Source organism: Beta vulgaris, chromosome 7 (genome assembly GCF_026745355.1).
Source record: "Beta vulgaris subsp. vulgaris cultivar EL10 chromosome 7, EL10.2, whole genome shotgun sequence".
Lineage (NCBI taxonomy): Eukaryota > Viridiplantae > Streptophyta > Magnoliopsida > Caryophyllales > Amaranthaceae > Beta > Beta vulgaris.
The window spans coordinates 6,124,101-6,196,189 of record NC_079208.1 but is presented as its reverse complement, the minus strand read 5'-3'; the positions used below and the strand labels follow the sequence as shown (position 1 = coordinate 6,196,189).

The window sequence follows — 72,089 nt, the reverse complement described above, 5'->3', positions numbered from 1 at the left end:
AGCAAATGAGAAAATTTAAAACTTCAAAACTGACAGTCCTGAGGACAAAGAGCAAAGAATTGAGAATCTAGAGTAATTACATAAGAAGAAAAGCACTGGAGAAGATGATTCCAATTAGTTGCTATTGACATTTGAGAAGTACAGTACAGAAATGGGTTGCTTTGTTGCGGAAAATGGCTTGTAACAGATCACGGGTTTTGCCTCATTGGCTTTCTCCTAGTTTAGAAGTATTCTTCCAACGTAATTTGACCAAATCCATCTTCAAATGAGGGGGTTATATATTTGGTAAATATATTACTGAAAACGCCATCCAACCCAAATTAATTAAAATTCTTTGTTTTTCCATCTGTCTTAGAATACTTTATACAGTTCTATTTTAGACATGATCTCACTAACATTAGTACTTCTCTCCTTCCATCATTTAGCCCACATACTAAACACTCTCTTTCCCTCTTTCAATAAAATTTGCCTCATTTTCTTTTTCTGTCCATAAAATAATACTCCACTAACTCCTACCACATCTAAATATTGATAATATGACAAATGATAACCAATCAACAAATTATCTTCTAAAACTATGTGCCATAATAAGTGTTCAAACTAATCTAGGACGCATGGAGTATTATTTGAGTTGAGTTGAGCTTTCTACTTGCTTAGGTTTCAAGTGTTCTTGCAAGAATATTCACCCTTGTTCTTGTGGCTTGTGCGCTTCAACAACCTTTAAACTTGAGCTCATAGAGATCTATCCTTATGTTTATTATTTGTGTCTTCTAGATGACTAAATCCATATCGAACTTTCTTCATGGAATGAGTAATAAAAAGATAAACACGGGAGAGAAAGGAGTGTTGGACTGTAAACATGACTAAAGTTTTTTTTACCTTATTGATTTTATATATCGCTTCCCAGTTTTGTTTGTTTTAGAATGTTCTTTTATACCTTTTTGCCTTATAATTCTGACCCAAACCATTTTCGCCTGCTATTTTGCAGGATTCTCAGGCTCGGCTTCCAGGTTGAAAAATCTTATTCAAAATCCACAAAATCAAACGGGTCAATTTTTGACAGGGCTAATCATCCTTCGCGAGAGATCATATAAAGAGATGGTGTAGTCCTTGGAACAGAACGACTGAAGTAGAACAAAGTACATTGGAACTTGAAGCATACAAGTATACAGTGACTACTGCTCAGGTGCTAGATATACTCATCCCCACATGCAACCCCACCCACCAAGAGAAGGAAAATGATGCCTAGAGTACTGCACAATCACTGGATTGACAGCATATCCACTTAGTGCATACAGGGAAGAGCTTTAACTATAAAAAGGAAGAATGACGTTAAGGTCTATGATATGTGTAAAACCTTTGAATTCATATGAACATCATGCAATGCTTTAACAGATTGAGAAACAACACATTCAACTTAAATTACTCAAGCTATCAAATAACCCAAACTAATTCAATAGACATGACATACCTCATCCAGAAGAAATTCTCGAAAAAAGTTTCCTTTGTCAGATAGCAAAAATGCTAAAGCAGCTCTTGTCTGAAGCTGCTGATTCGAGGACGAATTCAAAGAAAAACCAGTAATATCATTGCTATTTTCACTCTGAAGAATGCCAAGTTCAGCCATCCTTCCATTCATATTCTGTCCCCCTCCACTTTTGGCTGCTACGGTGAAAGTTTCAAAAGCTTGCATCACATCGATGAATCTCTCAGCATCAAAAACTCCAGATTTCCCATATATGGTGTACCGAAGAGCCATCCTTAAACGTGAGGACTCATCAGTCAAGAGCCTCTGCAAATATACAAAGACAATAAATGATAAGCCAAGTGTGTCTATTGGCAATACGACCACATCAAAAAGGCAAAAGCCAAGAACCAACCAGCAATAAGCCACTTACCAAACAAGGCCTAAGGGAATTGTCAAATTGTTAAGATAGATGTTCTATCACAACGATTGATGATCCTCTCATCTCAAACTTTGAGATGGAGATTTCACGCCAAGAAGACAAAAAATGAGGTAATTTATATGGAAAGCATACTCACCAACCTAGACCCTTAACAAGCAAGTCTTATCCCATGTCCAACTAGACAAAGGCAGCTTACCATCAACACATCTGAAGCAATGGACTTGAATTAGACGCGTACACCCAGTGAAAAGGGGATCCATCACTCCTCCTTCACCCTACAACAAACACTTCTACTAGACATAGATAAACAATTTTCAACCTCTTTCCCTGACTCAATCACCTTATTTATATGTCTTCCATAAGAAGAAGCTTCTAATGACTTCAATCAGGCTTTCTAAATCCTGGTACTTCATTTGATGTCTGTGTCATCCTCCCATGATTTTCTCTCCCTCCAACACTCCGTGAGAGAGAACATTTACTCAGTGATCGTTAAATGGAGCATGTTTTTATCGAGTAATAGTATTGCTACAATAAACATACGAAGAAATCAAGATATGTAACGCCAGAAAGAAGTATAGCATGTGTTTGCATGTCCAATATAATTGCACGCATTGCAACTTTGCAATAACTATCTAGTGAGACACCTGTTTAGCGGCATGTACAGAAATCAATTAGGAGTCCAAATACTGTTCTCTATAATATAAGTCTGGTAACAACAATAAAGGTTAGAAATTAAAATGTGTAATAAATTTAATTCTTTGGCCGTCTGCCAGCTCAGCGTGGTTGTGCAGCCATTAAAATAACCACAGAAATCTTATAAGTAGACTAATTGGAACAACCACCTAATCTTTAAGCAATTGCAAGCTGATTGCAGAAGATCAATGAATAATACTTCATTATCATGAAAAATTTTCGCAGCATAAAGCAATTACAGCAAGTACCTGGGCAATGTATGGGTAGGCTTCATCCACAATAGCAAAATCGGGATTTCCAACCAAAGCAATGCCTTCTAATACCCCTATCGCTCGAATGATTAGAGCAAAATAAGGGGGTATCCGGAATGGATAATCAAAAGTTATCTGTGCCAAATCTGACGCAAGCTCCTGAAAATTGATGTTCTTCGCTCCCCCACCTTCGAGTGCTTGATCAAAAACTTTTGCAAGAACAGGCAATATGGGATCCAGATTAACCCCCTCTGGTATGAAACCCAATTTAACAAAATCTTTAACTATAGCGTCATAATCTCGATGAATTAGGTGAGCAATTGCTTCAATCATCCCATACTTCTGATCATCAGTTAATTTTGTAACCAGGCCTGTTGCAGCAGAAAGAAAGAATTACCAACCACACAAGATACTGTTATCTTACACAGGAAATAGCTTATAAGAATATACGATGGAAGAGAAAAATTATATTATAGTTGGTGCAAAATTGTTATCTATCGTATTTCAAAAGGCCGATCGATCTCAGTCTCTAAGACCAATAAAAGAAGAATACAGGAATGGGCTTTTCTATTGCTTGGGACTCTAACTCGTATAGCTTACCTAAAGGCTCGAGACTCATTGGTCATGAAAGGGCTTATTTCAAGGTTAACGAGTCTTTATTTATCCCCAAGACAACCCACATACTTCTCTATAATAGTAGCTACTACCTCATAGAGTTGTTAACACCATACTGTAAATCTAGCCTAATTTCCATCTGGCCAAAGTTTTCTATTCGGTTTCCGGGGGTCGGAAGGGGTGGTGGTGGTGCTCCATTAGAGGATCCCGAAACTATATGCACTTATATAATGCACTTCAACTCTTTGAAAGAATGCGATTAAGAAGATGGAAGAGACTCAAATCCTTAAAGAACTTAACTAAGGCTTAGACATTACAAGTACACTTCTGTTAAAGTCGTAATTTTCATAACACATCTCAGATATCTCAAATGTTTTTGATCAAATTTTCCTGAAAATGTGTAATCATTAACACCTCAAAGGCTCAAACATCACGTCTTACACAGATATCATTATCTATACAGGAAATACCTTGTAAGAACATAAGATGCAAGAGCAAAAACTGTATTATTGTTGGTGCAAGATTGTTATCTATCTTATTTCAAAAGGCAGATCAATCTCATTCTCTAAGACCAATAAAAGAAGAAGAGAAATGAGCTTTTCTATTGCTTGGAACTCTAACTCGTATAGCTTACCTAAAGGCTCGAGACTCATTGGTCATGAAAGGGCTTATTTCAAGGTTAACGAGTCTTTATTTATCCCCAAGATGACTCCCATACTTCTCTATATGAGTGGCTACATCCCCCATAGAGTTGTTGACACTATACCGTAAATCTAGGCTAACTTCCTTCTGGCCAAAGTCTTCTATTCGGTTTCCGGGGGTCCCGGGGGGGGGGGGGGGGTGCCTGGAATTATATGCAATTCAACTCTTAAAGAAAACGCGAATAAGAAGATGGAAGAGACTCAAATCCTCAAAGAAGAACTTAACTAAGGCTTGGACATTAGGAGCGAACAGTTCTGTTACCAATACACTTCTATTTAAGTAGTAATTTTCATGATATATCTCAGATATCTCAAATGTTTTAGATCAAATTTTCCTGAATATGCATAGTCATTAATACCTCAAAGACTCAAACATCACATCTTACACAAGATACCATTATCTTACACAGGAAATACCTTATAAGAATATAAGGAAGAGCAAAAACTGTATTATCGTTGGTGCATGATTGTTATCTATCTTATTTCAAAAGGCAGATCAGTCTCAGTCTCTAAGACCAATAAAAGAAGAGTAGAGGAATGAGCTTTTCTATTGCTTAAAACTCTAACTCGTATAGCTTACCTAAAGGCTCGAGACTCGTTGGTCATGAAAGGGCTTATTTCAAAGTTAATGAGTCTTTATTTATCCCCAAGAAGGCTCACATACTTCTCCATAATAGTAGCTACATCCCCCATAGAGTTGTTGACACTATACTGTAAATCTAGGCTAAAATCCTTCTAGGTAAAGTCTTCTATTTCGGTTTCTGAGAGGGGGGGGGGGGGAGAGGAGGGGGAAGGGTTTGCTCCATTAGAGGATCCCGAAATTATATGCACTTATATGATGCACTTCAACTCTTAAAGAAAATGCGAATAAGAAGATGGAAGATACTCAAGTCCTTAAAGGAGAACTTAAAGACTTGGACATACAGGAGTGAACCGTTCTGTTACCAATAGGTCCAATACACTTCTGTTAAAGTTGTAATATTCAGAACACATCTCACATATCTCAAATGTTTTTTTGTTAGATTTTCCTAAAATGCATAGCCATTAACACCTCAAACATCATATTTAACAAAGCCTTACTTGGAAACTTCATCAACAACATGAGAATATTACCATAACCAAGTATCCCCAAACTAGAATATTGAGGCTTAACATGGAAGATCATGTTTTTTAGCTTAAGCAAAAAGCACAACTTAACTAGCTGCTTAACAATTATACCAAAAATGACCATACAAATGCACATAAGAGACTGGCATATAAACTTGAATGCTACATGCCATGTAAACTAGAATATTACCAAAATCAAGTATCGCCAACTTGCCATCAGGAGTTCGGATCAGATTTCCCGGATGTGGATCAGCATGGAAAAAACCAGTATCAAGCAACTGCATATAATATCATCAGATAGTTAACCTCTGTAAACATACTGCACCAACTTTTAACAAATAGATAATAAACTGTAAATGTTCCCGGGGGATGAGAGATTATACTGTTGTAACCAGATCTAATGCAACTGATAGAGACATACAATTAAACATGCACAAAACCAAACCTTAATTTAGAAGGAATCATACGACACATAGCTGATTGGCTTTCTGTGTCCTGACTATCAGACTCTTACACTTTCTTCTGTAATCACGTAGATGGCAAGTAGAAAATAGTCCTCATAGCTCATAATCACATATATTCTTTTGCAGACCATATTTACTTCTTACCATAGTTTGAAAAAACGGTTTCAGTCACGGTTGCGGTAATGGTCACGGTGACGTGGGAACGGGGATGATGCGGTTGTCGTACCGCTGAATATCGGCTTAAACCATGAAATATCCCTGAAGCCCGCCTAAAATGCGGTTTTTTTACACCTTTACAATGCGGGTAATATCGATTTGGTAGAATTGAAAACCTTTAAGACACGGGCGATACGATACGATGCGGCCTTGTTTTGACAACATGCTTCTTACTACTCTATGTCAAAGAACCCTGGGCTCTTGGAAGATGTTATAAGACGCCAAGCTGCCAAAACTAAAGTCCACTATTCTATAATCTTTAGGTTTACAAAAAAATCTCTTAAAACACCAGGTAAACTCTTCTTTATCTCTAACCCTGAACCAAAAGGAATTCTCTCATGTAAACAAAATACTACCATAGTATAGCCTATTAGAACTTACTCCCTCCGTTTCTTTTTGTTCTTCCTATTTTGATTTTTACGTTTGCCAATGCACGTCTTTGATCTTAAATATCTTTCATTGTGTATTAGTAAAAATTATAATGATTAAATATTAATAAAGTACACATTGAGACAAATCAAACAAGATCCCACATGAGTATATTTTCTATCATATGTCGAAAATAATTTAGAAGATTCTCTCCAATTGTGAATAGTGTCAAGATTCTAAACAGGAAGAACAAAAAGAAACAGAGGGAGTAGTAACAACAAAAGACAAATTATGTCTCTAGGGGGGATATCAATTTGGAAAAAAAAAAAATTGGCATTAAGGGATTTGGCAATTATTAGAACCTAGTCACAAAAGACAAGGAAAATTCCATCAGCAATATAATAACCATCATCTAGGCGGTACCTAGACATGCTTGAGTTTAATAAATGTATGAACAGTTTAGCATGAATTGACTACACTCTAATTTATAACGCAGTCATTAAGAGATCTGACACCAACTACATAGCACTATAGCAGGCTAATTTATGTTTTCGATGCAGTCATCAATCAAGAGATATGACCAATTATACACTCTAATTGGCTTCAGCATGAAGTCAAATATGGAAAATATGTTTCTAAAAGCGAATGATAAGCAAGAAAACATGATTTATGGATTATGCTTTAGTATATCATAAAGATACTCGAGTTAAAGGATCTTTTTTGTTTGCACTTCTTTAAGTTTGCACATTCAGATGATGTGCATTGATTAATACAAGAGCATGTGCCAGAGGGTTACCACCATTATAAAGGTAATCATTATGTATCAATGAAAAATGGCACAGCTTTCACAATGGATATAAAGATCCCCAACATAATTACCGGATGTCCAAAGCCAATTTGAAAGAAATTTCCAGAGAAAAAGAGGTAGTACTTGGTAGATCCAAGAAAGTAGGATACAAATGTTAATGCAAGAAATACCCTTGTATAACACTCACAATGTGTGCAGCAACAAACAATTCGAGAATTGATTCTATCACTATATAGATGAATATGATAATGGCATAATGCTAAAACCATTATGCACTAAAATACCTGTTTTAGATAGCATATAACCCCAACGTTAACCAGTTCGCCGACATCACTCTCTGTGCTTTGCGAAAGTTTCTCACCATCAATCCACTGTGTTGTAAGAACCTTTCTCGATGTATACTTATGGTAGGTTTCTGGTACAACCACCTGAAATTTCCAATACTAGTTAGGAAGATAGAGATGCTCATGCAATTTGGCTTGCCAAGGAATATCGAATAATATCACAAAGTCATGGAGGGCTTCAGGTGCAAAAGGGGAGCTAGAGAAAAATAATATCAAAAATCTATCATATCCAAGAGCATATATGTATTTATTTCTGGAAAGCAGAGTTGCTCGAGAACATAATTTGTACATGGGTGACATCCTTTTGGTGTCTTTCAATATACCTCTTTATTACTTTTTACATGTTAAATAAATTAAATAAGAAGGATGGTTAAGCAATAACCTGTGGCAGGTCCTTTTTCATCATTTCTGCAAAACGAGTACCGTTTTCACCCTCATTAATGTAATCAAGCTCTTCAAAGAATCGTGCTGCCCATTCATCAACCAAGCCAACTACATCAACTGAGATCTGAGGACACATGAAAGGAAAAACTCTGATGTCAGAAGCATTTATCAATTAAATGAAGGTCCCTCCACTTCCCTATCACCAAACAGTAAAAGCAGGGTCACGTAGGACTACATACCAGACATCATACCTCAGTAATGACGCGGTGAACACACCATATAATACAAGTTATAGAGCCTGGACGTCACAGAGGTATTGGCTTCAATCAATTTCTGTACAATAGTACTTTTTCAATTGCAACAGTTTGACTTTTGTACTATTCACATACTATACTTTCACCATCTTTAGTACTATATACGCAAAGAGAATTATAGCCATGTAGATTTTGTTAGATTATGTGTTTCAAAGAAATAAACTTTTACAAATTTTTGTTGAATATAATTTAAAATATTAATGGGCAAAGTGTTGCATTGGCACACGTGAAAGTTGAAATGTTACAACTACAATGACTAGAGGAAGATACAAAACAAAACAGGAAGACAAAATATACAAACAACAACAATTTCAATGAAGCCTTGCCACCATGATCAGTGCATGGAAGCAAACCTGTGTTTCTATGATAAATAATCCTTCAGAAAGGTCAAGGTCTAACCTATGAAGCACAAAGTCCTGCCAACAAGTCCCTTTTATACGGAGAGAAAATTAATCCCTGAGCAAAATAAGAAGGCCATCCAACAGCTGCAACCTCCCTCCCCTAAGCACAAACCATCTCACATCTACTCCATGGTCTTCATCTATCTCCCCTCCATTATCATAGTTTATGGGTTTCGAGCCTTTTCAATGGGACATTTACTATTTTTCATGCAATTGCTCTCTAGTCCACATATATTGTCTATTCATTGCTGGCCGCTTCAGCAGAGGATTGTGGAATTTCTTTCAAATCTTTTAGATCTCCCTTTGAGTTTGGTGTAGCCCCTCATTAAACCTTTCCCTCCTGATGTTGATCTCCCATGATCGCCAATTCGATTACTGAAATTGTCCTATGCCCGCTACCCCCTCTAATTGCTGGAACATCCCGAATTCTGTCATCTGCCAAGTCATTTAGGTTGGAGACAGGGATGGGTGTTTGTTGATTTGCATAACCATCACCATCCTCCATTCTTTTTGGTAGTTTCTAGTCATAAAAGTAAAATGGATAATTGGCCTTAATGACACAAACTATAGAATTGGTGCACCACACTCAGCAACTAAATGGGTGTACGAGACAACACCAACTATGATATGGGCGCTTATAATGACACATTACAACAGATTCCCGTGAATCTTTCTATTTTCTTTTTATTTTCGGTTAATTGGCTGGAACAACACGAACTATAGCTCAAGTGCACTGAGTAGTACAACCTTTGACCGGCGCAGTTCGTAGCACGAACTTTAACTCGAGGTGCAATGCATAGCATAAATGTGATCGGAGGTCGGAGATTCCGCCGGAGTTCTAGATACTTGAATGTTTTATAATTTTTCCCTTCTATTCCCTCGTCTTCTTCTTCTCTCTCAACATCCATTGTCTTTTTACTCATCTCCATCTCGAAAAGTAGCTAGTATGGAAACGACAAAATCAAATTTCCTACCTTCTTACATCCCCCCACAATTTCCTCCGCTAATTTTGGGTCCCCCTCCTACAATCCCCAATTTGATTTCGACACTATTGAGTGTTATTGTGGTGAGATATGCAATGAGGATGATTGCTCTTGTTTTACGTTGAGAGATTTGTGAAAAGTTTGGAGGAAGAGAGAAAAGGCGGGGTTTGAAGCACGGGAGATGATACGGTAAGGGTTTGAAGTAGCTAGGGGAAGAGAGAGAATAAAAAGAGGGGGAAAAAAGGGGAAAAAAAAGAAAATAATAAAAAATTCTAGATTCTAGATTTTTGGCTAAATTTCCGACCTCCGATCACATTACGCTATGCTTTGCACCTCGACTTAAAGTTCGTGCCACGGGTGCTGCACCCGTCAGAGGTTGCACTTGAGCTATAGTTCGTGATATTGTAGCCAATTAACCTTTTTATTTTTGAAATAAAAAAACATCAACTTACTAAACACCTCTTCTATCCTTCCCTAACAACACAGGTGTCTAAGTCTTAGCTAAAGTGCTTCATGCTAGATTGAGGCATAGGTTATATTGTCGATAGCCCGTTGTATATGGTTGACACCCCTTTGGCATCTTTCTAACACAGCTTGTCATTACTTGTCAAAAAAATATATTATTCGAAGGACTATCGGACCTCTTTATAGTTCATCCTTAAAAAATATAACTAGAAAGAAGTAGTCTCCTTAGCAATAGCATCCTCATTCTTAATAAAATACCCACCCTTAATTCCAATGTCTTCTATAAAACTCCTCCTTCATAATTAACAACCTTGAAGTACTATTTAATCCACCACCCTCATTAACCCACAAATACTTCATATTCTGACACCTACTTGGACTTTTATAGTTTGTTTAGATAGGGGGATTAGGAGAGAAAGGAGGGATACACTTTCCTTTGCTTAAATACAACATGGGGAAAGCAAAAGAAAGGGAATTCGAGAGATTTCTTTTCACTCCCCTCTTAATAAACCAAATCCTCTCTAAGTTGAAAAAATTTGGAAGGAAAATGTGAGCTCACTCTTCCCCATCCTTCCTCCCCCTTTCCTCTCCTCCATTTCTCTCCATTACTAATATCCAAACGAAGTGTTATTCTCCTCAAACAACAAACCTTCAAACTCATCTTTAGATTAGTTCAAGCTCTTTCATATAACCACCTCATAACAATTTCTCTACAAAACCAACTTATATGACTTAATATTGGCAAGGTTTAATGCACAACTAGTTTTTTTTTGGCCCGGGCGATGCCTCGGGTCAGTTACAAGAAACAAATATGTTATTATTTTTAAATTTCATAATTCATTTTGCTACTTTTCGTATTTTTTATCCATTAAGAAATTGAAAAATTCACGTTACAACGTGATAAGTAAAAAAATTGAAAGGTTTGAGTTTGAAAATAATACCTTAAAAGGAATTGTGGTAAGAAAATATCATATAAATATTCTCTTGTAAGTTACATAATAAGAGTGTTGGAGATGTATATACTTGTTTAAGTCTTTTTAGTTCATTATATTTATTACAAGACTTCATCATATTTTATTTGAAACATTAGACAACAAAGTCATAATGTATTGATGGTTAAGCTCTTACTTTACCTTCCGAAGGTCACTTGTTTCGATACTTTGCACTTACACATTTTTTTAAAAGTGTGGAGTACACATAAACATAAACCATTTGCATTTGATATGTGAGGAGAGTGCTACGTGGCACATAGGCTTTCTTTCGCACGCCTAATATATTTCTGTATAGATACATAGAAACCATTTCAATGAACATACTTGTGTTCAGCCAGGAGATGAAATTTGCATTAGGGCAAATTAAAGTAGGAAAAAGGAAAGTAAATTTCTGAAGGTAGCTAAGTACGATCCTCAGACCTAGATCGGCACAACACTTTACCCAGTCCCCAAAACATAGTAGTTAAATGTTGATTCGATGGTCGTGACTCGTGAGATAATTAACCAAGGAAAAAGCATTTGAGTCCAAAAAGTTGTTTTATGTATGACTCATGTTCTGGAAACATTACCTGAGGAAACTTGCGAAGAACCAATCCCAAGTTTCGAATGACGAACAAATCAACTGTTACAGTCTCCAGAACAAAAGGCCTCTGCACTTTAACAGCAACCAGATCCCCATTCTCTTTTAAGCGGCCTTTATAAACCTGTCCAAGAGATGCTGGTACAACATTCCCATGGACAATAAGTTACCTCAACAGTTATGTTGTGACTTATTATCTTTGATTACTCAATATTAATAAATGCAAATACCTGCAGCAATTGGAGAGGGTGAAAGCTCATCATAAATTTCCTGCCAAGGTTTCCCAAGCTCCTCCTCTATTAGAGCCATTGCAACATCATCTGGAAATGAAGGAACCTTATGATATTGCCAAAAGGGTGAAAACATCATTAGATAACTTGATGGGAAAATTCAAGGTATGAATAAGAATACATAGGCATATTCAATTGATGAAGTACACATTATGAAATTATTTATAATCCAAGACAAATCTCCCTGCTACATAGATGTGAGGTAGTTCCTCAAGGCTGTTTACAGGTCACTCAGACAAGAAATGGTTTTTACCTTTTAATAACATAACTAGTAGAACTATTATTAGGTTTTTGGCCAGACAAATTCTTTGTACTTGGTCCTTATCTGATCTATAGCATGTCTGACTCTCCCATTCTACGCTTTGCTTACTTGGAGGACTTGGTCTTCCACAACTGAACAACCATCTTTCTTTATTACATGGATGTAATTATATTATTAATCCTAGGAAAGACCTGAAGAGTCTTATCAGAGAGTGACAGCACAGCAAGAAGGAAAGACCTAGAGATAGAGAGAACCAACAAAGTGATAAAAAACTGTGTTAGCTTGTCAGACAAGCAGGCAGAATGGAAAGTCATGCAGAAGATAATGTTGGCATGAGAATAATAGAACGACACATGATGAAGAAGGTAAGATACCACAATGATGCAAGTAATTGTAGCTTAGATTAATCCAATCGAGGGGGCAGAGAAACCCCAACGCTTCCAGAGTCATCCTCAATAACAAAACAAAATATAAGCAACCCCATATTACCTTGTCACAGAGCTTTTGGAGTTCAATCATTGCACTTGGTGACAATATATCTGGTCTGATGCTAAGGGCCTGCCCCAGCTTGATATATGCAGGTCCCAAAGAGGTTACTATCTCCCTTAATTCAATTGCTCGTGCAACTTCATTCTGAAACAAAAGGGGACTAAGCAATTACCATAACAGAAATCAGGCTGAATACAAAAGTTCAAACATAATCAAGCATGGAGAGTGGAGAAATAATTCACGAAACTGATAGTTGAAAAGAATGCTTAGTCTTCAACAGGGAACAGAAAAAGCAGTTCAGACAAATCCAACAGAAAAGCACATTGTTCCAGAACTTCTTGATAACGTAATCTCAAAACATCTATCACGAGGGATAGGCTAAAAAAGTAATCATTCAATAATCTATAAGACTGGAAAGCAGCAGCGACAAAGTAGTAACATCAAGAAGATTGTTATGCACAAGCAGCTACCAGGTTTAACAATTTGATGGAATCCACAGATGCAATTGGTAGGAAACTGCTGCTATCTCTGGGCCTTTTTGACAAAACAAAAACGAGCAGAGGCAACAAGAGAGTCCTGAGATTCCAGAGCTAAATGAATTTTTTATGGCTGCTAGGGGAACATGTACTGTTGTTACAACTAACAACTAAGAGATCACTAACCAATCAATCCATTACAGATCCAGAATCTAGATTATGTTTGCTATATAGGCTGCAGGCCGGGGAAAAAAAAAAAAAAAAAAAAAAAAAAAAAAAACTTATTTGGATACTACCAGTGGATAGGCCAAGAAAACAGCCTTACAGTTACATGAGTTACACCTAATTACCTGACCAGCTGAGAGGCAGCTAGTCTGAAAGGCAGCATCTAAAGTCTTACAAGAAATATACATATGTGAAAATGCAGCTAGAATGCTGGATTACTAAGTCTATAACTAAGGCTGACAAGTAACATTTGCAAATGAGGGGAAGGGAAAGGGGAGGGAATTGGAGGGATGAAGTCCTGCATATTTTGTAAGAAACAAATCTCTCCAAGAATGGAGAAATTTGGAAGGAAAGTTCCTCCCTCTTCCTCCCCTCCCTTTAGTTTCCTTCCTTTCCTTCCATCCAAACAGAGCATTAATGTTTTGCACTAGCTGCTAAGACACCCATCTGGTTCTGGCATATAGGTAAAGCTTGCAAAGGATGAAGTAATTTATACTTCATATCGTCATAAAAAGCAAAACTAAGCCCTCAAGCAACGTGATTAACAGAGTGTTAGCATAACAAGCAGCAGAGAGGATATCACCCAATTCCTCAATAAATGCATGACAACTTGAGGGCAAGATATTTTCGACTTTAGCCTTCCTTCTGTATACGGGTGACACCTTCTGGTGTCGTTTCAGTATAGTACCTCTTCATTACTTCTATAAATAAATAATGATAGTCTGACAGTAGAAATACAAATTTACCTCCTTGACTTTCTTATTGATCACATCCCATCCAAGACGAGAGAGAAAACCTCCAGCAACAGAAAGCAATTGTACAATGCGTGTTGCAACAGCACGTGGACGCTTACCCCAATACGCAGCTATGGTGGCAGGATCATATACTAATGGCAGGAACTCGCTGCTTTCATCAACCTGGACAATAGGAGATACGATCTGATCAGCAATACTACAAAAGTATATAGAATATAAATAATTCAAAAATTACTAGGAAAAGTATGTAGAAGCTTGTTATCCTTTTAGGTGATAACCCTGACAGCCTCCGTCCAAAATAAAGAAAGATAAGAACAAATCAGGCAGGGATAAATACCATGACCAATAATAAACAGATATGGTGGAAAAAATAGTGTTCCTATTACAAAGAAAAGAGAGCGCAGGAAGAAAACGTTTACAATTAGAAAGACATGCCATTTTATGAACCAACCCTCCTTATTTCTTCTACCTTTCCCCTAATCCCAGGTCAGTCCTCTCCACATGGACTTGCAGCGAACCCCCCCCCCCTCCCTTTCCAGGACCATTAATGCATACTTCAGCGATCCTCAGTAGCACCACCAACACAGTTCTCACCTATCAATTCTTCCAGCAAATAAATGCCTCCATAATCCTTTCTTGACATCTGGCTTTCGTAAAGCCTTGTTTCAGATCAGATGTATAAATATTCCTTCCACCACCATCGTTTTGAAGTAAGAGGAGCACCATCAAAGACAAAGCACCAGTAAAATCAGAGTATGATTCAAGCTATCTGTTATGCATCCATATTCCATATACCAAGCCACCTATCAAGATAACTTATGCAAGAAGGCAGGCAAGGGGAAAAAGAGCCAATGTTGCCAATAGGGCTGATTTTAACGGAAATAGTGAGGCTTACAGTGGAGCAGGTGGTACTAGGACATGTGGCAGTGACAGAGAATAATCAGGAATGGCAGAAGCAGCAGCAGTAGAGAGAGAGAGTGACAGCTGTAGAGAGAATGAATGAAAGGGCAGCAATAAATAGGGGGAAAATAGGGCACTCAGAAACTGAGAGTTCTTTTCTTATTATTGTAGAGGAGGGTTCCAGCCTCTTGAATGCTGTGAAACTTGTGAGTTTACAATCTTCAATAAATACAATCAGTCACTCATTCTGCCTAATCTTCTCTTCTTCTATTCTTGTTCTGTTTTCTCTTTTATTTCTCATAGTAAGTTTCTGTCTTTGGTTGTTATGTGAGTTTACTCCATCGTTGTGTTGAGTGGCTGCACCTTCAGGTCAGTTCATAACACTGTCTTATTTGCGGTAAACAGATCTACTATGTTAGAGGCACAGGAGCGAGAATTCGCTTAGAAGTTGAGCAGGATTAGCATCGCACTTTGCCTGAAGAATTAAATTGATGTGATGCGGTTCAGACCTCAAATTTAAACCCGTTCCAAATCAGTGGTGGTTAGTATCCTCCAATATGAGATGCACAGCTTATGGGTAATTTTTGACAATCTGAGATCCATCCAGTCTGTAGTACATAGTAAATATCCCAAAGCTTATCCTATATTTTACACAGCGCCAGTTTGGATCAGAAATTTTACACCTTCATGGATGAGCTATTTACTTTTAGTACATCAAGTCATCAAGGCAGGCAATCTAACTTGTGAATCTGATCTTGCTAATGACTTTTAAGAGTTTTCTCCTCCTAATTGTATTTTATATACTATAATTTGTATCATATAAACTCTGAATTTGGGAATTTACATGGAGGATGATATGGTCCGACACTTCCGTCCTTTTCCAAAATGCGTATGGAGTTGCTATAGTTGAGATGGTCTCCGCCAAGTTTTTTCAAATAATAAACAAGATGATACTTCAATCACCCGTAATCATGCGGAAACGATGATGCCATAATTGTTGCCTTGGGATAACAGTGAGATTGTGTTGACCCAAAGCCCACATAATATTCACAATTGGCATACGTCTTTGAGCCTGTAAGATATATGAAGTTGCAACTTGCCATAATTCAACTTCATGCAGCCCATATAACAATCTTGACTGCAGCCAACTGAAGGATGTGTTCGTCTTCAGACAACGCAACACACAGAACTTCTCAGCATGTGCCATCATGGCTTAATGCTTGCTTGTTTTGACACATAAACTACTCGTTGGTTTATGTAAGATGTCTTTGATTCCTAACAATGTTGACATAAGTAAATCCAAATTGGAACTTGCAGGGACATAGTTACAGGTTGTTTCACCAATAAATGAAAATTTATCAAAGATCATCAGAGACATGCTCTTTTTTATCTAAAATAATACCCTTGATACAAAGTAAGGAAGAACCATTTTTCTAAGTTAGCAAATGTATATCAGATTTTAAAAACTAGGAAAGGGGAAGCCGATTTAGTAATAAGATAAATAAATAAAAATGAACAAACCTCAACCAAGCGAAGTTGGATATCATCAGCAGCAAATTGTGAATCAGTCAAATTTTGTCCCCTGAGACCTCTCATGAGTATAGCTATATCTTCATTCTCTTCCATCTGTGCTCTCACCCTCTTGATCTCTGCCGACATCTCTCCAACTCTCTGCAGGTCAAAATGGCAGGTATCATAACTGATGCATCGCAAGTCCTTCATAGTTCCCACACAAATAAATGAATGAAACATAGTTTCTTTAGAAAGAAAAGGAACCATTACGAGAGTGTTTAGTTGGGAGGAAAATGCTATGTTCACAATTCCTTTTATTTGTTTGGTTCGCAAAGGGTGAAAATAGTTTTGCCATAGGTGAAAAATTAGTTTCCTGAGGACAGAAAACAATTTTGTTTTTAAAGGAAGGAATGCCACATTTTCCTCCATATTATTTTTACCTTCATCTTTCTGTTATCCCATCCATCCTCTTCCAACATTTTTAATTTCCCCATTCTATGTGACATTTCTTGTGAGCAACCAAACAAAAAAACAACTTCACAATTGTATTCTCACTTGGAATGTACTTTTTCAAGGAAAACCCATTTTCTATTTAAATTTTTTCCGTCAAACCAAACAGAGCCTACATCTTGTAATAAGGCAAAAAAACAAGTATGAGGAAATTCCTAATTCATAACCGATACGAACATTGTTTGGTTCATAACAATTAGTGGTTATAAATTCAAGAAAACAATTGTTGTCTATATAATCACAAATGTTGTATATGAAAATCAAGGTATCAACATAATCAATTAGTTATACAAGAATAACGAAATAGTTAACATTTGTGATTTGGTATAGTACAAAATTTAGCATTATATATACTTCCTCCGTTTTTTTTAGATGTTATACTTTCTATTTTAAGAAATTTCAGATTAGATGTTACACTTTTATTTTGGTAATAACTTCTCTCTATCTCTCTCCTATCACATGTTCACATGGGACCGTTTTGTTTTCTTTCTCTCTATCTCTCTCCTCTCCAAAAATTACCTAGGAGTCCGTAATTTGAAAAATGTAACATCTAAAAAAACGGAGGAAATACAACATTTATACTTCCTCCATTTTTTAATAGTTGAACATTTTGACTTTTGCATATCATATAAAACAAACTTTAGCATGTAAGATGTTGCTATATTTCTCTCAATATATGCTTACAAAATTTCAACTTTTTATAATTTTCACAAATAGATAATTAGAGATACTAATGGTCAAAATTGTGTATTTACAAGCTGAAGAGTAAAACATTGCAACTTTTAAAAAACCGAGGAAGTATATGTATGTAAGAAAAATTGTTCATAATAAACGGAAATTAGCTTGTTTAAAGCTACAATTAACAAAGATTTAAATAAAGAATCGCACATTTCAATGGAATTATAATACAATCAATCAAACCTAAGAAAGAAAATAAACAGCAATATAACAAAGGCAAAACATTGTAACTATTAAAAAACAGAGGGAATATATACTCCCTCCGTTTCATATTAATCTACACACTTTGACATTTTACACTATTCACAAATTGCACTTTGACCCTCGTTTGTGATTTATACGTGAATGAAAACATAGCCATGTGGGATCTTGTTAGATTCGTCTTAGGGCCTGTTCTCCCCAGCTTATTTTCAGTTCAGTTCGGTTCGGACCAATTCAGTTCAGTTCAGCTCTTGACAATACTTTTACTCTCACATATCACTATTCAGTTCAGTTCAGTTCAGTTCAGCTGTTTTATGCCGAAGAGAACAGGCCCTTAGTATGTATTTTATTAATATGCACTTTTTTATAATTTTTACAAATATAAAACTAAAGATATATGTTCTCAAAGTTTTACATTGGCATGCGTGAAAAGTGTAAGTGTGTAGATTAAAATGAAACAGAGGGAGTATTACTTAACAAATACTCCCTCTGTTTTTTTTTTTATCATTCTCACTTCCTTGTGCGCGTCTTCCAATGCACGTTTTAAAACTTAAATATCTTTCATTATATATTAGTAAAAATCATAACGATTGAATATTAATAAAGTACTAATTGAGACGAATCAAACAAGACCCCACATGACTATGTTTTTTCTTATAAATTGAGAACATTTGAGAAGATTCTCTCATGCATGAATAGTGTCAAGATTCCAAGTGAGAAAGATAAAAAAAAACAGAGGGAGTATTGTTCAGAATAAACCACAATTAACTCGTTTGAAGCTACAATTCAGCAAGTTTTTTTCTGTAAGAATCGCACATTTCAACGGAACTATTATACAATCAAACAAACCTAACAAAGATAATAAACAGCAACTAAACAAAGGCAAAAGATCGCAACTACTAAAATCGGAGGAAGTACATAGTATGCAACAAAAATTGTTCAGAATAAACCGCAATTATCTCGTTTGAAGCTACAATTGACCAAAATTTTCTGTAAAGAATCGCACATTTAAACGGAATTATTATACAATCAAACAGACCTAAGAAAAAAATAAACAGCAACTGAACAAATGCAAAAGATTACAACTATTAAAAAACGGAGGAAGTATATGTTATGCAACAAAAATTGTTCATAATAAACCGCAATTAACTTGTTTGAAGCTTACAATTAACCAAAATTTTCTGTGAAGAATCGCACAATTCAACGGAATAATTATACAATCAAACAAACCTAAGAAGGAAATAAACATCAATTGAACAAAAAGCTTCAAATTACGCCAAAAAAAAAGAGGACCTTTCCAGAAAGAGGAGAGAGTTGCTTCTGATCATTGCGAGAGGCGGGAGGAGTGTCGGTAGCAGTGGCAGCAATTCTGAATTTGCGGCGACTGAGCTTGTGATTCGACGAGGAATAGTAGGGAAACGAACAAGGTTTTGAGGAATTAAAAATGGAGGAATTTGAATTTAGAGCTGGAGAGATTGAAGACAACGCCATTGAAGGAGAGGAGAGAGAAAATTAGGTGTTAAGTGTATACTGTAAAACTGTATAGTTATAAGTGTATAGTGTGTTTCTCTCAACTCCACGTCTCTCTCTCTTCAAATCCCTGTTTCTGATTCCTAATTTGTAGTAGTAGTAGTCAGTAGTCAGGAATGGAGGAGCTGAGTGCTGAGATGCTTGGCTCCAATTTTTTTGTTTGTTTTTTGTATTTTAGTTGTGGAAAGATGCGATGGAAATTGGAATGCTTCACAATCTTGTTGGATACTTAGGGACCATGTCTTTTAGTTTCATACTTCCATATATATACTACCTCTGTTTTTATTCAGTTGCAACATTCACCTTTTTACACAAATTTTAAGAAATGAGAAAAGAGAATATAATTGACCCACTTGCCCCTGTTAGTAGTACTGTAATTAAATGAGAAGAGAGAGATTCAAGGGTAATATAATCCAATTATCCCAAAAGATTTTCTAAAAAGAGAAATATTGCAACTAATAAAAAACACCTGAAAATAGAAATTATTGCAACTAAATAAAAACAGATATAGTATATATACTAGCTTTTTATGCACGCTATGCGTGCGGCAATATTTTGGGAATAACTATTATTACTCAATATTAAAACAACCAAAGAACGAAAGTTCGTTATCTAAGTTCACCTTCATTTTGTAAATAAGAAATATTGAAATACTTACACTAGTATTTAAAAACACATTAAGTAATGAAATTGCATCTATAACTAATGTTTTTTGTCAAAGTTCTAAACAACCCCATGAACCATGACACAAAGAGACAAAAATAATATGGTCTTTTTTCGCTCTCTTCAATTCTTAGCTACTCCTCCGATTCCCAAACCCATCTCTTTCAATTTCACTTCCCTCTCTATTTGATTGAAACAATGCACTCACTTTTTCTCTTCCTTTCATCATGTGCCTCAATTTTTCTCCCAAAATTAAACCACACACTCGATTTTTCCGCATTTTAATTAGCTAACATCTCAATCTTTATCTCTTCTTGTAAGGACTTCAAAGAGAACATTGAGTTTCTCAGCAAGCTCTCGCCGAGTTTTTGCTCCCTAGTCACCGAGTTCACTCTCCTCAGACCTTCAATCATGATCTCGTCATCATTGGAGCTGGCTTTGGCGGTCATGGTGCTGCTCTTCATGCCGTCGATAAGGTAATTTTGAATATCGAGTTGATAGGTTGAAATTCGATTATGGGCACAAATATTTATTTTTAATATATGGGTTGAAGTATTTTTTTTCTCAATTATTTTTCAATATCTAGGCACAAAAAAAATCGTGTTGAAGTATTTTGACTCAAAATTTTTAAATATCTGGGCACAAATTTGAAATTATTTTTTGATAAAATTTGATTTTTTTTTTCTGACCATTTATGATGTAATTTTAATTTTAATTTCAACTATATTTAAATAAAATTTTAAATAAACTGTAATTTAAGTTTAATTTTTTTTTAAAAAAAAAGTCTAACATAGCACATATTGTAAGATTTAGGCCCCATTCTTTTGGACTAAGAGAAAAAAACAGAATTGTATTGAACTGAACTAAGAGAAATTGGATTGTAGAGAGAAATTGAACAAATTAACTGAAATGAACTGAAAATAAGTTCAAACAAACATAATTTGAGCTTGATTTAAGTTAGTCCTGTAATGAGAATGTTGTGTATTTTTATTTTTTGTGTGTGTGTGTGTATGTGGTATTAATGTGTGGTAAGTTTTTGATTATAAATCTTTTAATTTGATTGAATCTTTTTTATTGTCAAGTTTATGTGATTGAGCATTATATGAGTTAGTTGAGTTTAATAGATATTTGATTGATTTATTTTTGGCAAGTTTATGCATAGAATTGGTTTTGATTAATTGCTATATGCTGTTTTTGGAATGTAATATTTTATGTTGTGGAGGGCAATTAAGTAAATTTCTTGGAGGACACCATTGCTCTTCCATTGGCTTATATATATACTAGCCTTCATATGCACGTGATGCGTGCGTTAATTTCAAAATTTGTTATTATATTAGATACTCCATTCGTACTTTATTTATGATTAAACTTAAATGTGAAAAATTCAACAGTTAGATGAATTTAGATATATTAATTCGCTAATGTAAAAAAATAAAAAGGTTGTGAGTGATTGTTAAAATTAATTTTTTGTGAATGAATATTGAACAGAAAGAACAAAAATAATGAGTTAGTTTAACTGATAAATTAAAGAGTTTCAAAGGTAGTTAATGTTCAGACTTTTCATGTGCACGTTATGTATGCCATCTTTTTTTTATAAGGTATAAATATTTTGTCCATTTAATTTTTGATTGAAGTATTTGATGCATATACCATTTTAAACTTGTTTTAAATGGCAAGTTGGAATGAGAATTTTTAAATGATTTGCTTTTGTAATTTCTTTCATTCCATTAATTAGATTATTAAGGGTATTTTAGTCACTTCAAAAGAGGACACCACACTTCCTCTCTTGGCTTATATATATACTAGCCTTTATATGCACGCGATGCGTGCGTTAATTTTAAAATTTGTTATTCTATTAGATACTTCATTTGTACTTTATTTATGATTAAACTTAAATGTGAAAATTTCAACAGTTAGATGAATTTAGATATATTAATTCGCTAATGTAAAAGAATAAAAAGGTTGTGAGTGATTGTTAACATTAATTTTTTGTGAATGAATATTGAACAGAAAGAACAAAAATAATGAGTTGGTTTAACTGAATTAAAGAGTATCAAAGATAGTGAATGTTCAGACTTTTCATGTGCACGTTATGTATGCCATTTTTTTATAAGGTATAAATATTTTGTCCATTTAATTTTTGATTGAAGTATTTGATGCATATACCATTTTAAACTTGTTTTAAATGGCAAGTTGAAATGAGAATTTTTAAATGATAAAATGGCAAGTTGGAATGAGAATTTATAAATGATTTGCTTTTGTAATTTTTTTCATTCCATTAATTAGATCATTAAGGGTATTTTAGTCACTCCAAAAGAGGACACCACACCTCCTCCCTTGGCTTATATATATATATATATATATATATATATATATATTAGGGGTGAGATTTTAATGACAATCCTTTTACAGTGACAACTGTGAGAATCATTAAAAATGAGCTAAAATTTTATAAAATAAGAAAAAAAAACAATAAGCAAAAACATAGAATGAGTAGAAAACATTAAAAGAGTAAAAACGCAAAATGCACAAAAAAAATGTAAATTGAGTAAAACGTAAAATGAGCAAATTTTTTTTTTTGAGAAAACACGTAAAATGAGCAAAAATGTGATGAAATGAGCATAAAAATGTTCAATGAGCGAAAACATAAAATAAGAAAAACATTGTGAAAATGAGCAAAAATCTTCGTAAAATGAGGAAAAATGGGTGGTTCTCATATACACTAAACACACAAACACACACACACACACAGATTTTGATTATTTGTAGTAATTGGAGTTAGCTCAAGTTGTGAGTTTTCCCATTTTTCCTAGTAAAGTTTAGAATTCAATTCCTAATACTTAGGATTAAGGGGAGAAAAGGGGGTTGGGTGGTGGTCTGGGTTGTAATGGGCCTCTGGATGGTGGGGTTGGTGGCTCGTCCAAGGGCATTGCAGAGAATTTTTTCTTAACTATTTTTTTTTTTAAAAAAAAAAACATCGATAGTTTTCACACTTGTAATTAAACTCGTAAATTAGATTTGTCGAGTCAAGTTGGTTGAGGTTACTCGAAATCACACTTTTATCTTAAGCTAGAACAATTCATATTACAGGTTGAAAAGTGCTCATTCCTAGCTTGTAATTTCGAACGTCTTAGAATTTTTTTTCCTCTTTTTCATATAAATATATGAGTTTTTAAGTTATTTACAATTTTTTTTTCCAAATTTCAATGACAAAATCTATTAATATCAATTATATAGTTACAACTTGATGAGAAAATGTTAATAAAACACCATGTGGAACAAGCACAATTAGACCATAAGGCCCATAGCAAATAAAATCTCGACCCATTTGACCTGACACATTGAATTGGGCCATAGTTCGAGCAAAGTTCTAATGAATCACAACAATGACAAAAGTGGTTTGAATAGGCATAATCTAGCAAAGCTGTAATTAACAGTTTGTTTGGTAGGAGGAATTTGGAAGGAAAAGAAAGGAAGTGGAAGGAAATTTATTGCTTTCCAATGTTTGGTTCATTAAAAAAAAATTAAGTGAAAGGAAATGGGAGGAATTGAAAGGAAAGACTCCTTAATAAAATTTCAATTTCCTTTTCTCCCAAAAGCGGGGAATTCGGAAGGAAAGAGAAAATTTATACCAAACATGGGAAATTAAGGTTTTTTTCCTTTCTCTTCCATTCTTTTCTTTTCGCTTCCCTTCCTTTCTCTTCCCTTTCTTTCCTTTACTAAAAATGAACCAAACACACTATAAGTGATTTAGTTAAGGATGTCAAAACCCACCCATTCGATTGGGTCGTGCTATGGTAAGTGAGCTTCCACCAAAATCCACCTACATACTAAAGTTCTAAAAGGTCTACTAAAACACGAAGCATGATTCAAAACCCAAGACAAATTAAATAAAGAATTTTGTTTTTATAAGGCTCAAACACACAACTTCTTATTTTAAACACAAAAGTACTAACCAACTAATATAAAATCTCATATTTTTGCTTGGGATTTAAGAGGGGGTTGGAAGGCAACGCCGTTTAAGAGGTTTTTAATGTGTCATTAAGGCACCAAAAATCACTTTTCAAACAATATGTATAACATCTAACAAGCAATTACTAAAAATGTAGTAAAGGCAAGTCAAGGGTCGATCCACAAGGAAAATTGGGATTGACCAAAGTCTAACAATTTTAAATTGCTTAATTGAAGGGGGTTTTGGAGGATTTGAGAAAGGTATTGTGACAACTAACTAAGATCAAACAAACTAGCAGATCATAATATATGGGATTAAAATATCAATGAGAAAACACTAGAGTTCAAGCTACTAGTATAAATGAAAACAGAACAACGATCATTAATGTAATAGTGACTCAAAGGCAACAATTATACAAGGTTTAATTAGTTTTCCTCTAAAATACACATCTTTTTCGAATGATGCTCAAGAATGATCGCTTAATCAATCAACTTAATCCTTAATGGTCTTTAGTTAATCGATTAAGAGATCTAATAAGTACGAAGAAACCCCCCCCCCCCCCAATGAAAGGATCCCTTAATTTCTACCCAATATATCAGCTTGAAATTAATTAAGTTGATTCACGGGGATGATAAAATGAGTTCAAAACTCAATTAAGAATATTTGTAATCAAAATAGCAAAGTATAAATGTGATCAATATCTATCCTAAAGTCTCAAAACACCAAGATCAATGCATAATTATCATTACATCATCACAATTATATTAACAATCTATGAAAACCTTAATTCATACTTTCACCAAAACCCTATATAGGACACTACTTACTAATCATGGAATCTAAACATAAAAATATGAAATTTAATCTAGGGTGCTAAACATGATTAATGGATGATTGATAGAATAGATATAAGCAATTATGAAAGTATGAAACTATAATATAAGAGATCTACAACTGTGGCAGAAGAGAGAATAACAATAACAAAGATGAATGAAAACTGAGCAATGTGTAGAATTTAACAAAATTTAATCTATAAATCTTAAATTCATAACTAAGCAATGTGTTTTTTTTCTCTAAGAGGAACCTTAATAAGCTCTCTAATAATCTAGAATAAAGCATAGTTCAAAATAAAACATAACTACGCTTTTAGTTATGCACAAGGTCTTTCAATTTTTGACGGAATACAAATGATGCGGGCACACCAAACACACTGATCTCAAAATGCAACTCCTTCACCTCGTCTCCGACAATTTCTCCCCACCCCTGCCATCCCATGTCTGTCCCTGAAAACCCTTCCCCTTTATTTTGAGAAAAAAATCAACAAGTTTTTTAACCTATTTAACCAGTTACTGCTTAACTTGATCCCCAAAAATTGAAACTGAAAGATTTTAAATTTTATTTAAAACTATTTTTGTCAAGGTCCTCGTAATTGATACTGATCTTATCAATTTTCGCCAAATATAACGTTTAGTTTTCTTATTGTTAAAATTGCATTTCTTATTTGTATATTATGATCACAATCCATTTATTGATTTAATTAAGGCCATCAAATTCGAAATCCTATATTCATCCCAACAAACAACTAGCTGATTCTAAAACTAGTCACGAAGATTGTAGTAATGAACCCATCTCAAGGGAAAAAAAATGAATTCAGAGAAAAAAAGGTCCTACGTGTTAGCCTTAGAATGTTCTAGTAACAACTCACCCCTTCGGCCTTGTTGTCATCCACTTTCAAACTTCTAGCATCTTCTCCAATCCATCCTAAAACCCTCTATTAATAGCAAAAATTCCTACCACCTACCTCACACACTACCATTCTCACAACTCAAAAACAAAAAAAAAAAAACTCGTAATACATCCAACAAAAAACAACGCCAAAAAACACTACTCATTATTCACTATTCAATAATCACTATATTCCTGTGCTAATTTTCTCAACTAGCTAGAATAATGAAGGCAGCAGTAGACGAGACTAAGGAAACAGTAACACTCCGAGCCAAGCACCGAGACGAAGAAGGAAAAATAGTAACCGAGAAAGTGGAGGTGCACACTCACGACGTAGACAGTCTCAAGCACGTCGAGAAGAAGCTCGTGGACACAGGCCTTCACCGCTTGGAGCGTCATTCAGCTGATCATAAGGCCTCGGTCAAGAAGCCGCCTCCGAAGAAAGGCCGAGGCGGCAAGTATACATGGGAAGGTCCCATGACTGAGGCTGATGTCGAGCTCGAAGCTGGAGTCCCTGTCCTCGACGAAGGGGACCCTAACTTTGTTGATGATGAAAAAGAGGTTGGTGGTGATGATGAGGAGGTTAGAGATATGGTGAAAGGTGAAGTGGAGGTGGCTAAGGTTGTGGAAGGAAGAGAAGGTGTTGCTAGAGTTGATGTTGATCCTACACTTAATGTTTGATGTTTTTGTTTAGTTGTTGTCTTTGTTATGGGGTTGAATATTAACTGCGTCTTTGGGGGGTTGAAGTAATTTGTGTGCGTGTTTTTTTTAAAAAAAAACTCTTTGTATGCGGGTGATAACTTGATAAGTGATAAACTGATAATAATAATGAATTGGTAACTTTTCTATATTTTGTATTGCAATCGTGGTTCATATGAATAAAAAATTCTTTTAATGTATTTTGTATTGCAATCGTGGTTCATATGAATAAAAAATTCTTTTAATGTTAGAGATCGTACTTATGTTTTTTTTCCCTAAGAGATCTAATATTAGGTCGGAATATTTTTTTAATTAAAAAAGATAATTGATGAGAATATTAATTTTTGCTAGGCTAATAAATTACATGGCACATCAGTTGGTACTTCGTGGGTAGGCTAAATGTTTTTTAAAAGAATTGGAATATTAGGCGGAATATTTTTTTTAATCAGGAAAGATAATTGATGCTAACATTAATTTTTGTTAGATTAATAGCCTACAGGGCATATTAGTACAGTTTAAAAAGTAAATGTCTTAGTATATTATTAGGATGAGTATTTAAATTTTGGACATTATTTTAAGGGATATTACTCTATTGAATTATCACTTCTCTCATTTTGGGTAGAATATGACTTAATTATAGTAAGAAAAAGTACAGTTATACTTATTGAGTGTTTGGTTTAAGCTGATAAATGAAAATAAATGGTAATTATTAATTTTAAGTAATGAATTTTTTTTACTCGAGAGTTAAGGGGAAGGGAGTAACAACATGGGAGTTTGCATTACCATTAAGTAATGATAATGGATTAATAAGTGATAAAATCAAATATGAAGAAAGGAAATTGATAATTAATTTTGTTTCTTGATTTTCAAAAATAGTAAATTAAACCAAATGTATATAGTGTGGTGAACAGTGGCGGAGCCGGGATTCTCAAAGTGGGGGACAAAATTCGACCGTCAAACATTCGAAAAATGCGGCATCTATCTTTATCAATGCTATATTCAAGCCAATCCCATTTCTTGAACCAATTAACACTAAAATGGCGTAAACCGGAAACCGATCTTTGAGGAAAGGCATGAGTTTTTGGTTGACACGGTTTTTTAAGAATATAAGCTCTCCTCACCGCATTTCTTTGATTTAAGGGATAACTAATTATGTTCATTCTTTTTCCCGAATTATGAAGAAGTAATTCAACATCATATACTAATTCTTCTTCTTCCTCCTCCTCCTCCTCTAATGGTACATTACTAGTATTTGAATCACCAACATCCATATCAACATCATGAGTTTGAGGAGAGGTAAATGAAGGAGATTCATTTTGAGGTGTTTTACTATGAGCAGGTGAAGAAGTTTCTTGGGATTTCATTCTTTTAAAGAGAAATTGTCGAAGATCGGGTTGTTTTCCCTTAGCCTTGGACTTGTTAGAATTAGATGAATGTGAATCACTTGATATTTCCTATTAAATTGATAAATATTAATCAATTACATATCAAAGTATTCCTCTTTAAACCAAACTCTTCAATTTTTCCATAATGAATCAACTCATATTTATAATTTACTAATTAGAAATTTCAAATTGCAAACTAACAATTTCTTAAATCACGAGTTCATGACCAATTCGAAACCAACAACAAATCAATCAACAGCCATAAATCCACAATCACAAATTAACATATTACAAATATCATAATTCAGTAATTCACAGCCAAACAATGTAAACTGTAAATATAAAATATTACTTTTAAAAAAAAAACTTAAACTAAAACTTAGGGTTAGTTAAGAAAACTTACAAACTGATGACTGAAAATTGTAATGGGCGTCTCGGGAGTCGGGAGGCCGGCGAGTCGGTGACGGCGAATGGACACGTGGGGTGGGGGTGGATGTGCACTTCGCTTCAATTCGCTTCACTTCGGCCATCGCAACTCGCAGCGTCGCTTTCTGTTCGAGTGTTCGTGACTTCATTCTTCACCGCTCGTCGTCGTCGGCTCCGACGACTGTGAATCTCCGGTCGACATCTTTAGGGTTTCTCTCTTCTTCAATCTCTCTTATTCAGTCTCTCTCTCTTCATTCTTCAGCGTCTCTTTTTTTTTCAAAATGTTTCACGCGTCCCTGACTCCCTGAGCGTTTTTTTTTTTTAAGAAATCTATACTAATATATTAAAAAGCGTGCGTAAACCAGAAACGGTACCACGTGGCGCTCTCCCTAGGGAGTTTTAGTTCATGTAATCCATGTACAATAAAAAAAAAATTAGAAATTGCATAGTATAGGTTTTGATCCTGTGACCTCAAGTTCATGAACTAAAGTTTTAACCACTACTAGACCAAGTTGTATTTAGTGCTATCATATCAAAGTGCAATATTAATAAATGAAAATTTTCTTACCCGGAGCATAGCCCGGGCCTAATAACTAGTTATTTTTTAAAAGTGGGGGACATCTGTCCCCATGTCCCCCTAGCTAGCTCCGCCACTGGTGGTGAATCACCAAGTCAATAGATATTACATCATGAAAAGCCTGTCAAACATTTGGGTTTTGGTTGGCTATTCTCTCCTAATTAGTTTATACATTAGTAGCATACGCATAGCAATAATATTAAAAAGTGATAAGAGTATGAAATTATTTTTAGGGTTTTAATTATTAATTTAGTCTTTCGGTTGATTTGGTTTTTTTAATATGATATCAGAGCCGGCGTGACATAAGGGTCACGGATTTAAATTTTCACCCATCTTTTCTTTTTAAATTGAATATATAGCGTCGAGTAAGAGAGAGGCTTGTGTTGTATCCATACATCTAATCTAATGGGCTCTCGCGCAAAGGGATATAATAAAGTTTATATTTGAGACTCCAACTAGGGGGGTTCACGGGTGGTTAATAACATTTCAGTTCGGTAATCAAAAGTTTTAGTTCGATCTTTTTACGAACCGTAACAATTTAAACTGGTTAATACCTAAGCGGTTAACCGATTTCTTTGTATGATATTTCGCTTAACCATTAACTGTTGTTTAAGTTATATTATTATATTTTACTTAATGTGCATATATATTATTATTATAATGTGCATATACTTTAATATCATATATACTCCAATACAAAATGTATTATAAGTGGATAATAAATCTATTGAAAAAACATAACTTGCACTAAAAATTTGCGTCATTTCTTGATTATAGTGTTTATATCCTAGAGTTTTCAAATAATCACATAGTTCCTCTAATTGTTGTAACCTATTAGCCAATATTAGAGTTAATGTAACTGGAGGAAAATGTTTAATAATTGAATAGTGAAAAAATTATTTCGTTATCTCGGTTAACTGTTCATTTAAAAATCACAACTGTAACTGTACTGTCTAATCGTTACTTTAATAGGTGCAATAACGGTATCTCTTAAACATTGTTTTAAAAATTATGGTTACCACCTTTTAAGACCGACTTTTCGTTTTTCCCGACGAATTTTCGTATAGGTTTTTTGTGAACACTTGTACTCCAATTGTCAGCTTAACCTGTTGGTTGAATTGGCTGATAATTGAAAGTATTGTTTTGCTCTTCTTTTAGGCATAGCAATCGTGATTTCTTGTTGAAACTTACCAGTATTAAAATGGGATTGAGAAGATGTCTACCATATTATCATTGATTGATAATCTATCAATTATAGTTGGACATGGATCTTTCTTTCGATAACCATGCTTTTAATAATTACAGCTCTATGCCTACAATTATAATGGCTACCAAGGACATGCTTAATTTAAAGACTAGCCCACTTATATACTTGGCTTGCCACATCAAGAAACTAAGCTACACAAATTTACACCTACAATCTTCTCTAAGGGTGCGTTCTATTCAACTTATTGGCCCTGAACTTATTGGATCTTATCTGAACTGAACTTATTGAACCTGAACTGAACTTATTGGACACATAATCGATAAAGATTCAAATTAATTTATGTCCCCTTCCTTAAAATGAAAGAATCAAGTGATTGTTTTGGCTAATTTCACCGTCTCACCGCGTTTCTTTATTTATCTTACTGGAGAGATAACAACTACTTTTGCCCATTGGATTTGCCTAAAAGCGGAGCTCGCGCACAGCCCACAGACTATGCGCAATAAACAGCTAGACCCACACTTTTATCCAACTGACACCGCAACTTACTTCACAGTTTAGAAGATTATACTTTCTCCCAAACAAAATACATGGTATACTTTCAAAATTCACTTTTTTAGCCAAATTTTTGAAAAGGATAGAGTTAGAAAGAAAGAAAAAAGAAGCAAGACTCATGTTATAGGAGAAAGATTGTTGCCTAAAAATAAAGTGTAACATTTATTTTGTTAAAAGTTACAACTCTATTTAAAGAGTGTGACATTTATTTTGTTGCGAAGTACATTAGATTTGTATGGGTATTACCCAAGTTTGCTGACGGACATTTATGAGGACCGGGAGCAAACTAGGATGACGTGAGCTCACAAAAGGGTAAACCTCTCATCTTCCAATTACGGGCCGAGACTGTCGTCGCGGCCACAGAAAACGACAAAATAACGGGAATCTTCCCTCTGAAAGATTAATCACAACAGTACAAGTGTCACAAAATTACACGCCTTGTTAGGTGAATAGTACGCCTATAAATAGCCATTCAGTACTATTCCTGCAGGTAAATTCTCTCATACTAAAAATAGCCTATCTCTCTCTCTAAGCTCTCTCTCTAAAATTCTCCTGAGCATTTAGCTGACTTGAGCGTCGGAGGGGGTTTCCTCGAAACACCCCCGAGGGTAGCTCACGTTTGTCACTTTTGCAGATTATCCCTCACGAACACTCACCTTTTGTCGGGCAGTTTTCAAGTGTCCGACACCGTTTTCGATACCGAAACAAGATTCAATTTCTTATGTTTGCAAGCTTACCTTCTATTTTAAACATATCAATTAATTTCACAATCTGTCAACAAAAAAAATTCATATACATAGTGTCCACGTCTTTCTACGAACTGTTTTTCTAATTTATGCATCTAATGCGATTTACTATTTTTTTTAGCTTTATTCAAAAAAATTGATAAAATATAGCATGGTTAATTAAAATATATTATTCCTCCCTATTATGTGAATAATATCATTAATTACTATGTCATATTTATCATTTTTGTTGAATAAAGCTAAAAACAAAGAGATAAACCTATGAACTAGCTGGTCGTTTGATTTACACGGTAAGTCAAAATTCCCATGAAATGCAATTCATAGAAAATAATTTACTTAATCTAATTTATGGAAAATTGATTAAATTGTTTGGTTGACAATGGGGGAATTAAATTTCCATGGAAATTTCTACTTACCTAGGGGACCTAGGTAAGTAACTTCCTCCGTTTTGTGAAAACTCAAAATTGCTAGGAATTTCTAATTACTTCATTTTGCTATTTTGATGTCAACCAAACAACTCACCAATTTTTCAATTTTTAGGAATTTCTATTTCCAATGTTCTCTCATATCAACCAAATGACCACTAGATGTATATGTTTAAAAAAAAAATTACGAATGGCTAATTATAATAATGTTGACATGTACACAACAGAAGCAAAATGATGAAAATAGGATGACATGTGAGATAATCATAAGTAGATCAATGTAAAACTTTTAAAAAATAGACTTTCAATCATTAGGCAAAGTGACCCTTGACCATGCGAGAACGGCTAGGTGATCTTTGAGGGAGGTAATGTTAGAGAGAAATTACATAAGTCCTAGATAAATTGACTTATTAGGTGATTGTTATTCATCCCTGATTGCTCGAGTTGTATGCATAGTAATCCATAATCCTAGTTCTTTATTAATTGATTTATACCTTCGTGTTTAATTCTGTTATTTTCTTAGTTTAGTAACACAACCATCCTCATCTGATTTTCTTAGTATAATATTAGAGTTTAAATATAATAATATAACTTTCTCTCTGTGAATTCGATTTCGACTTCTGTGACTATTAGTTAGAGGACCTTAGGTTATTTTTGATTAGATGATACGACCTTAGCTATCAGTCCCGAGTCTTCATTGTCTTTAGCTTTCGTCTTCTCTGATCCGAGAAGGGAACCTTCCCGCCCCCTTTGGGGGAGTCCGAGAATGGGCATGTTCCTCCTAATGGGTCTTCTCCTGATTGGCCCTTCTCTTGTTGTTGAGTAGGTTCCTAGCATCCTACTCCATCTATCCTCCGCCTACGGTTCTCATCTATGATCCGTCGGACATCCGAATTTGGTGTCCTACGAGAGTTGCCATGTCGGGACCCCCCCCGGCTCGTTGACCATCCCGGTTATGGTAGTCATGAGTGTTGAGATCCTCCCTAGCCCGAGGCTCTCCTTGCGTCAGCTCCCAGGATACCCTTTGATTGAGCTGGGGAATTCCCGATATGAGCTCCTACAAACTGTGTTACATATTAGCATTCAGTTGCTGGGTGATCTTCTCTATGTCAGTCATGGTTATGGGAGGTGGATTGCGTTGGTATTCTTCCCGAGGAATGGATTGCGTTGGTATTCTTCCCGAGGAATGATTGCTCCTCATTACGAGGGGTAGATCCCTCGTCATCTATTTGGAGCGATTCGACCACCACATGAGGTTGCTGGGACTGAAGGGGTGTTGGCTGGCATGGTAGTGAAGCTCGGGTTGTTTTCCTTCGGGGTGTCATGTTGCTATCGGTACGTGACTTTGAGATGTAGTATCCCACAGACGGCGCCAAACTATCTCTGCCTAGAAATTAGTCAAGTAAGTGATGTGTGATTAAAGAGACTAAAATTCCGAGTTGGAGTATAATCCCAAGTCTTGTCGCTTGAGGTCCTACAAAATAAGAAAAACTGGAGCAATCTACTTACGATACTTAGTTGACATTCATAAAAAGTATCTAATGAATTATGAGTTCAATACGGGGGCGGCGTTCTCGAGAAAGCCCCTCCGACGCTCATGCCAGTTGAGGTAAGAGAGAAAGTGAGTAATTGTAGAGAGAGATGTTATGATTTTGTTAGGTGAGAATTGAATAGCTATTTACTGATTGGGTTTGCTGCTTTTATAATGTTGGGGATTTCCCAAATAGGAAACCCTATTGGGAGAACGCCCCTGCTTTTAGGAAAGTTGTCTCCCTTTTATAGTAAAGTTATTCTTCACCCATAAAAGCTAGTGGATCCTCTGGGAGCATGTTGAGCTGATCTTTTAGATATGATTTGTTTAATACCATTGGACTAGATCAATAGATCATAGATCCAAACACATGGATTACCGACTCGGTAAAAATAACAGTGTATTTCTTTTTTTTGGTAAAAATGAGCAAAACAATAACATAGCAATGTTTAAAAGTTTACAGAACATCAACCATGCATGGTCATCAGAGACCATGCCTGGCCGAATACAGTTTCTAGCTTCTTCTAATAAAATAGCATTACAGACGGGGGGAGGGAAAGGAAAATTTTGTAGAGAATTTGGAGTTGCCGCCCTCCCTCTTGCATATTTAGCTAATGAGTCAGCAATCCTGTTGGTCTCTCTACCTTCATGACATAGCTTGTAGTCGCCGGTTTTTTGGAGCAACAATGCAGTAAGTTTCATTGCAATTCCTCCAACCCAAGAGCCGATCGAGTTCCTACACACAGCCGCTAGACACGACTCCTTTGAATTTAATATGAAAGAGTTATCCACATTTATTTTAAAGCAATTTTTTTTGGGGGGGGGGGGTGTTCCAACACCGTGGCCCAGGACCCAAGAATGTAGTGGTATCATAAGTAGATGAGTGGAGATTGTCGGGAGCTTTACCCACCTTAGGTTGGTTCTGTGAATAGAACCATTAAGTGGCGAAGTATTAGGGTCAAAATATTAGTTTTATGATCAAGATATTAGAAAAAACAAATAGAGAGAGCCTGTGTTGTCTTCACTAGTACTACTACTAGTACTATCAAATAAAACAATCATGAAAGTGTCGAATCCTTTGACATGCTGCTAAAAAGAAAGCTTATGACATTCCTTAAATCATCAAAATTTTGGCTAGTTAGTGGAGGTTTAGCTGCAGCTCACCAACTCCTCGTTATTATTAATGAATTGACAAAATTTCATGTAGGACTATGCCAATCAAATTGGTGTTGTAACTGGTAATTACAGCTACAGCTGTGAAAACGGTGCAACATCATTGTTGAACAAGACAGTCAGTAGGAAGATCAATTTTGTCGTAGGTTCTTCGGAGACAAGGAAGATGAAACTTCTTTTCTTTTCTTATTACAAGCTGTCTATCCATTTCAACCTTCTTTTTTGATAAAAAGCTCTCAACCTTTCTTAGCACAACAATGACCATCTTATCATACACCTAAAGTTATTTTCTTCATTTATTTACTTATTTGGAGGTCTAGAAAATAAGCAAATTATCAACAATTGTTCTTTTGGAACTCTTGAGATGAAAAAAATATAGCCTTAATTGTCTTCCAACACTGTATCTGTATCACTATATGGATCTTCAAAATAGCTAATAATAGGGGCAGAACATAGGCCGGCGACGGCCAAGAGCTCGAATACTCCCCAATTTTAGAACTGTTTTTGAGATTGATGCAAAAAACTTTGATAAAAATATACTTGTCCATGATTGAGGACCGACAATAGTTGGCATAGAGGCAAAGGCTGTAGATCGATAGGGGTGTTTATGGGGTGATTAACCGTCCTGAAATAATATTTTGATTCGGTAACTTAAAGATTTGGATCGTTCTTTTTGCGAACCATAACTGTTTAGACCGGTTACCGTCTAAGCGATTAACTGTTTTTTCGGCACTGTTTTTCGGTTAACCATTAACCGTATTTAAGTTATACTATTATGTTTTACTTAATGTACATATGTATTTTCAATTTTTTTGTGCAAATATTTTGCTATTATATATACTTTAATATAAAATGTATTATAAAGTGGATAATAAATCCATTAGAAAACATAACTAACAATAATAATTTACTATATTTCCTAATTATAGTGTTTATGTTAATACTAGAGTTTCTAAATAATTACTTACTTCCTCTAATTGCTGAACTTAGCAACAAATTTAGAATTAATGTAATTGTTTGAAAATGTTTCACAACAATTAAATTAAGAACAAAAATATTACAATATTTCGGTTAATCGGTCACTCAAAAATCATAATAGTATATATACCGTTTAACAGTTAATTTTACCGGTTCAATAACAACCCATTTAGACCGATTTATCAATATCTCGATACAATTTTTCCGTTTCGGGTTTTTATAAACATCCCTAGCTACAAATGAGCTGATGAAGAGAGAGTCAAACTAACAACCAAACATACAAGTGGCGCCCACAACAATGAAGCACGCCACAACCACCCCCATTGAAGTGGTACGCCTTTCCATCCCAGCTTTGGCCTAGCCCACTTCTCTCCCAATTGCTATACAAGACTTGTACTACTTGAACCTACACCACACCATCTTCAGCAAAAAGAGTCCTTTGATTTGTTACACCTTTACAATGCTTATAATTGTTATAAACCTAAGCATGTGCTATCCATATAATGCATTTTCAAGACTCCGACTTCCCCATTGATAATTGGTATATAGAATCATGAGCCTCCTCTCACTTAAATTGAAAGAATTATCATAATGTCACATGTACTCCCTCCGTCTAAACAAGTGTCACAAAATAAATTATAAAAATGTGTGTGGAAAGACTCAAACCTATACCTCTCATTTGAAATACAAAGATATTAACCAACTAATCTACCATCTTATATTATTGGTCTTTATGGGAAAATAAAAGTATTTGAAGATAAGATAACATACCCATAATTATTGAATTCAGTATCTGATAAACAAATAGAAAAACCCACAATTAGATCACGTTATCTTAAAATGACAATTGCGTATCTTAAAACACAAACCAAATAATTTGAATAAAGTAAATTTATGATGAATACCTTTTTTAAAATATGATAATTCATTTAATATCTTCTATGATAATTGTTCTTTTTAAGTGACCATCAATCTTATATTTATCTTTTATCACCATTTTAATAACAATTTTGATGGTATATGCTAGATCACTAACAAAAAATAGATGCAGTCTAAACTTGGGATGATGATGGATCTTGCACCTGAATCTAGATCTTAAATTTCAGAACTATTGGATCCGGCCGGATTCGAGTCCTATTGCCATATTACGAATCCGGGTCTAACCTAGGAACCAGATCCATAGATCCGTCTTTTGATGAAAAAACTAGTTGGGCTGGCAGGGGTGTATGGTTCTTACTCGAACTCTCTAGCACACCTAACTCTTAGGGGGTGTTTCATTCATATAGTGGTGTGGGTATGGAATCAATTGAAATCAAGGTGATATAGATTTGGAACTTGATACCTAACATCATGTGTTTGGTTTTATTTTAGAATGAAAATTTGTATCCTATTTTACACCTAAAGGTATTGGTATGAGCCAAACTCACCTCTTCCCTTGGATTTCTAAACCACATACCTTATGGGTTTGAGGTATGGGTTTTAAATCTATCAAATTATTAAACAAACACTAGGTATGAGTTTTGTTCATTCTAAACTCATACCTCATAACAGCAGCACGATCACTCGCTCGTCGGTATGACAATCCCTTTCTCCATCTACAACTACCAGCATAGAGATGACCAACAGTGCGGGCCAATCCAGCCCAGCCCACCTCGTAGGCCGTGTGGGTTGGGCCCGTGAAAAGCCCGATCCAACCCAACTCGAATCGTGAAATTGGTGGGTGGGTCGTGGGCCAGATTTCTTGAGCCCTACCCACTAGTGCCCGCTACTAAAATCACCCAGTCTGGACCACGAAACCGGTCTCGCCCGGCCCATGAACCGGACCAGTCCAGTCCAAGTATGTATTGAACCAAATTGTGTATATTTTAATCAAGTTGTATATATTTTTAATCAAATTGCATATATTATCATTCAATCAAATTTTAAAATAATGAAATTATTCATTAATATTAACAATTGTATATATTTTAATTTATTTTAAAGATTTTATGTAACAATAATGAATAATTTCAATGATTAAATAATTTTGAAAAAAAAAAATTCTCATGCCAGCCCGGTTCAGGCCCCTAGACCCACGAACCACTTTCCGAACCTTGAAAACTGGTAACAGATCGTTGTTGGCCAAGATTTTTCAGCCCGCGGACCAGGCCGCCCAACCCTTGAATTTCACGGTCCGGTTGTGGGCCGTGAAATCTCATCCCAACCCGCTACGACCCATGGTCCGGTCCCAACCAGTGGCCATCCCTACAACAACACCACCAATCTTACGCCCTAATTAGTGTTTATTTAATTTTAATTATTGTAATTTTTTAGATTTACAATATTTATAGAGTTCTGAATTTGTGGTATTGAGTTAGTTGAGATTTGTGATGCTCTTTTTCATTTCAATTGAGAAAATTTTTTATATTGAAGTGTGGTGAAATAGTACAATGTATGGTGGATCCGTTTTGGACTCGGATACGCAAGATCCGCAACATCTGGGTCTCATCCTATTTTATAATTGTATAAAATCTAACCTAACACGCACATTAATAAATAAAACGATCGGAACCTCCAGGGTATTCCCACGATCAACAAGTAGTTGTTACTAGGGATGGGCATGGATAGGGTCTAGGGTCTAACACATTCCCTTTTTTTGCCTAATTTTTAATAACATTTAACTTTCGATGGTGCTATGATTAGTAGGGTTTAGGCTCTGAGTCTAGTGTCTAAATAACAAAAATTGGAATTTTAGGATAAATATGAAAGATTTTCCTAAAATACAAAAGGCAAAAATAATACTAAATAAATCTAGGGTCCGAATGTAGAGTCTGAGTAGGTTATTGGTCTAAAATGTCAAGACCAAGTGTAACACCCCCACGACTCCTCCTTTTATAAACTAGGAGAAATTGCGGGAGTTGTTATGCCACGCATGATAATACGTAAGGCTAATCAGATAATACAGCGGAAGTCTTTTAAAATAAACTGGAAATACTTTAATACAATAGAAATAAGAAAGTATGTAAATGAATTACAAACTCCGAGACTATCCCATACTAGTCCCATATTCAAAAGTCAAACCTTGACCCCATTGGTCAAGTAAAGTCAAATATAAAATTCAAGATAACTTAAATAAGAAAGTACTCGTGTACTAAAACTCCCATCCGGATGCTTATGATTTCCATGCACATCAAGAACTTGTACCTGCAACTTCTTCTCTAAACTCTGCTCACCAAATGGATCATCACAGGGTTGTTGAGGAAAAACAACAACCAAAAGAAACAAAGAAACACATACATCAGCAACGCTGAGTACATAACACAACTAACTAATGCGAATAATAATGCATGCAATCCTCAATCACTTCGGCTTGCTCTTCTTACGACTCTACATGCGACAAGCATATAACTGAACTTACTAAATACTTTTTTTATTATTATTTAGCAATGAAGGGCACCGTCCTCCTCTTGGAGTCATACGGGCTACTATTTCTTGTGTAAGAGATCCCACACCTCTTACTAAAGTTCCATGAACTTTAAATAACTTGACTCGAGAATTTTAAGCTTGTTAGTAATGAACGAGGGTGAGAGTGAGCCTCTAGACTCAACATCTCAGAGATAAAGAATACGAGTGACACCTAGTCCATTCAAAGATCTTGAAAATTGGAATTCCATAACCTTGCTCGATAAAATAAAAGCATTAACATCGTCATGCTAAGCTATATGCAGGAGTATAGTTTCACACTAACTCCCCCCTTATGTTCAATACTCATGGGGGATCCATCCCAAGAGTTTTATTGCCAAAACCCATTATGTGAGACACAATCACAATAATACATCTAGCAAATAAATCAATTTCTTATCTTTCTTTAACAAGTGAATGCAACAAACACCATAATTAACTCAATTCTAAATTCTTTGAGACCTTGCTCATCTTATTACTTTAATGACTCCATGAGTCCTTTTTCTTACTTTCTTAAGGATCCATGATCCAATCAATTGAGTCATTGCTCAATGATTCAACTACTTGTGAGTCCTTGCTCAATAACTTTAACTAGTGAGACCTTGCTCAATAATTGAAACTTGTGAGACCTTGCTCAACAAAATATAACTTCTCATGAGACCTTGCTAAATAAAATATAAACTTCTAATGAGACCATGCTCAATAAAAATATAACTTCTAATGAGACCATGCTCAATAAATATAAACTTCTAATGAGACCTTGCTCAATAATAATAAACTTCTAATGAGACCATGCTCAATAAAATATATAACCTCAATGAGACCATGCTCAATAAAATATTCATAGGCAAGCCATAACTTCAAGAGTAACTTTAATAACTTTAATCATGCTCAAAAGCAATAATCATCAATCACATGCTTTTCAAATATAGGAATAACTCAAAAGTTCCATTCCTAGTCTCCTTTCTAGGTTCTCAACATACTCAAACAATTTCAAGGCATAAGCCTCTCCTTACTCCTCATGCTCAATAAAATATATATCCTTTGAAACTACTAAAGTCAAGGTCAAAGTGTATGTACCTTGATTACACAAAAATCAACAGTCAAAAGTTTGACTGGCTTTAATTATTCTTGAAACCTACCAACAATAAAGTACTATCAATTAGTACTTTCCAACAACAATTCAAAGCTACTTAATAATTAAAATCAGCATTTTAAATATATAATAAAGCTGATTTTTCTTACAATGCTTTAAAAACTATTTTTAAAGTCATAACTTGAAAACCTTTACTAGTAGGCAAAACCCACTACAAACTAATACTTAAAACTTCATAAAAATAATTATTTAACAACTTAATTGCTGCTGTAATTAATTAAAATAATAACAGAATTTTTTTTTTTTTTTTTTTTTATGTGGTTCGAAAACCACAACACAAAACTTAAACTTACCGGCGGCCACCACGAGCACCACCCGCACCACCATGACGCACAGTGGCAGGCGGCACTCACTGTGGCTCGCCGTCGCCACCACTGCTGGCGGTGGCCAGGCAGCACCTCGCCGGTGCCCAGCCGGCGCCCCACCGCGACGGTGGCCGGAAAAACTCAAGGGGGAGGGGGAGTCCGAAATTAAAGAGGAAGAAAAGAAAAGAAGAAAATAAATTCAGAAAAATAACCTTTCTACTTTCCTTTGGTACTTGCAAGATCTCCCTACAATTTTCAAAAACAAAACTAGATTAGAAGCTAGAATTATTGAAGAAATTCTTGAAGAACTTACTTGAAGAGAACAAGTTTGAGAGAAAAAGGAACTTCTTACTCCTTTTTGAAGAAAGTGGCTAGTGAAAATGATGGGAAACTTTAGGTTTCCTTTTTATAGTGGTAGCAATTTGGGTAAAAGACCAAAATGCCCTTACTCATCAAATTGCCAAAATACATTTGATGATCAATTTCCAAAATAATCTTCCTACTAATATTAATAAAATACTTTCTTGAAAATACTAAAATACTTCTTTGTGGAAATACTCAAATACTCTTTTGGTAAAATGACCAAAATACCCTTCTGCTCTTAAATACTGAAATTAAATAGCTTTAATAATTAAAATGATTAAAACTATTTAATTAAATATCTTAAAAATATGGGGGATTACAGTCTACCCCCTTAAAAGAAGTTTCGTCCCAAAACTTAAACAAAACCTCCTCTCTTATTAAACTTTCAACTTTGAAAACTTATGAGCATTACGCCCTAATATAATTGTTTCTTAAGAAGTAGCCAAATAATACGCTACTAAGTAAAACAAGTAGCCAAATAATACGCTACTGAGTAAAACAAGTAGCCAATAATACGCTACTGAATAAAACAAGTAGCCAAATAATACGCTACTGAATAAAACAAGTAGCCAAATAATACGCTACTTAATAAAACTTTTGCCTTGAATGTCAACTATGAAATGCTTACTTGTTTTGAAAAGTTTTCCTTGAAAACTCTAAAAATAGTGCACAAATGCAACAAATTCTTACTAATTTCTAGCAAAATGCGCGCACGCACTCTACCCCCTTAAAGGAGTTACGTCCCGGAACTCAACTCACCTAGTCGAAGAGCTCAGGATACTTCTTTCTCATCTCGTCTTCAGCCTCCCAGGTAGCCTCTTCGGTACGCTGGTTAGACCACAAAACCTTGAGTATCTTTATATCTTTATTTCTTGTACTCCTCACCTTAGAGTCCAAGATCTTTACTGGTCTCTCTTCAAAAGAAAGCGTCTCATCCACTTCTATAATCTCGGGATCTAATACGTGAGACTTATCGGGCACATATCTCTTTAGTTGGGATACATGGAACACATTATGCACCTTTCCCAAGTTATTTGGCAAATCTAAACGATAAGCCAATCTTCCAATTCTTTCAATGATGTCATACGGACCTATAAACTTCGGGCTAAGCTTTCCTTTTTGCCCAAAACGCATCACCCCTTTCATAGGTGACACCTTCAGTAAGACTTTCTCGCCTACTTGATATTCGCTATCTCTTCTATTCTGATCTGCATAGGCCTTTTGACGATCCTGGGCCGCCCTCATCTTCTCACGAATATACTCACTTGATTTACGGTATCTTCAATCATTTGCGGTCCCAAAGTAACCGTCTCGCTAATATCTTCCAGCACAATGGACTCGACATTTCGACCGTATAGACTTCAAAAGGAGCCATCTTAATGCTAGAATGGTAGCTATTGTTATATGAGAATTCTATTAAAGCCAACATCTCATCCCAAGTCTTAGGGTAATCTAAGGCACACGCCCTCAACATATCCTCGAGAGTCTGAATGGTTCTTTCCGATTGACCATCAGTTGCTGGATGAAAAGTTGTACTCTTAAGCACATCGGTCCCAAAAGCTTTCTGTAATGCCTCCCAAAAATGAGATAAGAATCTTGAATCTCTATCAGACACAATAGTGGAAGGAACTCCATGATGCCTCACCACTTGGTCTACATATACTTTACCACACTGTTCCATCGACCAATTGTCCTTCATTGGAACAAATTTTGCTACCTTAGTTAGTCTATCTACTATCACCCACACTTTGGTGAATCCTTTCGCTGTCTTGGGAAGACCTACAACGAAATCCATTGCTATGTCATCCCATTTCCACTCAGGCACTGGTAACGGTTGAATCGTCCCTTGAGGTCTCTTGTGTTCGCTCTTCACCTTCTGACAAGTCAAACACCTAGCAACAAATTCAGCTACTTCTCTTTTCATATTGTTCCACCAGAACATTAGCTTCAAGTCCTTATATAATTTATCCCCTCCAGGGTGGATAGAATAAGTCTGTTTGTGCCCTTCTTTCATCACTTTTTCTTTCAACTCGGTGCAACTTGACGGTATGCACCATCTTCCATTGAATCGGACACTTCCATCATCATGGATACTAAACTCCTTTGTCTTTTTCTCCTCGATCAGCTTCTTTATCTTCTCCATTTCCTCATTCCCTTCTTGAGCCTTTAAAATTTCTTCATTCAATTCTGACTGGATTGAAATGGCATTTAAGCATGCTTCCACTCCACTACTTCCAACAACTTCAATGTTGAGCTTCCTAAACTCGTCACACAACTTCTCTGGAAGTACCAAAGTACTTAAACTATGGCTAGACTTACGACTTAACGCGTCGGCAACGACGTTTGCCTTTCCTTCATGGTATAAGATCTCAATCATAGTCATTCACCAACTCTAACCATCTTCTCTGCCTCATATTCAAATCTTTCTGAGTATACAAATACTTCAGACTCTTGTGATCTGTATACAATTTCACCTTCACTCCATATAAGTAGTGTCGCCAAATCTTCAAAGCAAACACTATTGCGGCTAATTCTAGATCATGGGTTGGGTAATTCACTTCGTACGGTTTCAATTGCCTAGAAGCGTAGGCTATAACCTTTCGATTTTGCATCAACACACCCTAAACCATTTTTCGAAGCGTCACTATATACCTCCAACTCAGCATTCTCCTCTGGCAACGTCAAAATCGGAGCTGTAGTCAACAACTCCTTAAGCTTCTTAAAGGCTTTCTCACACTCCTCGGTCCATATGAACTTCGTATCCTTCTTCATGAGACTAGTCATTGGTTTAGCTACCCTCGAAAAGTCCTTCACAAAACGTCTATAGTAGCCAGCTAGACCCAAGAAACTCCTTATATCAGTAACATTCCTAGGTTTAGGCCATTCGCTCACTGCGGTTATCTTCGACGGATCTACGGAAATTCCCTTCTTTGACACAATGTGGCCAAGAAATGCCACTTCTTCCATCCAAAATTCGCACTTCGAGAACTTTGCGTAAAGCTGATTCTCCCTAATGTAGATAACACAATCCTCAAGTGCTCTTCATGCTCCTCCTTGTTCTTCGAATAGATAAGGATATCATCGATGAATACGACTACAAATTTGTCCAAATACTCTCGAAATACTCTATTCATAAGGTCCATAAACATCGCTGGTGCATTGGTTAAACCAAATGGCATCACGGTGAACTCATAGTGACCATACCTCGTCCTAAAGGCAGTCTTTGGTATGTCCTTCTCCCCAATCTGCAGTTGGTGATACCCTGACCTCAAGTCTATCTTTGAAAATATTCCAGCTCCTCTTAATTGATCGAATAGGTCGTCAATCCTCGGTAACGGATACTTATTCTTAATAGTCACCTTATTGAGATCTCTTAAATCGATACATAGCCTCAAGCTTCCATCCTTCTTCTTTACGAATAAAACAGGCGCTCCCCATGGGAATAACTAGGTCTAATGTACCCTTTCTCGAGTAATTCCTCTAGTTGCTTGTTGAGCTCCTTCATCTCTGCTGGAGCCATTCTATAGGGTGCTTTTGATATAGGGGCAGTTCCAGGAACTAAGTCTATGGTGAATTCTAACTCCCTCTGAGGTGGCATTCCCGGTATATCTTCCGGAAATACGTCTGGAAACTCATTCACCACTTTCACATGCTCTATCTTAAGCTTCTCTTCTTCCAACCTCTGCACATTACACAAGAATAAGGAGCTCCCTTCTGCACTTGCTTTACCAAACTTAGGGCTGAAATGATCTTAATTCTACCTTCTTGTGGTTTAGTCTTGAAAGTCACCTTTTTCCCATTCTTATTCCTCAATCTCACTTTTTGTTCTCCACAAAGAATCTCGGCTTTATACTCCTTAAGCCAATCCATTCCTAAAATATCTCAAGTCTTCCAATGGAAATCTATGAGGTTGGTTTCAAAGTCTACATCCCCAATTCTCACAAGGACGTTCTTCATATACTCTTGAGCAAGTTACTACTTCCCCAGATGGTAACATAATAGGAATTTCAACATCTCTAGGGTTTCCTAAGCCATATTTTGAACAACTAACTTTAACAAACAAACGAACGTTCGGCTCCTGAATCAAATAAAGCTTTAACAAAAGTGGAATTAATAGAAACATTACCCGTAACTACGTCCTTGACGTCTCAGCTTCTCCCTAGCACTTATGACATTCAACCTTGCAATGCAGCACACTAGGCCAGCTCCACTCAAACGGTCTTGTTGTTCCCATTTTGCCTGTTCCCACCTTGATAGTTGTTGCCTCCTGACTGGTTTCGATTACCCTGACCAAATTGGTTTCCGCTCTTTCCCTTGTCAGTCTTCAACTCAGGGTTCTTGGAGAAGCACTCATACTCTCGGTGACCCAATTTGTGGCAGTAGTTACACTCCACCAGCTTTCCTTCACAATCCTTTCCAGGATGATTGTAGGGGCACCTCTTGCAGAAATACACGCGTTCGTCTCCTTTCTTTCCCTTATTAGAACCATTTCCACCTTTTTGTGGTTGAAACTGGCCTCCATTCCTTTGGCCATTAGATTGTCCTCCTTGGTGAAAGTTATTTTGAGGCTTGAACTTTTTGTCGTTCCTCTGGAAATTCTGACTAGGATTTTCCTTCCTCTTGTTGTTTGAGCTCTCAACTCCAGCTTGTTTCAAATAGGAACCTAAATGAGCAGCTCTATCATACACTTCCTCTAAGGTCCTGAAAGTTGAACCTCCTAGCCCAAGCTTCACCTCAAGACTAAGTCCAGTCTCGAACCTAATAGCCTTTCTTTCCTCAGTGGTACTAACTCGGAGCAAACTTCATCAATCCTACAAACTTCTCATAGTACTGCTCCACAGTCATGTCACCTTGCTTCAACTCATCAAACTCAGTGGCCTTTTGCCTCCTCAAGAAATTGGGATAAAATTTCTCCTTCATAGCTACTCCGAAAGCCTTCCAATCAAAGTCAGGCCTTGCCATTAACGTCTCCTTATGCTGCGACCACCAAAAGTCAGCTTCCTCCTTAAGGTAATATGCAGCTATAGCTACTTTCCTATTATCTGGACATTGGATAGCATCGAATAGCTTCTCAAAATCCCTAACCCAGTTCTCAAGCTTAACAGGATCGCCCTTCCCATCATAAGAAGGCGGTTTACTATCACTAACCCTCTTAAACCAATCAACAGACTTCTTCTTCGAAGGACCTCTTCTAGCTAAATTCGTAGTCACTCGGACTAAATTCCTCAGTTGAGCATAATTTCTAGCGTTTCTATCGGCCATTGATCTGCCAAAGAAAAAAAATTGACTCAAAAATCGCTTATTGACCCTCAATATAGGCCAAAAATACTAAGCAAATGCCACGCTGACATTTAATTCACAATCTCCTTTCTAAGGAACTTTTACACTAACTCTCTTACTAGAGTAGTAGATTAGAGCAAAACTAGCACTTTTTCGTAGTCATACTACACCTTTAAGTCCAAACTGGACTCCATGCAAGTAGAAAATACCAATCACGTTGCAATCAAACACTTAGTCACATAAAACACATCAAAAGTGCTACTAGAACTTAGTGCACTTACTAATCTAAGACACATAAAGACTTAGTGACTAATGTGACGCAATGTACATATGCATATGCAATTCCCTTCCTTTTTTGCAATTCGACATTGAAATACTTTTAAGTTCGAAAACTTTTTGTAAGATAAGGTAATATAAACCTTAGAGCTCTGATACCACTTTGTAACACCCCCACGACTCCTCCTTTTATAAACTAGGAGAAATTGCGGGAGTTGTTATGCCACGCATGATAATACGTAAGGCTAATCAGATAATACAGCGGAAGTCTTTTAAAATAAACTGGAAATACTTTAATACAATAGAAATAAGAAAGTATGTAAATGAATTACAAACTCCGAGACTATCCCATACTAGTCCCATATTCAAAAGTCAAACCTTGACCCCATTGGTCAAGTAAAGTCAAATATAAAATTCAAGATAACTTAAATAAGAAAGTACTCGTGTACTAAAACTCCCATCCGGATGCTTATGATTTCCATGCACATCAAGAACTTGTACCTGCAACTTCTTCTCTAAACTCTGCTCACCAAATGGATCATCACAGGGTTGTTGAGGAAAAACAACAACCAAAAGAAACAAAGAAACACATACATCAGCAACGCTGAGTACATAACACAACTAACTAATGCGAATAATAATGCATGCAATCCTCAATCACTTCGGCTTGCTCTTCTTACGACTCTACATGCGACAAGCATATAACTGAACTTACTAAATACTTTCTTTTATTATTATTTAGCAATGAACGGGCACCGTCCTCCTCTTGGAGTCATACGGGCTACTATTTCTTGTGTAAGAGATCCCACACCTCTTACTAAAGTTCCATGAACTTTAAATAACTTGACTCGAGAATTTTAAGCTTGTTAGTAATGAACGAGGGTGAGAGTGAGCCTCTAGACTCAACATCTCAGAGATAAAGAATACGAGTGACACCTAGTCCATTCAAAGATCTTGAAAATTGGAATTCCATAACCTTGCTCGATAAAATAAAAGCATTAACATCGTCATGCTAAGCTATATGCAGGAGTATAGTTTCACACTAACTCCCCCCTTATGTTCAATACTCATGGGGGATCCATCCCAAGAGTTTTATTGCCAAAACCCATTATGTGAGACACAATCACAATAATACATCTAAAATAAATCAATTTCTTATCTTTCTTTAACAAGTGAATGCAACAAACACCATAATTAACTCAATTCTAAATTCTTTGAGACCTTGCTCATCTTATTACTTTAATGACTCCATGAGTCCTTTTTCTTACTTTCTTAAGGATCCATGATCCAATCAATTGAGTCATTGCTCAATGATTCAACTACTTGTGAGTCCTTGCTCAATAACTTTAACTAGTGAGACCTTGCTCAATAACTTGAAACTTGTGAGACCTTGCTCAACAAAATATAACTTCTCATGAGACCTTGCTAAATAAAATATAAACTTCTAATGAGACCATGCTCAATAAAATATAAACTTCTAATGAGACCATGCTCAATAAAATATAAACTTCTAATGAGACCTTGCTCAATAATATATAAACTTCTAATGAGACCATGCTCAATAAAATATATAACCTCACATGAGACCATGCTCAATAAAATATTCATAGGCAAGCCATAACTTCAAGAGTAACTTTAATAACTTTAATCATGCTCAAAAGCAATAATCATCAATCACATGCTTTTCAAATATAGGAATAACTCAAAAGTTCCATTCCTAGTCTCCTTTCTAGGTTCTCAACATATACTCAAACAATTTCAAGGCATAAGCCTCTCCTTACTCCTCATGCTCAATAAAATATATATCCTTTGAAACTACTAAAGTCAAGGTCAAAGTGTATGTACCTTGATTACACAAAAATCAACAGTCAAAAGTTTGACTGGCTTTAATTATTCTTGAAACCTACCAACAATAAAGTACTATCAATTAGTACTTTCCAACAACAATTCAAAGCTACTTAATAATTAAAATCAGCATTTTAAATATACTAATAAAGCTGATTTTTCTTACAAATGCTTTAAAAACTATTTTTAAAGTCATAACTTGAAAACCTTTACTAGTAGGCAAAACCCACTACAAACTAATACTTAAAACTTCATAAAAATAATTATTTAACAACTTAATTGCTGCTGTAATTAAATTAAAATAATAACAGAATTTTTTTTTTTTTTTTTTTTTACATGTGGTTCGAAAACCACAACACAAAACTTAAACTTACCGGCGGCCACCACGAGCACCACCCGCACCACCACCGACGCAGCAGTGGCAGGCGGCACTCATTGTGGCTCGCCGTCGCCACCACTGCTGGCGGTGGCCAGGCAGCACCTCGCCGGTGCCCAGCCGGCGCCCCACCGCGACGGTGGCCGGAAAAACTCAAGGGGGAGTGGGAGTCCGAAATTAAAGAGGAAGAAAAGAAAAAGAAGAAAATAAATTCAGAAAAAATAACCTTTCTACTTTCCTTTGGTACTTGCAAGATCTCCCTACAATTTTCAAAAACAAAACTAGATTAGAAGCTAGAATTATTGAAGAAATTTCTTGAAGAACTTACTTGAAGATGAACAAGTTTGAGAGAAAAAGGAACTTCTTACTCCTTTTTGAAGAAAGTGGCTAGTGAAAAAGATGGGAAACTTAAGGGTTTCCTTTTTATAGTGGTAGCCAATTTGGGTAAAAGACCAAAATGCCCTTACTCATCAAATTGCCAAAATACATTTGATGATCAATTTCCAAAATAATCTTCCTACTAATATTAATAAAATACTTTCTTGCAAATACTAAAATACTTCTTTGTGGAAATACTCAAATACTCTTTTGGTAAAATGACCAAAATACCCTTCTGCTCTTAAATACTGAAATTAAATAGCTTTAATAATTAAAATGATTAAAACTATTTAATTTAATATCTTAAAAATATGGGGGATTACACCAAGACCCAAAAGTTCACTTGGACCCAGACCTGGACCCAGTCTCTTAAAGTCCAAAAATAATTAGGCACATACCCTTAATTAGGATTGGGTCTCATAGGATACAATTAGGGTCTTGAACCCATATCCATGCTCATCCCTAGTTGTGACTACAAAATTTATTGGTTAGTGATGGGAACTACATACCGATTCATGTTTAAGGCCACACTGCTGCTCCATCGATCCTCCTCCTCCCCCTTCCCCCCCTCCCTTTCACCTTCCGATTATTTTCGTACGAGGATATATAATTATTAGGAGATGTTACGACAAGCTTAGAATGACTTGACTTATACCGCCTCTACCTCTTTTGCAGATCACGCAAGCCCATCATCTCCTTTGCTGCTTTCTCTAGCTTCATCTACAATTCTACATGGTATAATCGTTTTTGCTGATCTTATCTCGAGTATTTGAGTTTCTTGAAAATAGTTACCTTATTCCTTGTAATTATTGTCGATGAATGCTCATTTTTTCAAGGAAAAATTGATTTAAAAAGTCCCAACTATGGGCGTCTTGACAAAAACAGTCCCAACTATCGTTTTTTATGGTTCAGTCCCAACTTTAATCCCTCCTTTACACTTGTGGTCCAAGTCGACTGATGACTTGCTAAACCGGTAAAAAAACCCTATTTTCCTTTTCTTTCTCTTTTGTTTTACCTGTTTCTTCCACCTCTTCATTCAGTCTTTTTCTCTCCTCCTTCCTCCCCTTCCCCTACTACGGTACTACCCCTCCTCTTCCCTCTCCCTTCCACCCAAATGACAACCTCTCTTTCACACCCGAAACCCGAAGCCTGTGCTACCAGCGCGGTCACTATTGGTTGCTGGTGATGGGTCGCGCAAACCTTGGTCTCGTCTCTCTCTCTCCTTTAGCCGCTGCTTCGGGGGTGGGGAAAGTCTTTCGGGTGCAGGGGAGGTGGGGGAAGGGGAAGCGTTTCAGAGCCTGGGGATATATGGCGGGGGCAGAGGAGGGGAAAGAGAAGGTGGGGGAAGGGGAGGGCAGTGGAGGGAAAGGGTTCCGTAGCAGGGGGATGCGTGGTAGGGGAGGGCTGACTGCGGTAGGGGAAAAGGGAGGGTTGTGGAGGGGAAGGGTTTCGAGGCAGGGATGGCTGGGGATGCGTCGCTGACAAGGGATGGCTGGGGAAGGGTGGCTGGGAATGCGTGGCTGGGAGGGGTGGCAGGGGGCTGGTTGGGGAGGGGTGGTTGGTGGCAGAGGAGAGGAGGAGGGAGTAGTGAAGGAAGGATGGAGAAAGAAGATTGAAAAAATATTAAAAAAAAATGGCAAATTACCTGCTACAGCAGGTTTTTTACGTGCTGGGACTACTATTGTAAAACACCCTTCAAAGCTGGGACTGAACAATAAAAAAACGATAGTTGAGACTATTTTTATCAGGACGCTCATAATTGAAACTGATTAAATCAATTTTTCTTTTTTGATTCGGAAAATATATTAGACTATCACTTATATATTCCGATCCTTTTTTCTATAATATACATGCAAATTTATGTATCTTCACTATCTTGAGTAATGAGTAGCATGGGCGGATCATTTGGCTCTCGTGGGGCGCAAGAGCATCCCCTTTTTCTAAAATTTTGATCAAGCTTTTAGGTTTAATCTAATATTAAAAATAAAATACACTCATTTTTGCACCCACATTCCCAAAAGATATAAGCCATGAGTTACTAAAAGATAGCATACCAAAAGCACATGTTATGATATTGTGCACATTTACTTAACGTGAAAGCCCGGAAAAAATAGCACAATGTACAAGTAATTCCCCCCCCCCTAGTGGTGTCAAAACAGGTTAGTAAACAGGTTCTGGGTATACCCACGGCGAACCAGGTCAGATCCGGACAGGTCAGGATTCTGATTGTCAGTGCCCCGGGTCATGACTGGTCAGGTTTTGTTCAACTGGGTCGAACACATTTGAATCATTGGATTTCCGGGTGCCGGACAGGTCTGAACGTTCCGTTTCCAAGTCGATCCATTTCCGGGTATAATCGCCCTTTGATATTTTTTTAGCCGGGTTTGCGAAGGTCGTATTTAGGTTCCATGTACGATTGAGTTAAGTGAAATGTACTCGGGTTGAATTAGTAATGACCTTAGTTCGATCATTGTGAAACATCGGGTCCATTCGCTATTGAACGCCAATTCAACTTCGGGTAACTCCTGGTCGGGTCATCTTGATTTTGTTATGTATTTTGTAAACGAATCATATTAATAAAAGTATTAACATTGATATATATATATATATATATGTATACATATGTGTGTGTGCGATAAATACGAGGATGACAACGAAAAATCAATAAAAACACTATATTGATTACCGTGATGTTTAATGTATTCTTTTAGTCAACTCTTATTTCTAATAATCAACTGCGTAAAACGACTCTATGAGTAAAGGAGTAGAACGACTCTTCATATATTTTAATATTATATATTATAACCAACGACAATAATAACGAGTATACGATCAATTCCAAACTTTATATAAATGGTTTATTATTATAAGCATTATGATTGATATATAAGTTTGTAAATAGATATGATGGTAATGAGAACAATACTACAAATAAACATCAAATGAAAATGATAATAGTTAATCATAAGAACATGTAACAAGTAACAACCATAAGTTAAGTAAAATAGTTAATCATAACTTATTAAAATAAGTTAACTATTAACAATAACAACCATAAGTTAAGTAAAATAGTTAACAAGTAGTAACTTGTTAACATTTAACAACCATATAGTTTAATACTAGTATAAGATTAACAACAATAACACTCCCTTGTCTTTATAAGCTATAAGATTATTTAAGTTAATTGTTTTTATATTATACTATAGTTTAATACTAGTATAGTATTTGTGGTCTTCTCTTAACTTTGTATATATATGTAAACGAATCGTATTAATAAAAGTATTAAGATCAACATATATATACATATGTGTGTGTGCGCGATTAATATGTGGGTAATAACGAAAAACTAATAGAAACACTATATTGAATATCTTGATGTTTAGTGTGTTCTCTTAGTCAACCCTTATTTCGACTCTAAGTATGTTATAATATTATAACAAATGACAATCATACATTCAAATGTTTACAACGACGGTTCATATGATACTTAAGTGATTATAACGAGGGTTTATATGTTGCACCAATAATAATAAACATAACAACATAGCCCCAAATCATATTTAAGTGATTTGAAGTTAATCGTCTTTAAGTTAAAGTCATTATATGAAACATACTTAAATGATTTGAAGTTAATCGTCTTTCAGTTAAAGTCATTATGAAACTCAAACATCTAATCTGAGGGAAAGATGTTTTTATTGAATGAGATTAATGTATCAATGTAAGTCGATAAGTTTCATTAAACTATATATTCATTTTGAAACACAAAACATCTACTTGAATCGAAACAAGTTGTTATGAAATAGTAGCAATAATATTGATAATAATAGTAATAATAAAGATTATAATAATAACGATATTAATTATCAATTATCATTGCTAAATTTATTATTATTGAATATAAAAATCGAAATCTCCATCAAATTTTGATAACGAACATAAAAAGTAAAATTGATAGATTTGAGTATAATATCTTATCTCATCTATAGATCAAATGGGTAAACATGTGAAATCCAACAAAAAAGAAATCACTCTATCCTAACCATTGACCAAATCAAATCTATGGCTAAAACCTCACTAACACACCCACACACGGATCACCATTCTCAACCATTGGATACAAACTAAAATCAATGATCTATTCCGATCCCCTTCTCCATATATAAACCTTACTCCCTTATCTAAACCCTTAATTAACTCCTCTTCTATATTTCATCCGCCTCTTTTTATTTGGATTGTCCAGGAGAGAGAAAGGGAGGCTCGAAGGGGAGGAAGTTAGCAGCGCTGAAGGATAAGGGGGTGGGCCGGTTGTTCGACGGCGGTAGGTGGTGCTGCTGTGTTTATCAGTGGTGGTCGAAAAGTGGAGAGTAGTGGTTGTGCTAGTGGTTGTCGGTGGCTGAAGAAAACAGAGAAAATAAAGATTGAATTTTTCTTCCAATTCTCCTAATTGATTTTATTTTCTGGGTTTTGTTTGTTGATTTGTGATGAAATTTCGAACTCAAACTCTCTTATTTATAGTTGAATGGCTAACTCAGGATATGTATTTTCAGATTTAAAATTTTTCCAAACCATTAGCATCCATGGATTTCAAGAAATCAAGAAGCTTTACCTATTGTTTTTCTGAATTTCGTGGGTTAAGTGTGGTTGAGAGAGTAAATCTCTTCTGCTCTTAATTTCTAGTTGATAGTTTGTGAGGTAAGTGAGATGTTTAGCTTCTTTTGCTTTTGCTTACAAAGTATGGAGGAGGAGGTTATCCTTGCTTTTGCTTTTTTACACGTATGGATGAGGAGGAGGAAGATGAAGTTATTTTCTTTTTCTTTTTCTATTTTGGAGATGTTGGTGTTGGATTAATTGAGCTTATGGGTTTGGGCTCATGGACTTGGACAAAGGAGCATCATAATTTCATGGACTTGGACAAAGGAGCATCATAATTTGTTATTATACTCAAATTACTTACAAAGTTGACTATAAAATTTTAATAGTTTGATTTATAAACTTCATTATCAATAAATATTTAATACCTTTTTCACATATCTTAGAAATCGAGTTAACTACCCAATAAGGACCTAAACTATGCGAATTTTTTCTAACAAGGACCTCAACAATTTTTTTGATCTACTAAGGACCTCAAATTAACCATGGTTACATTTTCCATCCAATAGGTTACATTTCTATCCAATTTTATTAACTTTGTTTATGTTTTGTTTAAAAAATTAAAAAGATCCCACCAACTCAATTATTCTTTATCGCTCTCCATCTTCCTCCTAATTTGATGTTAACTCTTTTTTTTTCATAAAACTATGAGTATTTTTGTCAAATTAGTACTTTAAGATACATTCAACTTTTGTCTTCATTCCAGAAGGTTACAATTGTTCACGTCTATCGGGAAGCCAACCGGGTTGCGGATTACCTCTCAAAGATTAGGCACCATCTCCAAAATCCATCTCAATTAGTTGATGTTCAGTCCGATATGTTTTTCAATTATTTAGTTACTTTAGATAGTTTAGGGTATACTCTTGAAAGAAGAGTTCCCTAAACTTTACTTGTATCTTTTCAAAAAAAAAAAGATAAAATTTTGAAAAATACTGTTATACCAGTATCACCATTTTTTAAAAATGCCCACATTGCGAGAGGATACATTTTAAAATTTGCACTATCAATGGAAAAAATTAGGCTAAAGAGGAAAAAAAATTTAACTTTTAGGATAAATTTTGGATTTGTAAAGATGGTGGATGAGAGCTACGACCTACACAAACATGATTATTTTAAGAGAGAGACAAAGGGTTGGACGGTTGTGTAGGGTCTGATTAGTAATTACCAAATGAGTATTTTAAAATATAACTTCTCGCAGTAATTACCAAAGGGTAAAGAATTGAGAGAGATATAATTATCGATTCTTTAGAGTTATTCTGAGACAATTACTCTAAGAATATATAAGATGTAAATAGAGGTGAATATATAACATTAGCTAAAGGGCTTATATGGTCAATGAAGATTTATTAAATTATAAGTAGTCCAAATTTTAAGAAATACTCATATGATTAAAGAAAATCTTTGAAAATACACACATGTCATAATTTTTTAAAATATGTTCATGTGATTAAATAATGTATCTTAAAGTACCAATCTGATAAAAATACTCATAGTTTTATGGAAAAAAAAGTTAAAGTCAAATTAAGAGGAATATGGAAAGAGATAAAGAATAATTGAGTTGGTGGGGCCATTTCAATTTTTTAAAACAAAAAGAAAACAAAGTTAATAATATTGGATGGAAAATGTAACCATAGTAGATATGAGGTCCTTAGTAGATCAAAAAAATTGTTGAGGTTCTTGTTGGAAAAAACTCTCATACTTTAGGTCCTTGCTAGGTAGTTAACTCCTTAGAAATCCAAATATAATAAAAATTAACTTAGTGATTTTGGTTGACTTGTAATTAATAATAAATTAATTTGGTTACAAATCAATTTTGGTTGAGTTAAGTTTGATTTTTAATTAAAATTTGTCAAGTTTAACTCAATTTTTGTTCATTTAGTTTTAGTAAAAATAATTTATAATAATTGAATTAATAATTTTATGGTGTTTAGTCGTCCAAATTGGTTGGTTTGAAAAATTGGATCAAATAAGACGGATCTTATTTTATTTAGTTAACATAAATTAAGAGAGTAATGTACACAAATAATTCAAAAATAAATGAAAATAAAAATATAAACCAATACATGATGATAAAAGTGTAACCCTCAAATAGTCAAATTGAATGTAATTTAATTATAAAATATAAGCAAATTTATAAATTAACATATTTAAATGATTTTGTAGATATAAAAAAATAATTGAATTTTAGTAATATGTTGTTGAGTACGGTCGGGTTCGGGTTTGAAAGCAGGTCTGTTTGATCAGGTCAGGATATAATCTTGCCGGGTGTCGGTCAGGTCTGGGTAATCCCAGGTCAGGTTTCGATCAGGTCTGGGGACTGACCCTCACAGGTCGAACCAGGTTCAAGTCAGGTCAGAATCAGGTTGACCCAGCGGTCAGATCTGTTTTTGACACCACTACCCCCCCTATTAGGAGTAAGAATAATCTTGGTGTACCACGTGATTGATCAGTGATGTGCACCGGTTCAGGTTAGGTCTGGACAGAATTTTTCCGGTCCGGTTCGGTTTGATCTTGGACCTGTGGGATCGGAATTTTTTTTTCAAAATTTTTTTTATTTTATTTAAATGTATATTTATAAATTAAATACATTAAATAATAATAATTTTAATAACAATAATCTTAAGGTAATAAATAGTAGTAGATTTTAAACTTTCTAACTTTCTACTCTCTTCGTTTCAAAATATAAGCCACGCACGATGTTCAAAGTTGAACTTTGACCGTTAGTTACTCTCAAATTACGTGGATAAAAAATTTAAAAAATTAATGTTATCATATTATTTTTATAATTTTTATATATCATATTATGAGAGATATTTGTGGTCAAAATAAATTTTTGTAAAGCATGAATGCTTTATATTTTGAAACAGATAGAGTGCCTTTTTAAACTTTTATTAACCTATATTTGTTTTCCTAAAAAAAATGAAAATTTCCGTCCAACTGGTCCAGACCAAAAACTCGGAATCAATTTTTTTTGTGGATCGAGGACTGGACCGGAATCTTCGATCTAGTCCGATCCAAATTTCGGTTCGGTCCAAATTCGGTCAGCTTTTTCGCTTCTCATGTCCTTTGTAGTGTATGATTCACAAAGTGGGAAGCAACCACGTCTCCTTGGGGAACCAAATTGCAACCATATGTGGAAAATGTAAAACATTTTCAATTTAATCTTTGTAACTATTCACATATCAAGTGGCATTTTCGTAATAAATCTAAAAGAACATATTATTGCACTAATTAGATATATTATCTATAATTTAGTGTTTGTATTTGTACAAAAAGCTTAACTTTGAAAAGTAATATAAGATAATATTTTGAGTTTATTATGAAAATGGACCGTGGCGCGGACTTTTCCCTTTCCCGGTGGCTCGGGTCTCTCGCATCGGACCGTGGCCGGCTAGGCTGCGGGTCTCGATTAGAACGAGAGTTGTCCCTCTGAGAGCGGACGACCGTGCGCTCCCTGGGCTCATGCTGATTGAGCGGGACGACTTGTTGTGGTTGCCTCTGCTGAAGCATGACCATCATGTCCATCATACCCTTTTGGAATGTCTCTTGGAGCTGAGCCGTGATAAGGGCCAGGTCAGACGCGAAGAGCGGCTGAGGCTCCACATGCTGGATATGCTGGGATACTGACCGAGGGTCCAAAGTTTGGACGGTAGGGGACCTCCGAGCCGGTGAAGGTGTCTGCTCGGCCTCTCGGTTATGGGCAGGCGAATGGCCTCGCTCCGGTCGGGGTATTGGGGGATCCCGATTATGCGCGGGCGAGTGGCCTCTCTCTGGCCGAGAGACCTGCTCCGAGGCCGGCTTGCCACGAGTGTTTTTTGTTGGTGCCATGATCAATTGGCGTTCTGAGCTGAGTAGCTGAATGAGTAAATCTGAGTGAGTGGTGGCGAAGTAACTTTTTGTACTATCCCCACAGACGGCGCCAAACTGTTTCTGTCTAGAAATTAAGGGTTGCGATTCCTTTGCTTAGGGAATACCGGGTCAGATTCGAATGTCCTGAGTCCAAAGTCCGTACGCCGGAATCCTGCAAAAGTAACGGTTAGACTGCCCCGGGGGTTGTTCCGGGATCGCCTCTCCGACGCTCAAGTCAGTGATCAAGCTTAGAGAGATAAAGTCTAGAGAGAGATGCTCTGGTTTGTTAGGTAAGAATTCAATACCTTCTCATTGATGATGGGGTTGAGTATTTATAGTGCTTGAGATATCCCAACTGTAGGCCAGCTGGGGGGCACTGACAGCTGGAATGCACCATCACAGGTGGGGCCCACTGGAGGCTCTAAGGCATTTATTGGGCTGGATTATCCTTGGTAAGCTTAAACCAGGAAATAAGCCCAAACAATTAGCCCCACGCCAGGAATGGGAAATATCGAGGCCCTGCTGAAATCTTTCCCGTTCGTGGCGGAACCTAGACAGTTTGGAACCCAGGTTGCCCTGCTTCTCAGGCAGGAAAGGAGGGTGCGTGCCGACCCAGTCTCCTCAAGGAGGAGGGAGGCAAGAGTGCCGACCCGGTCTCCTCAAGGAGAGGGGTGGCTTGAGTGCCGACCCGGTCTCCTCGAGAAGAAGGGTGGCTTGAGTGCCGACCCAGTCTCCTCAAGGAGGAAGGAGGCAGGAGTGCCGACCCGGTCTCCTCAAGGAGAGGGGTGGCTTGAGTGCCGACCCGGTCTCCTCGAGGAGAAGGGTGGCTTGAGTGCCGACCCAGTCTCCTTAAGGAGAGGGGTGGCTTAAGCGCCGACCCGGTCTACTCAAGGAGAGGGTTGGCTTGAGTGCCGACCCGGTCTCCTCGAGGAGAAGGGTGGCTTGAGTGCCGACCCAGTCTCCTCAAGGAGAGGGGTGGCTTAAGCGCCGACCCGGTCTACTCAAGGAGAGGGGTGGCTTGAGTGCCGACCCGGTCTCCTCGAGGAGAAGGGTGGCTTGAGTGCCGACCCAGTCTCCTCAAGGAGAGGGGTGGCTTAAGTGCCGACCCGGTCTCCTCGAGGAGAAGGGTGGCTCGAGTGCCGACCCGGTCTCCACAAGGAGAGGAGTGGATCAAGTGCCGACCCGGTCTCCTCAAGGAGAGGGGTGGCTTGAGCGCCGACCCGGTCCCCTAAAGGAGAGGAGTGGCTTGAGTGCCGACCCGGTCTTCTCCAAGGAAGGTGGGGTCAGTCCGAGCCGGTATTCTCATTTGCTTAGTCAGCCAAGGAGGGCCTCCAAGGACCAAGCTAGGTGGACGCGGCTCGGATGAGGGGCCAATGAGCCCCATGCTTGTCCGAGCCGGTGCCTGCTCTCGCTAAGTCTATCTGGGACTTAGGAGACTTACTCAACCAAGGAGGAGTGCCTCCAAGGGCCGAGCTAGGTGGACGCGGCTCGGATGAGGGGCCAATGAGCCCCATGCTTGTCCGAGCCGGTGCCTGCTCTCGCTAAGTCAATCTGGGACTTAGGAGACTTACTCAACCAAGGAGGAGTGCCTCCAAGGGCCGAGCTAGGTGGACGCGGCTCGGATGAGGGGCCAATGAGCCCCATGCTTGTCCGAGCCGGTGCCTGCTCTCGCTAAGTCAATCTGGGACTTAGGAGACTTACTCAACCAAGGAGGAGTGCCTCCAAGGGCCGAGCTAGGTGGACGCGGCTCGGATGAGGGCCAATGAGCCCCATGCTTGTCCGAGCCGGTGCCTGCTCTCGCTAAGTCAATCTGGGACTTAGGAGACTTACTCAACCAAGGAGGAGTGCCTCCAAGGGCCGAGCTAGGTGGACGCGGCTCGGATGAGGGGCCAATGAGCCCCATGCTTGTCCGAGCCGGTGCCTGCTCTCGCTAAGTCAATCTGGGACTTAGGAGACTTACTCAACCAAGGAGGAGTGCCTCCAAGGGCCGAGCTAGGTGGACGCGGCTCGGATGAGGGGCCAATGAGCCCCATGCTTGTCCGAGCCGGTGCCTGCTCTCGCTAAGTCAATCTGGGACTTAGGAGACTTACTCAACCAAGGAGGAGTGCCTCCAAGGGCCGAGCTAGGTGGACGCGGCTCGGATGAGGGGCCAATGAGCCCCATGCTTGTCCGAGCCGGTGCCTGCTCTCGCTAAGTCAATCTGGGACTTAGGAGACTTACTCAACCAAGGAGGAGTGCCTCCAAGGGCCGAGCTAGGTGGACGCGGCTCGGATGAGGGCCAATGAGCCCCATGCTTGTCCGAGCCGGTGCCTGCTCTCGCTAAGTCAATCTGGGACTTAGGAGACTTACTCAACCAAGGAGGAGTGCCTCCAAGGGCCGAGCTAGGTGGACGCGGCTCGGATGAGGGGCCAATGAGCCCCATGCTTGTCCGAGCCGGTGCCTAGGTTTTGGACCACTGGCTGAGGTGACCGAGTGGTAACCTTGAGCTGATGAACTGGCAATACTGAGCTGGTGAACTTAATAGTTTCTTGGAACCCAAATGCCACGTGGCAACGGTGGATTATTGGGGTGCTTGAAAACATGGTGGCGATTCAACTTCTGGTTATCATGACTTTGTGTGACGATTGATATTCCGAGGGGTTGCCTGTGAACAGTTTTGGACACTTAGGAGGCCCGTTAAGGTGTTGAAGACACAAGGCCCGGTCCAAGAGGTGACGGGAGCACGGGGACCGAGGTTTTTGCCTATAAGTAGGAGAGAGGGGAGGATTTTTGTCACTTTTACAATTCTCTCTCTCCTCTCTAAATTTGAGTTTTCTGCTCTCTCTCTCTCTACTTTAGAGCATTTTCTCTCTCTAAGTCCGAGCCCCATCTTCTTCGTCCGACCAGGTACGCCTTTGTTTTGCTTTTTTACTAAGTTTTTCTTCTCTTTCTTTTAATAAAATCGGCCGACCCCCTTCTGTTGATAAATAATGGGGAGCTCGTCCGAGTCAGTGACACCCCCTCCCTCACCTCCTTATAATTTAGCCGAGGAAGTGAGGGGTATGGGAATGGTATTGGTGTCAACTTTAATAAGTTGCCCGGATCCCTCGGCTGTGCCTGAGGCGCTTTCCCTCCCAAGTACTCCTTCGCAAGCCGAGGAGGAGGAGGCCGAGGGAGCCATCCCCCTACCCTGGGAGGTGTCCCTGGCCTATCCTTCTTCGAGGAGTTACTTAGACAGATTTTTGTCTGATGGTGTAGTTAGGATAGCTATGCCGGGAGAGGAAGGCGAAGCGTCAACGTCCGGGAGGCTCGTGTATCCGGAGCTTGATCCGAAGGGCGGACCGGGAGCAAAGTTTCCGCTTCCGTCTTTAATAAAAGCTTTGCTAGAAGATGCCCGAAGGCCAAGCGGCCAAATTTCAAATAAAGGACCCCTACATCTTGTCCGACCCGATGCAACCATACCATTTATCCCACCGCCGGGATGCACGGCATTTTATTACAAGGCAATGGAACTAGGTTAAGATTCCCGCTGACCCAGTTTGAGAAAGACTTTGAACGCCTACAATTGTGCTTGGGTCAGCTTTCTCCAAACTCTTGGGGCGGCATTTTAGCGGTTCAAGTGATTGCTGACATCATCGGTGTCAACCGACCCTGACCCTTTGGCGGCATATGTAAATTGTTCGAAATGCCAGCCGGGGATCATGGTCCGGGCTGGTGGTGCTTTCAGGCTCGGCGGGGCTACCGCCGTCCTTGATCTCCCACTTCTCAAAGGGGTTCCGCCGAGGGTTCGCCTTTGTATACTTGGTGGGGAATGGGGCATCCCCACCGTGCCCCCGTCATCCGAGCCAAACCACTGCTTGAACTTCAAGGTGCCAGAGCTATCCGACGAGGAAGCTGTGGCCGCCATCTACTTTCAACTGGAGGCTAAGATAGTCGATGGCGGCGAGTGTTCGTAGCGGGGAACTGGCTCCCGAGCTGCAAATGTTCAAGAACGAGCACTTCCTCGCGCATTGGCCTGAGTCCGGCCTTTCCCAAGGGTAATTCGGCAAAAGGGGGTCCGGTTGACTTTTTTATGCTTTCTTGTATTTTGCTAACTTTTTTTCTTTTTGCAGAAGCTCCTAGCCTTTCTAAAGAACCGACTCAGAGATGGCCGACGACTGACCTCCGCTGCACTGAAGGCGGCTCGGATTAGGGCCGAGATGAAGGCCAACAAGATTAACAAGCCTTCTAAGCCAAAAGTGAGAACCCTTTTCTTCCGACCCGGTTTGCTTTAGTTTTTCAATTTCTCACCAACTTTTAATGTGTTTTGCAGGATCCTTCCAACCCTAAACCGAGGAAGCGCAAGGAGCGCCGAAGAGAGTTGAAATGACGGAAAAGGCTTTGGCGAAGGCCCGAGCCGAGCAGGAGGCCGCGCCAAGAAGGCAGAAAGGATCCTTCTTCGAGGTGAATAGTCCTCGACCCGATTCAGGAGGTGGGGGACCATGTCTCGGTCCACCCTTCAGACTTCGAGCCTGTTCGGAGTCCGGGGTACGAACCGGGGGCCTCCCATCATTCCCCGACCGAGCGCTCTTTATCCGAGGCTCCGGTCCCGTTTACGCAAATGTCCAAGACGGACAAGAAGAAGAGGATCTCCGACGCATTGGAGATCCTATGTACTCAAACGGACCGGGACCATATAATGAGGTCAACCCAAGGAATGAGTCGAGTGAGCTCTTCCGCTCTTGGATGGACGTAAGTGAATTTTTCTCCGTCCTTTTACTTGCTTTTTATTGGCCAACTTCTAATTGTTGTTTATTGTTCTGCAGTTTTCCATCCGGATGACCAAGGTAGCCGAAGACCGGCTCGCCCTGGTGCAAGAGGTCTCGGACCTGAAGCAGGCGGCTCGGTCGCACTTTGATGAAGTGTACCAGGCCAAGGAGGCCAAACGGATTGCCGAGCTGCGCTTGGAGGAGGCCAACAAAAAGATCGAGGACGGCGAGGCGACCTGGAACAAAGAGAAGGAGGATTGGCAGATCGAAAGGACCAACCTCTCTCTTGCCAAGGAAAACGCCGAGTCCGCAAAGCACGGCCGAGACCAAGCAAGCTCAGGCCGAGAAGATCTGAAGGAGGTCCGGCTCAAATCTCAACGACCGAGGCTCAGCTGAAGGAAGCCCAAGCGGCCGTTTCTCGCTCTCAGGAGGAGTGGTTCCAAGCTTGGCAGAAGTCGGATGACTGTACCGATTTCTGTGCCGACGTGGGCCAGTCTTCCCATAAGATGGGTGAGGACGAGGCGCTTGGTAGGCTTAAGGTGGCCTTTGCTGATTCCTGTCCCGGGGCCGATTGGAATTCGGTCTGGTCTCGCTACCAGGAGCTGGTCGATGCCGAGGCGGCTGAGATCAAGGCCGGGATGCCCGAAGAGTCGAGCTCGGACAGCGACTCTGACTCCGATGATGGAGAGGAAGATGCGGGGAGCACCGAGCCACCTCCACCAGAGCAACCTTCGGCCGAGCAGCCTGCCACCGGTCCTTCTACTTAGCTTTCTTAGGATTTTATTTTCTTAGCTTTGGCCTTGTCGGCCCTTTTAGCTTTTTCTGCTTTCCGACCCCCAACTTTTGTAAACTTTTGGTTGTATTTTACAACTTTAATCAATTGGAATACAACTACTATTTTGCAACTCGTCATTTGTCGCATATTTTTCGTTATTTGCAATATTATAACATTCAATAGACAATAAACTGGTTAAGTTTTGCTTGCCTTTTTGTTCAAAATAGACTGGTTAAGTCTCTTTCATTTCTGGGGTACAAACCGACTTGATACATGGACTGGTTAAGTCCGAGTTACAATTGATTTGTTTGCTAATCCGACCAAGTACTGCTGGCCTTACATCATGCCCCTAGTGCAAGTAACGAAAAAAAGTTACACATAGAATCTTTTGAGATTATCTAGGTTCCAAGGCCGAGCCAGAGGGACCCCTTCGGGAGATTCGAGTTCGGAATGTCCCTGGCTTGATGATTTCTGTAACCTTGTAAGGGCCTCCCAATTTGCCCCCAACTTCCCTTTGAGATGGGAAAGTCCAGTGGCTTCGACCTTTCGGACGACCCAGTCCCTAGACTGATTGGCCGAGGCTTTACTCGCCGGTTAAATGCCTTGTGATTCTTTGCTTGTACCGGATGGCTTGAGCAAAGCATTGCCTCGGGTTTCTGGCAATAGGTCTAAGTTGATGGGTTTTCTTCTTCATTTGGTCGAACTCATAGAATGTCATCCGAGGGGAAGGAATTCCCACCTCGACCGGAAGGACAGCCTCGCTTCCATAGACCAAGCCGAAAGGGGAGTGCCCCGTGGCTCTTTTACCGTTGTTCGAGCCGACCAGAGTACTCCAGGTAGGTGCTCACCCAGCCCCTTTAGCGGCATCAAGGGACTTCTTGATACCCTTCAGGACAATTTTATTAGCCGACTCGGCTTGCCCATTGGTCTGAGGGCGGGAGACCGCTGAAAACCTTGTTTGAATGCCGAACCGGGCACAATATCTCGAGTCGGCCCACTGTTGAACTCGGCCATTGTCTGATACCAAGGCTCTTGGAATTCCGAACCGGGTAATGATGTTCCTCCATATGAACAACTGAACCTGCTTGTCAGTAATTGACGCCAGTGGCTCGGCTTCGGTCCACTTGGTGAAATAATCAATTGCCACAATTAGGAACTTCCTTTGCCCAGAAGCCGGGGGAAAAGGTCCGAGCAGGTCCATGCCCCACTTGTCGAAAGGCAGGACTGCTTGAATGGTGGTGAGGGGAGTGGCCGGCGCCCTCGGTATGTCCGAGTGAATCTGGCAGGAGGGACACCGTCGGACTAAGTCCGAGGCATCAGCCTTTAAGGTAGGCCAATAGTACCCTGCTCTTAGCGCCTTTCCGGCTATAGTCCGACCCCCTTGATGGCTTCCACAGGCTCCTTGGTGTATTTCTCGGAGGACATATTTCCTTCCTCGGGAGTTATACATTTGAGGAGGGGATGAGTGAAAGACTTTTTATAGAGCTGCCTTTCATGCCAAAGGAACCAACCAGATTATGCTTAACCGGTCGGCTTCTTTAGGATCCTGGGTAAGGTCCCGTCTCGCAAGTACTCCACAATTTCTCCCATCCAGTTTGAGGATCGATTGAGTACGAGCTGCTCTTTAGCATTTATGCTAGGCTCCTTCAACACCTCCCAAGTAATGGTTCTGGGGGCCGACCCCTCAGCAGAACTAGCCATCCGAGCCAGTGCATCAGCCTGCTGATTTTCCGAGCGAGGAATGGGGTGATCCGGAATCCGGACAACCTTGCAATGACAGCTCGGGCTTTGGCCAAGTACATCCTCATGTTGTCCTCTTGGCCTCATAGTCTCCGGAAATCTGACCCACTATGAGTTGTGAGTCGGACTTGGCTATGATTGAGGTTGCCCAGCTAGGATGCAACTGTATTCCGAGGATGAGAGCCTCATACTCGGCTTCATTGTTAGATCCGAGAAATTCGAACTTAACAGCATATTCAATTTTTTCTCCGACCGGAGGTTTGATAGACCAACCGGCCGCAACCACTCTTTGTGGATGACCCATCAACAAGCAATTCCCACTCCTCTTGCGAACCGACCGGGGGTCGAGTTGCGCATTCAGTGATGAAGTCAGCGAGTGCTTGGGCCTTGATGGCTCTTCGGGGCTCGAACTCGAGCCCAAAATCTGCTAACTGGTCTGCCCAATCACTCATCCGACTCGATGATTTCATTTTCAATAAGCTTCCGGAGCGGTTGTCCGGTTAGGACTTTGATGGGGTGTGCTTGAAAATAGGGCTTGAGCTTCCGGCTGCCATTACCAAGGCAAAGACCATTTTCTCAACATCGCTGTACTTCGCCTCGGCCCCCCTATAGGCGTGGCTGATGAAGTACACGGATGTTGCTTTCCTTCTCGCTCGGCTATCAGGACGGCGCTAAGAGCGTAGTCCGAGACAGCCAAGTAGATAAACAGGGGTTCCCCCGGCAAGGGGGAGATCAGTTTGGGCAAAGATGCCAAGTGATTCTTGAGGTCAGCGAAGGCTTGCTCGGCTTCGTCTCCCATGCGAACTCTTTTCGCTTCAGGGCCTTGAAGAACAACAAGCTTTTATCGGCCGACCGGGAGAGGAACCGACCGAGTGCCGCTAAGCAGCCGGTTAGGCGCTGTACTTCCCGAACATTCCGAGGCGATTTCATTTCTAAGACCGCTTTGATTTTGTCCGGGTTGGCCTCTATACCTCTCTCATCCACTAGAAATCCGAGGCACTTTCCCCCTTTAACTCCGAAGACGCATTTTTTAGGGTTGAGCATCATCGGTATTTCCTTAGGGTGCTCAGCGTTTCTTTCAGATCTCAGGTGATCCGACTGGGCCTTGCTTTTGACTATCATATCGTCCACATATACCTCAATGTTCCGACCCAATTGGTCGCTGAAGATTTTGTTGACGGTACGCTGATATGTCGCCCCGGCATTTTTGAGGCCGAATGGCATCATTTTGTAGCAGTAGACACCCTGAGGAGTGATGAACGCGTATGAACCCTATCCTTCTCGGCCATGGGAATTTGATGATAGCCGGCATTTGCATCCATGAAGCTGAGAAGGGCGTGCCCTGCCGTTGAATCGACCAGCCTATCGATCTTTGGCAAAGGGTGATTGTCTTTTGGGCAGGCTTTGTTTAAGTCGGTGAATCGACACACATTCGCCATGCCCCACTCGGCTTTTTGACAAAACCACATTGGCCAGCCATTCCGAGTATTGACACTCTTCTATGAAACCCGCCTCGAGCAGCTTCTTGACTTCTGCTGCTGCCGCGGCATTTCTTTCGGGACCTTGGTGCCTGAGCTTCTGCTTGATAGGTCTGAACCCCTCTTTGATGTTAAGCTCATGGCACATGATTTTCGGGTCGAGCCCCGGCATTTCTGTGGCCTCATAGCAAAGACATCTTGGTACTCCGTGAGCACTTGGATGATATCTTGCCTTGTTTGCGGGTCCATGGCCTTGCCTACCCTGACAGTCCGACCGGGGTCCTGGCCGATCGCGACTTCTTCGTCCTCTTCGGCTGGTTGAGGACGTTCATATTGCTTGGGGTTTTCAGTTATGTACACCCCGAGGCTCGTTGAGGGCTGACCCCCTTCATACTTTCTTTTTTCGAGTCCTTTTGGACGTCGTTGTCCGAGTCCTTTTGGACGTCGGTATTTTTGAGGCTATTCACATAGCACTCTCTTGCGGCCTGTTGGTCGCCTTGAATTTTTCCTACCTTCCCGTCATCAGTCTCAAACTGCAAGAGGAGCTGGTAGGTGGAGATGGCGGCCTTGGCTTGTTTAGCATGGGCCTCCCCATTATTATGTTGTAAGGCAAAGGGATGTCTACCACCAAGAAGTCGATCGGTAGGCTTCTCCCCTTACCCTTTTCACCCATCCGAGTGGGAGTTTTATTGATCCGACCGGGTGGACAGAGTTCCCCCGAAGCCTATGAGCGGCTGAGCCAGGGGGTAACATCCCGTTCGGTGTACTTCAGCTTTTTGAGGCAGTCAAGGGTGATTATATCAGCGGATGAGCCGCTATCTACCAATACCCTCTTCACCTTTGTATTTGCTACCTTGAGCTCGATGACAAGGGGGTCGTCGTGCGGAACACGCAACGTCCGACTGGGTTCCCCAAATGTCATGACGGGGCAGCTAGCTCGGGGGAGCTGAACATCAAGCACCTGATGTTTAAGGTTCTGGAGGTGAGCCTTGCGCGCTCGGCCGGTTAGGCCTCCCGACGCAAATCCTCCAGCGATGACACCAATGAAGCCTTCGGTGTCCCCACTGTTCGACTGACCCACCTTTTGCTTTCCCTTTTCCTCGCTCGAACGTTGAGGTAGTGGTTGAGCTTGCCCTGGTCGGCCAGACCGTTCAAGGATTTCTTGAGCTCCCGACAGTCGTTGGTGGTGTGACCACATTCCTTGTGGTATCCACCACAAATTTTGTCCCTCCGAGACGATGACGTCCGGATGGGCGTTGGCCTGGGAAGCCAATTTTTGTCCCGGATGCCAAAGTAGATTTCCTTCCGGTTTTTATTGAATCGGGGGTCGTTGCCATTATCAGTGAGCCGATCCCCTCGGCCCCCTGTTCTTTGATGCTTAGGCTGACCCACGTGATTCCCTTCATCCTTCCTTTTCTTGCCAACCTCGTCCGAGTAACGGCAGATATCCGTTGCTTGGATGAATCTTTGGGCCCGAGCCATGGCTTCCGAGTAAGTTTTGACTTCATTCTCGGCCAATGACCATCTGAGCCGACCCGGTTGGAGGCCGGACATAGGGCAGCGAAGGCTACAGCGTCCTGTAGGTCGGTTATTTTGAGAGACTCTTCGTTGAACCTCTTGATGTAGTCCGACAAGGATTCATTCTTGTCTTGCTTCACCCCCATGAGGTGAAGGCTGGTTTTTCTTTGCCTCTTTCCCGCTACGAACTGATGGATGAAGAGGTGCTCCAATATGGCGAAGTCAGTGATGACCCCTGCCGGCAGTTCTTGGAACCAATTCAGAGCCAACCCTCTAAGGGTGGTAGGGAAGAAGCGGCACCAAGTGGCCTCGCACTTGTCTGCACGCTCATTTGAGCCTTTAACTAGCCATATGATCGTCGGGTCGGTTAGGCCCGCAAATGGCTCGATCAGGGGGGTTTTAATTTTCCCGGAGGTTGGGTCCCTAGGATTTCCTGACTGAAGGGGATCAGGAACTTGAGCCCTCCTCCAGCTAGCCTAGGGGCTGAGAATGAGCCGAGTCCCCTTGGCCCTCTCGTCATTTGCTTCTTCTGAGGAACTCCCGAGCGTCATAGCCTTGGCTGAGGCGCTTCTTGTTGTTAAGGAATCTCGGGCATCTTGGGTTTCCGACCCGCACCCCCCTTGGGGATTTAGATACATGGGTCTCTGCATGCTGACGGGCCGACCCCTGTCGCGCGGACTTTTCCTTTCCCGGTGGCTCGGGTCTCTCGCATCGGACCGTGGCCGGCTAGGCTGCGGGTCTCGATTAGAACGAGAGTTGTCCCTCTGAGAGCGGACGACCGTGCGCTCCCTGGGCTCATGCTGATTGAGCGGGACGACTTGTTGTGGTTGCCTCTGCTGAAGCATGCCATCATGTCCATCATACCCTTTTGGAATGTCTTCTGGAGCTGAGCCGTGATAAGGGCCAGGTCAGACGCGAAGAGCGGCTGAGGCTCCACATGCTGGATATGCTGGGATACTGACCGAGGGTCCAAAGTTTGGACGGTAGGTGACCTCCGAGCCGGTGAGGTGTCCGCTCGGCCTCTCGGTTATGCGCAGGCGAATGGCCTCGCTCCGGTCGGGGATTGGGGGATCCCGATTATGCGCGGGCGAGTGGCCTCTCTCTGGCCGAGAGACCTGCTCGAGGCGGCTTGCCGAGTGTTTTTTGTTGGTGCCATGTCAATTGGCGTTCTGAGCTGAGTAGCTGAATGAGTAAATCTGAGTGAGTGGTGGCGAAGTAACTTTTTGTACTATCCCCACAGACGGCGCCAAACTGTTTCTGTCTAGAAATTAAGGGTTCGATTCCTTTGCTTAGGGAATACCGGGTCAGATTCGAATGTCCTGAGTCCAAAGTCCGTACGCCGGAATCCTGCAAAAGTAACGGTTAGACTGCCCCGGGGGTTGTTCCGGGATCGCCTCTCCGACGCTCAAGTCAGTGATCAAGCTTAGAGAGATAAAGTCTAGAGAGAGATGCTCTGGTTTGTTAGGTAAGAATTCAATACCTTCTCATTGATGATGGGGTTGAGTATTTATAGTGCTTGAGATATCCCAACTGTAGGCCAGCTGGGGGCACTGACAGCTGGAATGCACCATCACAGGTGGGGCCCACTGGAGGCTCTAAGGCATTTATTGGGCTGGATTATCCTTGGTAAGCTTAAACCAGGAAATAAGCCCAAACAATTATCTATAATTTAGTGTTTGTATTTGTACAAAAAGCTTAACTTTGAAAAGTAATATAAGATAATATTTTGAGTTTATTATGAAAATGGAACTGATGTGAGTAGTCACATATTTAGGAGATTAATGGGTCGTGATCATGACTTGACTCCACTTCAACCTATGTAAAAAAACAAAAAAAAAAGATCGATTTTGCAAGGTGGGAACGTAAATGAGATCAGGAGAAACTCAGTGCATAACGTAATCTTCTCAGTTAAGTCGATTCAAGTTCCTTAATCCTTATACGCAAGTTTTCGAATTTTTGATTGATCTACCATGTGAATTGTGAATCATTTCAAATATTGGTGAACATAACGACTTAACGACATCGTGGTTTGCTTTAGTTTAAATATGAACACCTGGCTAGTTAGAATAATCAAAGTTTACCAAATGTAGAAGTGTACTGGACTCCTATTACCAAACTAGCATGTGATCATAAACTTCATGATGTTAAAGGTCATTAATTCATTATCATAGCAATCAAGTTTTCTTTCTTGTTTAACAATTACAATGTAGAGATTATAATCGAATCAAAGATTTTGTACCCCAATTAGGATAGAATTAAGTGCCTAGCCTTTTTGTTTTCTTATTAATAATTCGACCATAATAATTCTGATATGATTGTTTCACTTTTTATTATTCCGGTTCTTGATTACTCCCTCCGTTTCACAATATAAGGCACGCCGCACGCACGAGGTTCGAGGTCGAACTTTGACCATTTATTACTCTCAATTTATGTTGATAAAAAAATCTAAAAAATAATATTATTATAATATTTTTCAAGACGAATCCAACGGTATAATTTTTATAATTTTTATTTATCGTATTTGAGAGATATTTGTGGTCAAAGCAAATTTTCGTAAAGCGTGAATGCCTTATATTTTGAAACAGAGGGAGTATGAGTTATCCTAATGTAAAATCAATTATATTCTTCTAAAAATAAAATACTCAGTTGTGACTTGTTTTTAGATTTGCATAAGGCTTGCGAACCATGCATTGTTTTGAATTACAATTCAAAATATCTCTCATCCTTGGAAAAAGCCCAACAAAGAGAGTCTTCCGGCATCCGCTCACTAATAGGGACAACTAGGATTGCTCGAGCCTCTTCCTCCTCAAAGGCCTCCAAATAAGCTCGGATTTTCGCTCATGCCTCTCAATATCAATCAAATCTCTCACAACGTCTATTCCCAGGAGAGGCTCCCTCAAAATGAACCGACTTTCACCATTATAAGCCCAAGGATAACTTCACACCTTCATCTTCTTCTCATTGCCAACCCTCCACATCAAACCCTCCTTAACAGGAGACTTTGCGCCCCAAATACTACGCCAAGCATAGCTACCAACAGGACCCAAGAAAGAATCAAGAAAAGAAGAGTTTAGATAGTACTTAGCTTGCATAACACGAAAAAAGGGAGTGAGGGTATTGGATTAACCTCCATGCTTGTCTTCCCAAAAGTGCTTCATCAAAAACATTCAAGTCCGGAAACCCAAACCACCAAAACACTTTGGTTTGCACAAAGCATCCCAACTCTTTCAATTGATTTTGCGCTCCGTGCCTTTCTGGCTCCACTAGAAACGAGCCATAGCCGCATGGAGAGTCCGAATTACCCCCACTGGTATTTTGTGAACTCCCATCAAATAGGTTGGGATAGCTTGAACCACCACCTTCAACAGAACTTCTTTGCCAGCTCTAGAGAGAAGTTTTTCCTTCCGACCCTGAAGTTCTTTCCATATCTTGTCTGCCATCTCCAAAAATAGCACCTTCTTCGATCTCCTGCAAGAGTAGGGACCCCTAAATATTTAGAGTGCCTATCAACATGTCTTATGGCCAGAAACTCAGTCAACTCTTGTTTGATTGTGCATAACAAACACTCCTTTGCTATAAGACACCTCCGACTTTTCGATATTAAATTTTTGCCTGGACGCAGCCATGCAAAAAGCTGAAATAGATGTTATGGATTAAATTGACTTTTGTACTCTCGTTCCCACCATATTGTGTCATTCTGTAAATCAAGTGCTTTCTTTTAACTTAACAATTTAGGAATGATCCTTTTTTCATTTATATGAAAAAATTCAACTATCTTCGTGCATTCCTGACATGTAGCTCTAGCAAAAAGCAAACTGTCTTCAACAAACAAAAGGTGAGGAACTTCAAGTTCATTTCGACTAATTGGTCTAACACTCTAACCCCATGAATTTGTTTCATTCTAGTAGCCTTGTTCAGCATTGCAGAGAAAGCATCAGCCACTAGAATAAACAAATAGGGGGATATGTGATCATCTTGTCTCAAGCCCGTTGAAGGGACCACAGAGCCACAAACACTCCCATTCACCACAAAAGAATAATGCTCTAAAGAGACACAATCAATAATCAGCTAAACCCAAAAATCTGCAACACCCAATTTCAAAAGAAGGCGGCGTAAGAAACTCCACTCAACCCGATCATAAGCTTTACTCATATCCAGCTTCATAGCAATGTGACCCCTCCTACCCCCAAAATATGTGCTTCATAGAATGAAAGATCTCGAGAGCAACAAGAGCATTATTAGTAATCTGGCGACCCAGAACAAAGACACTATGGTTTTCAGATACGATCTCAAGTAGAATCAACTTAAGCCTATTAGCAACAACCTTCGAATAAGCTAGCTTATAAAGGACATTGCATAAGCTAATAGGTCTAAATTCAGCTACCTGGTTCGGGGACTTGACTTTCGGGAT

The 72,089-nt window shown here is 38.7% G+C and overlaps 3 protein-coding genes and 2 long non-coding RNA genes across 6 annotated transcripts in view; 1 reads left to right on the top strand and 4 right to left on the bottom strand.

Moving 5' to 3' along the window:
• Nucleotides 1-19,663, bottom strand: part of LOC104898502 (hypothetical protein) — a 21,207-nt gene extending 1,544 nt beyond the window's left edge. Inside the window, exons 1-11 of the mRNA XM_010685591.3 lie at nt 19,246-19,663; nt 16,513-16,662; nt 14,083-14,253; nt 12,636-12,779; nt 11,825-11,930; nt 11,584-11,732; nt 7,858-7,983; nt 7,416-7,559; nt 5,465-5,552; nt 2,849-3,222; nt 1,472-1,792 (exon numbers count right to left, since the gene is read on the bottom strand). Coding sequence (XP_010683893.1) covers nt 1,472-1,792; nt 2,849-3,222; nt 5,465-5,552; nt 7,416-7,559; nt 7,858-7,983; nt 11,584-11,732; nt 11,825-11,930; nt 12,636-12,779; nt 14,083-14,253; nt 16,513-16,662; nt 19,246-19,443 — 1,971 coding nt within the window. The 5' untranslated portion in view covers nt 19,444-19,663. The remainder of the gene's footprint in view (nt 1-1,471; nt 1,793-2,848; nt 3,223-5,464; nt 5,553-7,415; nt 7,560-7,857; nt 7,984-11,583; nt 11,733-11,824; nt 11,931-12,635; nt 12,780-14,082; nt 14,254-16,512; nt 16,663-19,245) is intronic.
• A 6,224-nt stretch (nt 19,664-25,887) lies between these two features.
• LOC104898501 (hypothetical protein) lies at nt 25,888-26,721 on the top strand. Its single transcript, XM_057396392.1, has one exon. The coding sequence runs from the start codon at nt 26,048-26,050 to the stop codon at nt 26,501-26,503; it is 456 nt and encodes a 151-aa protein (XP_057252375.1). The 5' UTR covers nt 25,888-26,047; the 3' UTR covers nt 26,504-26,721.
• Nucleotides 26,722-38,457: 11,736 nt separating this feature from the next.
• Nucleotides 38,458-40,804, bottom strand: LOC130592130 (uncharacterized). The gene is made up of 4 exons (XR_008970319.1): nt 40,776-40,804; nt 40,636-40,669; nt 40,043-40,100; nt 38,458-38,725 (listed from the first exon to the last, which is right to left on the bottom strand). It is a non-coding gene; the product is annotated as an uncharacterized LOC130592130 (long non-coding RNA).
• A 4,193-nt stretch (nt 40,805-44,997) lies between these two features.
• Nucleotides 44,998-46,048, bottom strand: LOC130589443 (uncharacterized). The gene is made up of 2 exons (XM_057390704.1): nt 45,588-46,048; nt 44,998-45,487 (listed from the first exon to the last, which is right to left on the bottom strand). The coding sequence occupies exons 1-2, from the start codon at nt 46,046-46,048 to the stop codon at nt 44,998-45,000; spliced, it is 951 nt and encodes a 316-aa protein (XP_057246687.1).
• A 564-nt stretch (nt 46,049-46,612) lies between these two features.
• On the bottom strand, nt 46,613-48,969 carry LOC130592083 (uncharacterized). 2 transcript variants are annotated; one of them, XR_008970255.1, is made up of 4 exons: nt 48,932-48,967; nt 48,790-48,823; nt 48,188-48,245; nt 46,613-46,864 (listed from the first exon to the last, which is right to left on the bottom strand). It is a non-coding gene; the product is annotated as an uncharacterized LOC130592083 (long non-coding RNA). The 2 variants fall into 2 exon arrangements; XR_008970254.1 differs by having other exon boundaries at nt 48,790-48,969.
• Between the last annotated feature and the right edge of the window lie 23,120 nt (nt 48,970-72,089).

Excerpts from the sequence above, each read along its gene's own strand:
- LOC130589443 (XM_057390704.1), bottom strand. The coding sequence starts at position 46,048 with ATGGCCGATAGAAACGCTAGAAATTATGCTCAACTGAGGAATTTAGTC. Across the intron at positions 45,488-45,587 it reads AAGTTTGTAGGATTGATGAA|GACCTTAGAGGAAGTGTATG; the intron begins GTTTGCTCCGAG and ends TTCAACTTTCAG.
- LOC104898501 (XM_057396392.1), top strand. The coding sequence starts at position 26,048 with ATGAAGGCAGCAGTAGACGAGACTAAGGAAACAGTAACACTCCGAGCC.